General features: G+C 41.6%; 2 long non-coding RNA genes across 2 annotated transcripts; one reads left to right on the forward strand and one right to left on the reverse strand.

Annotated features, from left to right (window-relative positions):
- The first annotated feature begins 14,114 nt into the window (after positions 1–14,114).
- Positions 14,115–35,230, forward strand: LOC117513235. The gene is made up of 4 exons (XR_004561500.1): positions 14,115–14,125; positions 18,421–18,568; positions 23,660–23,666; positions 35,219–35,230. It is a non-coding gene; the product is annotated as an uncharacterized LOC117513235 (long non-coding RNA).
- Positions 26,013–48,941, reverse strand: LOC117513236. Its single transcript, XR_004561501.1, has 3 exons — positions 48,815–48,941; positions 43,099–43,109; positions 26,013–26,025 (listed from the first exon to the last, which is right to left on the reverse strand). It is a non-coding gene; the product is annotated as an uncharacterized LOC117513236 (long non-coding RNA).
- Between the last annotated feature and the right edge of the window lie 23,148 nt (positions 48,942–72,089).

Genomic DNA, 72,089 nt, shown 5'->3' on the forward strand with positions numbered 1-72,089 from the left:
TGAATCCACCACAAAGATAAGATGTTTAATGTTCAAACTGATAAACTTTATTGTTTTTGTGCAAATATTTCCTCATTTTAAAATGGATGCCTGCAACACGTTTCAAAAAAGCTGGGACAGTGGTATGTTTACCATTGTGTTACATCACCTTTCCTTCTAACAACACTCAATAAGCATTTGGGAACTGAGGACACTAATTGTTGAAGCTTTGTAGGTGGAATTCTTTCTCATTCTTGCTTGATGTACGACTTCAGTTGTTCAACAGTCCGGGGTCTCCGTTGTTGTATTTTATTTTATAATGTGCCACACATTTACAATGGGCGACAGGTCTGGACTGCAGGCAGTCCAGTCTAGTACCCACATTCTTTTACTACGAAGCCACGCTGTTGTAACACATGCAGAATTTGGCTTGGCATTGTCTTGCTGAAATAAACAGGGACGTCCCTGAAAAAGACTTTGCTTGGATGGCAGCATGTGTTGCTCCAAAACCTGGATGTACCTTTCAGCATTGATGGTGCCATCACAGATGTGTAAGTTGCCCATGCCATGGGAACTAATACACCCCCATACCATCACAGATGCTGGGTTTTGAACTTTGTGCTGGTAACAATCTGGATGGTCTTTTTCCTCTTTTGTCCGGAGGACATGGCGTCCATGATTTCCAAAAACAGTTTGGAATGTGGACTCATCAGACCACAGTACACTTTTCCACTTTGCGTCTGTCCATTTGAAATGAGCTCGGGCCCAGAGAAGGCAGCTGTGTTTCTGGATGTTGTTGATGTATGGCTTCCGCTTTGCATGGTAGAGTTTTAGCGATGAACTGTGTTAACTGACAATGGTTTTCTGAAGTGTTCCTGAGCCCACGCAGTAAGATCCTTTACACAATGATGTCAATTTTTAATGCAGTGGTGCCTGAGGGATCGAAGGTCACGGGCATTCAATGTTGGTTTTCAGCCTTGCCGCTTACATGTAGAAAGTTCTCCAGATTCTCTGAATCCTCTGATTATATTATGGACTGTATATGATGGAATCCCTAAATTCTTTGCAATTGAATATTGAGAAAAATTGTTCTTAATTGTTCTTGGACTATTTTTTTCATGCATTTGTTCACAAAGTGGTGATCCTTACCCCATCTTTGCTTGTGAATGGCTGAGTCTTTTGGGAAAGCTCCTTTTGTACCGAATCATGACACACACCTGTTTCCAATTAGGTGTTCTTTGAGCATTCGTCAACTTTCCCAGTCTTTTGTTGCCCGTCCCAACTTTTTTGAAATGTCTTGGCATTCATTTCAAAATGAGCAAATATTTGACCAAAAACAAAGTTTGTCAGTTTGAATATTAAATATCTTGACTTTGTGGTATATTCATTCAGTTGAATATAGGTTGAAGAGGATTTTCAAATCATTGTATTCTGTTTTTTATTTACATTTTACACAATGTCCCAACTTCATTGGAATGGTTGTATTAATTTTGTTAATAATTATCCATTTTCTTTGTTGTTGTTCTTGAATGATTTGTAATACAATAATATTTTTGTTAAACATCCGTTGTGGCTCCAATAGCTTATTGTGTCATCTGTTTCTTTCCAAATTACATACGATCCCTCCATACAAACCTAGACACTGGTCCATACATATCAAAAGCTGCAACCACTAGCTGGTTACATACGTACGTCACCATTTTTGTACCCACTGCTGTGTGCATGTGTGACTTTGAAGGTGACTGTGCGTAAGCCTGGAATAGCAGACAAAAAAAATATTTGGTGGTGTGATAGTCAAGAAAATATTTGTTGGACCAGTTTCGCTTCAACATTGTGCTTGTTACTGAAATAATCACGTTAGAGGCATAACTTTTCAGCCGACTCTCGTTTATAGACAGTATGATGGGAGTTGTAACCTGCTGTTCAAATCATATTTTAATATATATTTCGGATAATATTTGTAAATGCTTATTTTGAACTCACAGATAAGGACTGTCATTTTAACTAAAAACACGACAGCAGTACATTTTATGCATGGACAAGAAGATCAGAACATAAACAATCCATTTTTCATTAATTTCTCCATGTCAGGTAACATGTGGTCACAAAGATTTTTGTACATCTAGGACTACTTCACTGCTGACAGGTCTCAAGATAGCAATGTTTAGTATATTCCATTCAATATATTTTTACAGAGAAGCCAAATTATGGCCACTTTTGTTCTAATTTTAAATCTCATATGAATAACGGCATGTTCAGATACTGATATAATCATCGCTTTTAACAGCATGTGTTCAGTTTGTGATACATTTTGTATCCACTTTCTTTTTAATTACATATTACTGAAAACTTCAAAGACATTGGTGGCTCTTGACCTTAGATGATCATTGAGCTAAATTTTAAGCTGTCTCCAGGCACCAGAACTATGAATTATATAATTTTACACCCCTTTAAACATTTATTAGAAATGGTCAGTGGGAGAACAATACTGATTATAAAATAAGTAGCACCAAAAACCTAACCACCCCATGGGAGTACATTTTACACAGTAAAATCACCAGTGTTAAACTAACACTGACAGTGAACATATGGTCCCACTCTGGCCAGAGTAGGACCATATGTTCACTGGCAGTGTTAGTTTTATACTGGTGATTTTACTGTGTAAAATGTCCTCCAAGTGGGTAAAGGCACTAAATAGAGCCCACTGCTATTCACCTTTTAACACCTTTTTATGCTGTCATTCATGACATGACATACTCTGTGCTGTGTACACGGCATACAAAATGTATCTGCCCTAGCTGGAAATTCATGTTTTAGTTGTCATGTCGTAAAGTACTGTGACCTTAAAGCACTTGCTGTTAAAATTCAAAATAAATTAATAAATAAAATCATCCAAATGCAATAAAAATGTGAAGCAAAAATTATGATGGTCAACAGCCATAAACTGTCAGGGTTTGAAAATTTGTCCTTTTTTCTATTTTATTTTTTTGGTCTGTTTTGTTATTTCCTTTTGGTTCATTGCTTTTCTGTGTGTTCATTCTCTTGCTGAGTTTTCCTACTTGGGTCTGTCTGTGTCTATCTCTCTTGTCTGTCCCTGGGTTCTTGGTGATGGGCGTCCCTCTCTGTGACCATGTCCTTGTTCTGGTGCTTTCCATGCACACCTGTTCCTAAATTGCTGCTCATCACCTGGGTTATATAAGGTTCACTGGGTGCAGTAGTTCCTTGTTATGTGTCGACGCTGATTGAGGAGCGAACCTGCGTCAGACAGAACCCAGCGCTAAAAATAACCAGAAAGCGGTTCCAACAACAAAAACAATTTATTTTTCACCTGTGCCTAAATAAAATGTACAAAACCAAAACCAACGTCCTTCTGGAGGAGTGACTGCTGGCACACTCTCCAGCGCCCGCAAGGAGAGAAGTCCGGCGTTCCTGGACCCACTACCACCAGACAAACACCCCCCAGGTGGACATGACAAACTGACTCTCTGTGAAGCAAAGAAGATGTGAGGTAAGTCAGCAGTTACAACATCTTTCAAAAGACACACGCTATCAGCAACACATTCAGGTCTGTACTTTTTATCTTTATGCAAATGAGCAGCTTCTCACAACAAGTGGAGGATCACTTATCCTGCACGCCACAGCAGTGAGAAGCAAGCTGCACAATTCTCATCACAATTCAAGTATACTATGTAACAAAACACCAAGTTACTATCAACAATTAGTCACATACTTAATTACCTTTAATGTGTGCTGACAGCATGTGTCCTCACCCTTCCTTGCTTCACGGGCTCGATGTGTCAAACCCAGGTGCGGTCCTCAGCGTCTCACAAACGAACATCACAAGGTCGAGTTCCCGGCAGTTCTGCTTGAATCACACATGCCTTAAAAGCAGAACGCCATCCAATTATCTGCTTCAGCTGAAAGTTTTTAAGGTTGCATGTGAGCACCAGTCACAGGTGCTTCACATGATGTTGATGAGGGTGAGGATTCTTCAGCCAGCACCTTCTCCACAGACAAATCAGTTTCCATGCCACCTGAAGAGCAAAGAAAAGAAAAGAACACCAAAACATCCAGCCACACCCCCCAACACACAACAGTACCCCCCCATCAACGGGAAGCCTCCCGGCGACCGAACAGACCAGGCCCGAGAACAGCACCTCCCTCCGGGGTCCACGTCAGGAAGTAGACAGCACCACGCTCCCAAGGTCCACCACAGACAGCAGGACAGGCACCGCAGCTGGAAGGCCGGCTGGAATCAACAAAAGCCCCAAAACATACCCCAATACACTCCAACACACAGAAAAAAACATAAAACCCACCCAAAACCTCCCCAGGGGACCGTCCCATCAAACCCCAGGAAGAAAAGAAAAACTCCCAAACGCCAAAACCCAACACAGCCCCACAAACACAATACAAACAGAAATGCATAAAAGAAAAATAACAAACAACCCCCCCAGAATGACCTACAGAGTCCAACCCCCCCCCCAGAAGGCCTTCATCGCCAGTTCCAGGAGGAACAGCCAGAACCATGATCCCACACAGGTCCCCAGGTATACATGGAGCAAAACGGCGCCCCCCAGGGGACCGTACCATCAACCCCAGGAGGTACCCTCCCCACAACCCCGGAACCCCAGACCCGGTCACACTTGGCCAGTTGGACCCAAGCCAATTCCCCCCCAGAGGACCGTCCCATCAACCCTGGAGGTAGAACCCGGAAGGAAACAGAACAAAATCAAACATCAACCCCCGGAGGACTACCAAAAACAACCCCGGGGGGATATAAAACGACTGTAAACCCTGTTACCCTCCCCGGCACCTCGAAAGACCCCAGGTCCCTCCCAGAGCCTTCGGCGGCTCAATTTTGGCAAACGGCTCAAAATATCAAGCCGGAGAAGGGAACAGGAAAAAACTAACCCAGCTCCAACCCCAAGGCGCAGCAGAGAACCGGAAATACGTCCGGTGCCCCAACTCGACCACACCCCAGCCTCTCGGGAGGGGTGGAACTACCGAAATGGCGAACGGCAACAGATCGGCCCACCCCCCCGACTGAGGTAAGTCTCCGCTGCACCACACCCTGGCAACACCAATGACGAACGGTACAAAGGCTCACCGAGGCTGGAGTGGAACCGGGCCCTAACCAAACCAAAAAAAATGCCTCCAACACCCCCCCCCTAGGTGCAGAGGTCTTCTGAGAATGCTCAGCGTGACCAACCTGCACCACCCCACCACCCACAAGACAAACGGGCTTGGGGCAAGTGAGGTTGGGGTTAGGGATGTAGAGAAATAAAAAACAACAAAATAAAACGACCCAACAACCCAAACAGAAAATACCTAAAAACACATAAAAAATTAATAATGACGTGAGCCCAGGCGGACTTCCAACCGCCTAACAGTCACTCCACCAGATACGCCTCCAACTCCCCATACAATTATAACCCCTATTTAAGAAAAAAAAAAAAAAAAAAAAAAACGTTTACCCGTGCTAGATTTTTTTTTTTTTTTTTATGTGTGTTATGTTGCCTGTCCCGGAACACGTGGAGACACGTCACCATTATTTCTCTTGACGTTTACATGTCGGGGCAATACAGTAATCTCTGCTCGTCCGAGCTGCATGGGCTCGTCAACAGGAGGAGCCAGAGGTCCCGTCGGAGGAGCCTCAGTGGGGCGAAGAAGAGGCGGCCCAGATCTGTGTCAGGGAAAGCCCCGAGATGAAAAAACCCGCTCTGATGGGCGTCCTCTCTTGCGTCCACGCTCCTTCATCCGATCATCTAGATGAATCACCAACGATATTAGCTCATCTAATTCGTTTGGCTCGTCACGGACTACCAGCTCGTCTTTCAATGACTCACCCAACCCATCTACAAATACGCCTCGTAAAACTGCGGCATTCCAACCTGTGGGTGACGGAGTTATCGGCACCGGTATCGATAGTACCGCAGCTGGAGCAGCAGGAAGCAGAACGGCTTGCGCTGCAAGCTCCGTAACACGGGCGTCTATTTGTTTAATTTGGTTCGCGAGATGCTGTAATTGCTCCCGTATGTTCTCCAAGTGTTCTTGAACTTTTTCAACAAAAGGAACCGCTTCTGCCGCTGGGTCCATTATGGAATGGCCGGGAACTACTGTTATGTGTCGACGCTGATTGAGGAGCGAACCTGCGTCAGACAGAACCCAGCGCTAAAAATAACCAGAAAGCGGTTCCAACAACAAAAACAATTTATTTTTCCACCTGTGCCTAAATAAAATGTACAAAACCAAAACCAACGTCCTTCTGGAGGAGTGACTGCTGGCACGCTCTCCAGCGCCCGCAAGGAGAGAAGTCCAGCGTTCCTGGACCCACTACCACCAGACAAACACCCCCCAGGTGGACACGACAAACTGACTCTCTGTGAAGCAAAGAAGATGTGAGGTAAGTCAGCAGTTACAACAATATCTTTCAAAAGACACACGCTATCAGCAACACATTCAGGTCTGTACTTTTTATCTTTATGCAAATGAGCAGCTTCTCACAACAAGTGGAGGATCACTTATCCTGCACGCCACAGCAGTGAGAAGCAAGCTGCACAATTCTCATCACAATTCAAGTATACTATGTAACAAAACACCAAGTTACTATCAACAATTAGTCACATACTTAATTACCTTTAATGTGTGCTGACAGCATGTGTCCTCACCCTTCCTTGCTTCACGGGCTCGATGTGTCAAACCCAGGTGCGGTCCTCAGCGTCTCACAAACGAACATCACAAGGTCGAGTTCCCGGCAGTTCTGCTTGAATCACACATGCCTTAAAAGCAGAACGCCATCCAGTTATCTGCTTCAGCTGAAAGTCTTTAAGGTTGCATGTGAGCACCAGTCACAGGTGCTTCACATGATGTTGATGAGGGTGAGGATTCTTCAGCCAGCACCTTCTCCACAGACAAATCAGTTTCCATGCCACCTGAAGAGCAAAGAAAAGAAAAGAACACCAAAACATCCAGCCACACCCCCCAACACACAACAGTTCCTCGCCAGATTGTTGCGCCTTGTGCCTTCTCTCCAGCTCTGTACTTCATGTTACATAGTCCTGCCTGCCTTGTACCTGACTTCCTGCCTGTTTGAACAACCACCCCTTAGCCTGATGATTTTTGAACTCCGGTGGTTTTTGGACTGCCTCCTTGTGTACCGACATCTCCTAACCACACCAGGATTCACCCAAATAACCTTGGCTCCAGATATCTTGGCTACAACATACATCACACCATCGACTCTTCTTATCAGAAATTATGTGCATTGATAAGGAGGAAGGTCAAAAAAACAACAACTGCCTCCCATGATGATGGCATCATGGGCCATGACTTTGTCCTCCACATTACAAGAAACCTGCAGAGATTCTTTCTATCCAAGCAAGAATATCAAGTAAAGCAGAGATAGGACAGTCACCATGCCACTTTCGCCCTTATGCTGACAACTTCACTCAGCTGGTGGCATGGCAAAAATAAGAACTGCAGAATATCAAGGACAGTTAACCCTTCTAATCTGATATGTATCTCATATCAAATGCAGTCTGTTTCTACATGTATGGCTAATCTAATTCCGACATTGGATGACGTTGAAAATGAGGATGGCACGTGGCTGTTCCAGCAATATCAAATATTTTGTGTCTGCCACCTACAACCCACATGGAATGTCTCAAACCTAAACCAACTTCCAGGCATCTTATATATGCTACTCTGCAACTACCCCTAAATCCAAACAGTCCAACTGTCAACCACACATCAAAATCATTGTTGACAAATGATCTAATTATGGATCATCACTTAGATATGATTGGATTATGTGAAACCTGTCTTAAACCTACAGCTGTCCTCCCCTTAAATGAGGCCTGCCCACCGGCATACACATTTAGTCATGTCCCTCATGATGCGAAGCAAGGTGGGGGTGTTGTTTTTATTTATAAATCTAGGTTTAGCTTATTAACTGTTGGGGGCCACAAATACAACCCCTGGCAAAAATTATGGAATCACCAGCCTCGGAGGATGTTCATTCAGTTGTTTGATTTTGTAGAAAAACAGATCACAGACATGACACAAAACTAAAGTAATTTCAAATGGCAACTTTCTGGCTTTAAGAAACACTATAAGAAATCAGGAAAAAAAATTGTGGCAGTCAGTAACAGTTACTTTTTTAGACCAAGCAGAGGGAAAAAATATGGACTCACTCAATTCTGAGGAATAAATTATGGAATCATGTTCTGAGTTTATTACTATTACTACTGTGATCAACTTGCTCTATAAGTAGTTAATTTACTATTGTGATCAAAAACATTGAATCTCAATTCTGAGGTTGTCCTATAAATATTCATTCATAAGCAAGAATATTAATGTTCTGAGTTCATAAAAACTTGTTCTGTAAATAGTTATCTTGCTTTTGTGATCAAAAACATTGATTTGAATCTCAATTTTGAGGCTGCTCTGTAAATAGTTTTCAAATAAACAATAAATATTGCAACTTCTGATCAATCCATATAAATTTCAGACTTAATAATGTACCAATTAAAGTCCCAGCCATTTTGGTTAAACCACACCCACTTCCGGTTTAGGCCACACCCACTACGAGTACAGATACGGATACAGATAATTTAGATGGTTAAACAGATACAGATACAGATAGTGGTGTACTCGCTCATCCCTACTACATAGTGCCAAGGTCAGAAGAATAAAAATCAGCCATATAATTTTGTCACAGTATATAGGCCCCTTGGCCCATGCTCTGAATTCTTAGATGAATCTCTAATTTGTTAACTAGTGCAGATAACATTCTGATTATTGGTGGCTTTAACATTCATCTAAATTAGCCTTATGAGCCCCTCTGCAGTTTATGAAAATTGTGGATGCATTAGGATTTCAGCAATGCATTCAGGACTCCACACACATTAGTGGAAATACCCTTGATTTGGTTCTTGTATGCAGTGTTGCAGTCATGAATTTTGACATCATGCCTCTTGCATCTGTGGTCTCTGATCACTCACTTATTAGTTTTACAGTTTCGCTGCCGTGTTTAGTGGAACAACAACCTTATTTATCACTGCAGCGACACAACAACTCAATGATGATTGAACTTGAAGCTAAACTGCCTGATATCTTAGCTTCATGTTTGGAAAATGCCCAATCAGTAGACAGTCTTGTGAATAATTTAAAATCAGTGCTCAACACTACACTCGAAATTATTGTGTCACCTTTATTAAAATCATGCCCCCCCATACACATTCACCTTGGTTCAATGATTACTTGCCTGACTTCAAGCACAAGGCAAGAGGTCTAGAGCGGAAATGGTGTAGTTAAAAATTAGAAGTATTCCTCCTTCCGTGGCCTGATGCTATTTTAGAATATAAGCATGCAGTAATGGCTACAAAGTGGACTTCTTACACTGATTTGTTGAACAAAAACAAGCATAACTCAAAGTTCTTGTTTGACACAGTGGCAACACTTATGCATGGACAAACACCTGTAAGCCATTCTCCTTTTACAGCACAAGATTTCTTGGATTACTTTGAAAAGAAAATAGAAGACATCAGGTTAAACATATTCCAGCATGCCTTAACCCAGCCACTACACCCTGCTATTGAGGTGGGTGTCATTAGTGAGGTATTACCTAGATTTACTGAGTTTGATAGTATCTCACTGGGCGTGCTAATGAAACTTGTAATGCCTACAAAAAGCACATCCTGCTTATTTGATCCTATACCAACAAAACTGTTTAAGGACCTGTGGCCCACTCTTGGGCCAACTGTGCTAGAAATTATGAATCTCTCATTAACTTCTGGATCTGTTCCTAAATGGTTCACATCTCCAGTGATTAAACCATTACTTAAGAAATCTAATCCTGACCCTAGTGTATTGAAAAAATTTAGGCCAGTATCAAATCTATCATACTGCTCTAATATTCTGGAAAAGTGGTTTCACAGCAGTTCGTGGACGACCTCACTGAGAATAATCTTTTTGAGCCACTGCAGTCTGCTTCTAGAAAATATCATTCCACACAGACAGCTCTCACCAAAGTGGTGAATGGTCTTCTGCTTGCAATGGATTTGGACACTACTACGGTTCTGGTGCTGTTAGATCTCAGTGCTGCATGTGATACCGTGGATCATCATATTTTACTTGATAGGCTGGAGAATCATTTTAGGATTACTGGGTTCTCACTGTGTTTTGTACAATAACACTACCTCTAACCTTAGTGACCTGAAATTTGTGGTTCCACAGTTTTAGGCCCCCTGCTTTTCTCCCTTTATATACCACCCATTGGGCACATATTGTGGCATTTTGGGATTACCTTTCACTGCTATGCTGATGATACTCAGTTGTACATGCCGATAACTGCTGGTAAGCTCATCCACATAAAATCCTTGGAAGATTGCCTTGCATCATTGAAAAGTCTAGTAATATGTCTAGTAACTTCCTACTTTTAAATGCAGATAAGATTGAATTGATGGTTCTTGGTCCAGCAAGACATCTGCATCAATAAGCGAAGTGCACATCTCGGGCCGTGCAGTGCATTATGGGTACGCTAAATTTTTCGACTACCAATCCACAAGCTATGACGGCGGAAAGCAGTGAGGAGTGCTGTGATTTGGAACATTTCATCCGCTGGAAAGTTGATGATTTAAAGCATTTTTGTAAGCTCCGCGGATTGCCTGTTACAACCAGGACTACGTACGGCAGTACAGAGAAACAGAAAGAAGAGCTGGCTGTGCTTGCGTGTGCTACATCGTTACAGAAACTACCGTTGGTGCCAACAAAGGAGGAAGAGAGTGCTGCTGTCGAAAATGACCAGTCCTTGTTGACAGTTGGAGACAAACAAATTTCTGACCCCTTGAAGGCAACTGATGGATGGATAGATGAAGTCCAGAGTCTGAAACTATGGATATTGCAGAATATTTGCAAAGCAGGGATGAGAAATCGCCGGCTTCGTAATGACTACAAGGAAGGTGGGTCTCACATATAACCTCTTTGATGTCACGTTTGTTTGGATAAGTTGACAGACACACAATGATATGTGCATGCATGCAGTTTGTTTAGAGAACATGTCAATTTTACAATATTACGCGCCACATCATTCATAGTGTGACATTACAGTCATAAGCCGATGCACGAAAACGGCATCATCAGCCACATTATAATTTGACAGTTTCAGGATTTTGACAAAATAAATGTGTGCAAGAAACTTACAATTTTAGTCCGTCTTTTACGTCCATCTGGATCTTTTTTTCTGTGGGGAAATTGTGTCGAATGAACAGAGGTTTACAACCACATTTCTTCTTCTTTCCATCTTTGTGTGGACTCAGCAAAGCTTTGCAATCATGTGTTTTCAGCCAACTTTCAAGCCTATGAATTCCACTCAAGCTGTTGAAAACAGCAAAATGCGCACCTGTCATTACTGTATGTGTCGCTTAAGGCTTAAAGCCTTTGAAACAATCCCTGTAAGCCTTAACTTTTACATTCTGCTAATGCTACTGAATATGAAATTCAGTGGGAGCGGTGTGAGTTTGGTAGTTGGAATTTTTGCCCCTGTTTGACCCACGCATGCACAGATGCGTTGTGCACTTTGCTTATTTGATGAGATAACGCTTAGCCTAGGTTCATGTTTCATACGTCACACTGACAAAGTGAGGAACCTTGGGGTAATTTTTGATCCAATGTTGTCCTTTGATCACCACATTAAAGATATTACAAGAAATGCTCTCTTCCACCTGTGACATATAGCAAAGATTCATTCCATCCTGTCTATGGCTGGTGCTGAGACCTTGATTCATGTGTTTTTCTCTTCTAGATTGGCTACTGCAGTGTTCTATTTTGTGGTTTACCGTAGTCCAGCATTAGGGGTCTCCAATTTGTTGAAAATGCTGCTGCCAGACTTTTGACATGAAACAGAATGTTTGACCACATTGCACCCATTTTGGCATCTCTTCCTGGCTTCATATCCCTGTGAGATCAGATTTTAAGGTTCTGCTACAAACCTATAAAATTGTTCATGGACTGGCACCTCCCTACTTAGTTGACCTAATTAAACCCTACGTACTGTCTCGGACTACTTTGTGTCCCTAGGGTGAATAAAAAGTCTGTGGGTCACAGAGCTTTATCTTATCATGCCCCTGTTCTGTGGAATGATCTCTCTGCATCAATAAAACAGTCCGATTCTGGTGAGACTTTCAAGTCCAGACTTAAGACGCACTTATTTTCCCTTTCGTATGTCTAGCACACTGGCATAGTGTGTTACTATGCTTTTTTAATCTTTTAAATGTTTTTAATATTTTAATGTTTTTTTTAATCTTTTAATTTTAATCTTTTAATGCTTTTTAATCTTTTAATTCATTTTATTAGGAAACAGCCATGTGCCATGGCCAGCTTGGGGCATGTGGCTGGCAATCACCTTGGTATTTCTTTTGCTTTCTTGTTGCTTAATGCTGAGTAATTGTATTGTATATTATACTGTAATTGTACTCTTGTCCTTCTCATGCCTGATTCTTTTTTCTGATGCCTGATTTTTTTGTTTGTGTGAAGCTCCTTGAGGCAACTTTGTTGTGATTTGGCACTTTCGGGGTCTGACTGTTTATCTGGTCAGTTGCTTGGTTTTTGGTTTGTTTTTGTTCTCATTTTGCTTTTGTATTACTTTTCTGTGTATTCTTTTCTTGTGGGGTTTTTATTGCTGGGGTCTGTCTATGGTTCTCTCTCTTTCCATCTCTGGCCACAGTCCGTAATCTGCTGATTACCACCTGAGGTTTTATTAGCTCATGGGTTGTGTTGGTTCTTTGCCAGTTTGTTGCGCCCTGTGCTTTCATACCAGCTCTCGTTCTCGTCTTTCCTAGATCTGCCTTCTTTAGTGTGTACTCGACTTCCTGCCCGTTTATTCCGACCTCGATTAGCCTGGTGATCTTTGTACTGCTGCTGTGCCTTTTGGACTGCCTTCCTGTGTACCGACCATTGCATTCCTTCTTACTAAAGCCTTTTTACAATCAGAGCTGTGTCAGTAAGCCTTGCATTTGTCTCCTACCAAACCAGCCTGTCAGGAGCTATATAAATAAATAAATTGTTTGTGCCTTGCATTTGTGTCCAACCATTTGTGACCAACCTACTTGTCATAAATCAGTTCTGTAAATATTTCAGCAGTGAGGATTGCTTTAACTTTTCTTCTGTACAACACCAGAATGAAGTTAAAATTAAGCATTCGAGATGTTCCTGTAGTGTAGATTTTGTTAAAGCTTTAATCCAAGGGGTTCAACAGAAATATCATAAATACAACATAAATACAAAGCACCACTTTTACAGCCAATTTTTTCTTTGAGTATGAATACATGGATATTTCTGCAGCCAAGTGAAACACAGGTGTGCCCTTGGCCTTGTCTAGTTGCTGACACCAGCAACCAACATACTGGATCGTGCACACAGATACGTGCCACATGGCTAAAATGTTGTGATTGCTGTTCCCTCACAATGAAAGTGATACTTCTCATCTGAGTGATAACAAGATAACCCAGCCCTTAGGAGAACTCAGGCTAGGTTCAAAACTTGGCCCCCTGGACAAATTCTCATCTGAGTTCTCATCTGAGTGGTACAAGGCCTAAGTTAAAAACATGGCCCGGGTTAGGTTTAGCCTGGCATCCTGTTGGCACCTTTGGCAGAGTTTCTTGTGGTGTGTCCCTGTCTGCTTCCTGTGTTTGTGTTCTCAGTGTCCAGTCCCCTGTCTGTATCTGTGGTTTTGTTCATTATGCATTCTTATGGTTTGTCTTTTGGTGTGTGTGCCTTTGGTCATGGTATGATGTCAGTGTCTCTAGTCTGTCCTTTGTTTGAGTCCCTGTCTATTGGTCATTAACCTCTGCCTCCCCGTTGTGACTGTTCCTGGTGTTGTTTGAGTTAGCTGTGGGTTTTTATTTCTGTATCTGTCCTTGCTCTCTGACTCCCACTTGTGACTGTTCCTTGTGTTGTCATTGTCTAAGTCCCTGTGGGCTTGCTTGTCTGTGTAACTGTCTTTATTTTACTGTCTGCAGTTTAGTTCCCTTAGTTTTTGTAGTCTGGTTTTATTATGTCTCATTCCTGAGTTTATGTGATCTTGGTTTTGTTTCTATATTGATGGTAGTTTGTTTTCCTGTTTTATTTTAATGGTCATGGTTTGGTCATGGTTTTAGTTAACTTCTTCCTGTGTGTCTTCTCCAGTTGTTGATGATTACCCAAGGCCATCAAATATGGCTATCGGGTATTGCAAAAGTTTTTCATCACCCTCTGTCCATCTGCCTATACTCAGCATGCATAAATCCAGTCCTATTACTGCCAGACTCTTGAGATTCACAGGAAAACATTTTGGGACACAGACCTTGGAGAACGTCAAAGATGGTTAACCTTGATGTATTTTAAGAGGTTAAAAAGTCACATTCAGTTCCAATCTGATACGTTTTGTGTTTGGGTGACGCGGGTGACATCCAATCAGAGTAGAGCTACATCATGACACCAGTTGGTGGTCTCTTCAAAACCACTTATATGATTAGACAGCATGAATATTGCACAGGTGTGCCTTAGGATGATCATGATACAACCCCAAATCCAATGAAGTTGGGACGTTGTGTAAAATGTAAATAAAAACAGAATACAATGATTTGCAAATCCTCTTAAACCTATATTCAATTGAATACACCACAAACTCAAGATATTTAATGTTCAAACTGATAAACTTAATTGTTTTTGTGCAAATATTTGCTCATTTTGAAGTGGATGCCTGCAACACATTTCAAAAAGTTTGGGACGGGGCAACAAAAGGCAGGGAAAGTTGATGAATGCGCCAAGAACACCTGTTTGGAAACAGGTGAGTGTCATGATTGGGTATAAAAGGAGCATCCCCAAAAGGCTCAGCCATTCACAAGCAAAGATGGGGTGAGGATCACCACTTTGTGAACAACTGCATGAAAAAATAGTCCAACAGTTTAAGAACAATGTTTTTTGACATGTAAGCGGCAAGGCCGAAAACCAACATTGAATGCCTGTGACCTTCGATCCCTCACGCGCCACTGCATTAAAAACCAACATCATTGTGTAAAGGATCTTACTGTGTGGGCTCAGGAAAACTTGAGAAAAGCATTGTCAGTTAACACAGTTCATCGTTACAAGTGCAAGTTAAAACTCTACCATGCAAAGCGAAAGCTATACATCAACAACATCCAGAAATGCCACCTCCTTCTCTGGGCCCAAGCTCATTTGAAATGGACAGACGCAAAGTGGAAAAGTGTGATGTGGTCTGATGAGTCCACATTTTGTTGAGTCCACAATTGTTTTTGGAAATCATGGAGGTCATGTTCTCCGGACAAAAGAGGAAAAAGGCCATCCAGATTGTTACCAGCGCAAAGTTCAAAAGCCAGCATCTGTGATGGTATGGGGGTGTGTTAGTGCCCATGGCATGGGCAACTTACACGTCTGTGATGGCACCATCAATGCTGAAACGTACATCCAGGTTTTGGAGCAACACATGTTGCCATCCAAGCAACGTCTTTTTCAGGTACGCCCCTGCTTATTTCAGCAAGACAATGCCAAGCCACATTCTGCACATGTTATAACAGCGTGGCTTCGTAGTAAAAGAGTACAGGTACTAGACTGGCCTGCCTGCAGTCCAGACCTGTCACCCATTGAAAATGTGTGGCGCATTATGAAGCGCAAAATATGACAATGGAGACCCCGGACTGTTGAACAACTGAAGTCGTACATCAAGCAAGAACGGGAAAGAATTTCACCTACAAAGCTTCAACAATTAGTGTCCTCAGTTCCCAAATGCTTATTGAGTGTTGTTAGAAGGAAAGGTGATGTAACACAGTGGTAAACATACCACTGTCCCAGCTTTTTTGAAACGAGATGCAGGCATCCATTTCAAAATGAGCAAATATTTGCACACAAACAAAAAAAGTTTATCAGTTTGAACATTAAATATCTTGTCTTTGTGGTGTATTCAGTTGAATATAGGCTGAAAAGGATTTGCACATCATTGTATTGTGTTTTTATTTCCATTTTACACAACATCCCAACTTCATTGGAATTGGGGTTGTAAAAGGCCACTCTGAAATGTTCAGTTTTATCACACACCACAATGTCACAGATGTCACAAGTTTTGAGGGAGCGTGCAATTGGCATGCTGACTGCAGGAATGTCCACCAGAGCTGTTGCCCATGAATTGAATGTTCATTTCTCTACCATAAGCCATCTTCAAAGGCTTCTGAGATTCAGATTCAGATTCAGACAACTTTATAGATCCCTAAACGGGCAATTCATTTCACACCCAATTACCTCAGACAAATATTGTAGCAGAATCAGGAAGAATATAATATGTGGTTTAGGATATTTGAAATTATAACTTGTAGATCATTTTACCTCGAAGAAGGGCACCACCTATTTGAAGCATAGGTACTTTAATTTAAACATTCATTAATTAATTAGTCTCAATTTAATTACTCAGTCTCAATTTAATTACTCAGTCTCAATATTCTAGGCATGCGTTCTGCAGGTCTGATCCGACACCCTGTGTAAAACCATACAAAATCACAGACAACTTCACACGTTTAAGATATTTATTTAACTCAGGCAGGAGTTAAATAACAGGACATATCACAGTAAGCAATTTGATGATGACGAAGTTCAATGAGCAATGATTATATGATGTTCAGATCATTTGGTTTCGTAGCGGGAATTTAGGAGTTAAATCGTCCTAATCAGCAGGGAATTTACTTTGGTATTTATTAACGTGAGAAAAGATTAGTACTGTTGGTTAGAGTTAAATAAAGCCACTCTGTTTTATCTCACACCATAGCCCGGTCTTACTTTGGAGGCGCTGTGCACATCTGTCTCTGTGTCAGGTGCTGGACTCGTCTCCTTTTCAGTCGATGCTCCGTCCGTCACAGCTGCTTCAGGGACCTTGACAAAGAGACTCTGCAAAGAGACTCTGCCGGTCAACACGCCCAGTTTCGTTGGTTACCGGGGATGCTTTCAGTTGTTATGCTGTGACTTGCGGCGGCGGTTCAAATCGCTGTTGAAGTCTCAGCTGACCCGGGTGTTTTTATCTCTGCAGCATGTGTAGTCTGGGCTCAGAAGAATAAAGGTTTGAGTGTCTTTATTCTCTATCAAAAAAACAAAAAATCAAAAATTTATCTTTGGTTGTCGTCTGTGAGAGCCGGGTCAAATCAAAAACTCACAAGAAAATGTTCACGAGAGGAATTTGGAGTTTAAGAAGAAAACGGTTTTAATTTGAAAAATTGAAAAAGGAAGTTAAATGCGCCTGCGCGTTTAACTTTACAAAAGTTGAAAAAGTTATCTGTAGGAACAAGGAAAAAGTCATTTCTTGTTGGCGCGCACAAACAAGAAATAGGTTTAAGCCACGTGGTGGTGGACAAAAGGTCATAAATCTAGACGGATGAGGCGGTGGGCCGAGCAGAAGAGAAGGGAAGAGAAGGGCGTAAGAGAGCGATTTCCTGGGGCGCAGGATTTTTAAAGGGTTAAAAGCTCCACCCCCAAGAATTCTGGATACTGTAGTTTTTTTGTTTCTTTGTCTGGTTTTATATATATAAATCACTGTCCACTCCTAGATTCCCACTTTAAAACCAAACAAGTCCTGTACAAGTAAATGGTCTTGTAAATGGTTTTCCATAGAAATGTACACACAACACAATTATATATGAAAAAGCACATTAGATAAACATTCTAAAGTCTATAATCCAAGTACAAAATACCATATATATATATATATATATATATATATATATATATATATATATATAAATCTCACGTGTAAGGTTAAATGGTCACATGTTTATTTTTCTTTTTTCTGTTACAATAATAAAATGCACTTTTTAAAACATGGTTAGAATTTAAAATACTATACCAGTCAGGCATATGTCCTTCCCCAATTCATCCAACAGGGGTCACAAGTCACCTGGACAGCTTCTGCAACAATCGGTTTGCAGAACCAAAGAATTTCTGCACAAACTGTCTGAAACCGTCTGACGGAAGCCCATCTGCATGCTTGTCGTCCTCATCGAGGTCTTGACCTGACTGCAGTTCTTCGTTGTAACTGACTTCAGTGGGCAAAGGCTCACATTCAATGGCGTGTGGCTGCTGACCAACTCTATGTGAAGGAGATGGTGATCACACCAGATACTGACTGATTTTCTGCCCCCCCCCCCCCCCCCCCCCCAGTAAAGCAAAGCTGCACATTTCCAAGTGGGCTTTTATTGTGGCCAGCCTAAGGCACACCTGTGCAATAATTATGCTGTCTAATCAGCATCTTGATATGCCACATCTCAACAAAGGAGAAGCGCTCACTAACCTAGATTTAGACAGATTTGTGAACAGTATTTGAGAGAAATAAGTCTTTTGTGTATATAGTTATGTTTTAGATCTTCAACTTCAGCTCATGAAAAATGGGAGCAAAAACAAAAGTGTTTATATTTTCATTTAGTATATGTCATATATCATAGAATCTAATGGATGCTGACATTGTTTAACCTTTATTTTGCAGACCAAGCATTCAACACAGTCAAAACTATTCAATTTATTAAGCTTATTAGCTCAACCAATATTTTGCACTGTTTTGTACCAAAATTGGAGCATCTTTACTTTATCTGTATAAACTGAAATTGACCTGTCTCACAATTATTGTGAAAAAAGCTGGGACTTCAGCAAGGGCGGTCGCATCTCCTCCTCTCTCCTCTCCTCTGTGTTTTTCTATCTCTGCTCCAACCTTCAAAAGTCCCAACTTCACCAGATTGTGAATTTTTCAAGCTATATTTGGAATAACCATGGAATTGAACAGCTTGTCTCTGAACACTATTGACACCATTTTTTCAACAAGGAAATCAGGGCTAGGGGACCCTGCGTGCCCAGATGGAGACTATCCTGTGGGCTATGTTCTTGATGCCTGGGAGAAATGGCGCATTGCGTGCTTAGCACCACTCTCTGTGGAAGACGTTGAAGATTTTTTCTTATTTGCTTTTATGATAGGATCTGATGGTGGTGTCAGCATCATGCTGTGGGTATGCTTCTCTGCCACGGGCACTGGAAGGCTTGTTAAACTAGACAGCTGCAAAACACCACAGAAATCCTACATGAAATCTTGATTTGGTGTGTAAATAATTTGACATGTAGATTGATTTTCCAATCAGACAACAACCCAAGTGAAGCCAAATATGGATGGACTGATACTGTATGTAAAACAGCTGTTATATTTCCTGAGATTCATTCATTCAAATAATTTTGTCCAGATTCAATTCAATTCTGTTATGTGGGCCGCTGAAGAGGAGGTACTGCTGGCCCACCACCACCAGAGGGCGCCCTGCTTGGAGTGCGGGCTCCAAGCACGAGAGGGCGCCGGACCCTGAAGAAGTGACAGCTGTCATTCATCCCCTGCACCAGCTGTCACTCGTTCATCATCATCATCACCATCTTAAAAGCCGGATCGGGACTCCACCTCCTTGCCGAGAAAGCGACTACCGTGAGGTACTTTCTCTGCTGATTAACACGTTGTGTAGGATTCTGAACTTCTGTTGCAGCCGGTATCCTGTGGTGTTCACCCTTATCTGGGAAGTGGCGTGGAGCGTGACGACGACAACCGCGCTACAGATAAGTGGTCACACTAGGAGCTGCACGAGTGTGTGATTCGGAGGTGGAGGTTCTCCTCCTAACTGTGCACAGACTGTAGACCACTGAGTGTAAGGATTTACACTCATTCATCTTTTTTCTGCTTTCTGCCAGCAGTACCAGGGTCGACAGCCGAAGACAGAGGTCACCTGGGGATTCGGGACTTGGCGGCTCCGGTGTTCTTCAGACCGTTGGTGGTGGAGGCCGTGTGGGACGCGGTCTCTCTCTCGTCGGGGTCTTCTATCTTCGAGCCTGCCCACACGTCACCTGGTGTTCATTGACTTTGCAATTTCTGTACATTTAGTTGTGTATTGTCACAACAGTAAATTGTTACCTTTTGGCTTACTCATTGTCCGTTCATTTGCGCCCCCTGTTGTGGGTCCGTGCTACGACACCTTCCCAACAAATTCTGTTCAGTACTGATATTTTATGAATCTGTGGTACACAAGAATACTTACTGATATTGTGGAACGTGCAAATAGTATTGTGTTTTGGGAATGAGTGTGGTTTCACAGTGATAGCTGCAGGGAGAAATGCCAGTTGTCTTTCTAATTGGCAATGCTTTTTTGTTTATGCAGATGGAGACTCGCTGAGACAACTCATGCGTGACAGTTGCTACAAGAAACATTATTATTCTAAAATAAATTCAGTCTTGTATTAAGTCAATCACGTTTTACAAACGTGCTGCAGAAGAAGTGTACATATCTGAGGGCCAAATAATATGTTGAAATTGATCATTCTGGGACTGACAGCTACAGTAAACAGAGCTGTACAAAACAATGAACACAAACAATTAATAACAAAAACAGAAGAAAAAACTTTGCAAGCAGAAAATTTGAAATGTTCACTCAAATACTCAGAGAGCCCTTTTAGAGCTGTTACACAACTGCCAAAGAGACAGCTATCATGACATTATGGTGATTGTCACTGAGATAGGGTCACTATCTCATGTCCTGAGGATATGCAAGATTTTTTAAGTTGTACAACATTGAATTACGCTATGAAATCATTATTACTAGTATATCTGGATTATTGCCCAGCAATTTGGTCAAATGCTTCTGGTGAAATGATTAATAAATAAATCAGATTATTCAAAATAGGGCTGCTCAGATAGCACTTAAATGTAGTTATAGGACTAACATTATACAATGCATAAAAGTTTCAACTGACTGTTAGTTAAAGATAGACTATTATAGTCAGTGATTATTTTTACTAGAAAGATTATTGTCACTAAGTTACCTCAGATTTTGTTCAGGAATTTCTGCTTCAGTTCAGAAAATCATAGATACATAACCAGATTACGTTACCTGTGGCCAGTACTAATGGAATTCATTGCCGGAATGTATTAAAATGTATTGCAAATGAATGTTCCTTTAGGGAACCTCTGCAGCAGTATTTACTGACGTAGTGAGCAATCTGTTTTTTTTTTTTTTTTTTTTTTGTCTTTTTCAGACAAGTTTTTTGTGTATATTGATTGACCAGCTGTGATGATTAATGTGTAATTTATCCATCCATCCATTTTCTTCCGCTTTATCCGGAGTCGGGTCACGGGGGCAGCAGCTCAAGCAAAGCCGCCCAGACCTCCCGATCAACACACACCTCCCCCAGCTCCTCCAGGGGAACCCCAAGGCGTTCCCAAGCCAGCCGAGAGATGTAGTCCCTCCAGCGTGTTCTTCCCCGGGGCCTCCTCCCAATGGGACGTGCCCGGAACACCTCTCCAGCGAGGCGTCCAGGGGGCATCCGGAAAAGATGCCCGAGCCACCTCAACTGACTCCTTTCGACGTGGAGGAGCAGCGGCTCAACTCCGAGCTCCTCCCGAGTGACCGAGCTCCTCACCCTATCTCTAAGGGAACGCCCAGCCACCCTGCGGAGGAAACTCATCTCGGCCGCTTGTACTCGTGATCTCGTTCTTTCATTCATGAGCCAAATCTCATGACCTTAGGTGAGGATCGGAACGTAGATCAATCGGTAAATCGAGAGCTTTGCCCCCCTACTCAGCTCTCTCTTCACCACGATGGTCCGATACAGCGTCCGCATCACTGCAGATGCTGCACCAATCTGTCTGTCAATCTCACGCTCCATCCGTCCCTCACTCGTGAACAAAACTCCGAGATACTTAAACTCCACCACTTGTCTTGTCTGTATAAATCTTGGAATTTATACAGAATATCAATGAATTTTGACATTTTGGATTGAACATATTTTTTGTGTGTTTTCTACCTTAATTTATCATCAATAATAACTGAGAAATTTGATAAGATTTTATAAATTTGATAAGATAAGATAGTATAAAATATTTAATAAAATATACGGCACAGACCCATGAGCGAATTCTGGCAGACATCCCGAGCTGGCATACTTTATATATACTTCTCTTGCCTCTAAACTTCCTCCAAACACTTCCCCCAAATTGGGAGGGCTATTTAAGACTGATTTCACCAGCTCTCCCTTCTGCCTGTGAATGTGACCATTGCTGCATCAACATCACTGCCTGCTGTCAGCCCCTTCTCCCCCCAGGCATCCACGATTTGTATAGCGCCTTATTACTTCCCAATATCACAAGTAATAATCTGCAGGGAGTGTTGTGGTCAGAGCCTAGACACCAAACTGTAACCATATGCTGCTATTGCAATAAAGATGATCAGACATGAGTTGTAAGACTCAAATATTATGAATAATAATGAAAGGATAGTCTTTCCAGCTAGCCAGTATTGGACTATACAGGCTGTTGTACTGTAACATTTCTGTCATTGTGCTGTGCTTTTTGTTTTGTCTTGTTTGTGTGACCACAGCACATGGTCATCTGACTGAATTTGGTTTGCTTCAGGTTTCTTCCTACAATAATAATAATAATAAGAAGAAGAAGAAAAACCCAGGTTTTCCTAACCACTGTCACCAATGTGTATGCCCACATGCTGAGTAAAGGGCCTTTCATATTGCATGCATTTAGGGCGTTAAACACATTGCAGATCACCCTAAAACCCATTATTTTCAATGAGCAGCATCAGGTTTTTGATGCAAAGCATTGCTTCACCGGGAGCGCGCATTGCTGCTTGTCATCAGGCTGGCGCGGTCTAAATTCAACCCAATCCAACTTTCACCACTGCGCACTGTGACGTAACTTCATGCTGTCCAAGAGAAATGAGGCATGAACCTAAAACACAGAAGATGAGAGTGCAGAAATGTGTCACAGAACTGCTAATTTAAGAAAATCCTAACAAATGTTTTTTAACCTCAAGATTTTCTGATTACTGTACATTTTGAAGTTAAAAAAAAAGTTTCTTACATTACAAAACTTGTAATTAAAATAGGTCAAGGTAAAAAATAAAGATTCTTTAGAAGTCTCTATTCATCTGTAAATTAAAACCATAAATTACCTGTTGTTGTTTCAGATGAGATGATTTCTTGATTAGCATTATGAGGAACCTTGGACATTTATTTTCAGACAAAATAGCATGAAAAGTAACATGTACATTTTTACATCTGGTAAATTCATCCATTCATATCTGCATTTCAACCATGAAAAAAGACACCATAAATAAATATAAATATTTATTATAAACACAACAGGAAATGCTTTATCAATGACCACAGTGTGTTGGTTAATTAGGATTTTTCAGTGTGACATAAACCTCATGAAATCATTTTTTAATTTAGTAATTTCAACATTTAATCATGTGCTTATTGACTATGTAATTGCTTTTAATGTTGTGATCAGGACAAAGTAATTAATAAAATATGAATTTATTTATTTATTTATTAGTTTATTTGACAGGGACAATGTACATTAATGAACATTTCTGTAAATGCACCAGAATTAGTCTTATCAGCTATTTTTCATCTGCAGTCCCTGGACAGGTGGTAGCAATCACCCTAAAAATAAGTGTAATAATTTGACTATTCTAGTGATTGTGAATGTCCGGTGCAAATGTCTTTTTGACTTAACTTTGACTTCATGGACATGTTTAATGATTCATTCATTTAATGTTAAACTATAAAATTAATCAGCTTTTTCAAATAATAAAATAGTTGCTCTTTAAAGACCTTTTGTTTCATTTAGAATTGTAGCAGCAGGTGTTGGGTTTCAGAGATGACAGTTGAGCTGGACTCTCAGGATATTTAACCAGATGAAGGTCTCCTCTGCAGCTTCAACCTCTGGTGCAGTTTTTGGAGCTATTTGTCTCACATTTTGAAGATTTCAATTTCAATTTATATAGCGCCAAATCACAGCAAAGTTGCCTCAAGGCATTTCACACATGTAAGGTCTAACCTTACCAACCCCTGGAGCAAGCACATGGGTGACAGTGGTAAGGAAAAACTCCCTCTGATGATTTGAGGATGAAACCTCAAGCAGACAAGACTCAAAGGGGCAACCCTCTGCTTGGGCCATGCTACCGACACAATTGACAAAACAAATATACAGGAAATTTTGGGAGTCCATGCCAGTGCACAGGACAGGAGTCTTGCAGAAAAAGACACTACCCCTCTGGATGGATCCACACTTCAAACAGAGAGAAAAAACAGAATCAGGCATCAGAAAAACAACAAATACAGTATAGTTTTTTAGCATTAGGCAATAAGAAAAACAAGAAATACTAAGGTGATTGCCGGCCACTAGCCCTAAACTTCACTAAAAAACCCAGACTTTAGATAAAGTTGAGGCCGTGTCCCACTCCCTTTACTAATAAATTAATTTAAAAGGGTAAAAAGCATAGTCACATACTATGCCAGTATGCTAGCCATATGAAATGGAAAATAAGTGTGTCTTAAGCCTGGACTTGAAAGTGAAGAGATGCCAAAATGTGTGTAATGTGGTCAAACTTTCTGTTTCCTGTCAAAAGTCTGGCAGCAGTATTTTGAACCAATTGGAGGCCCCAAATGCTTGACTGCAGTAAACCAGAAAATAAAACATTGCAGTAGTCCAATCTAGAAGAAACAAATGCATGAATCAGGGTCTCAGCATCAGTCATAGACAGGATGGGAGGAATCTTCGCTATATGTCACAGGTGGAAGAAAACAGTCCTCGTAATATCTCTAATGTGGAAGTCAAAGGAGAATGTAGGATCAAAAATTACCCCAAGGTTCCTCACTTTGTTAGTGTGATGTATGACACATGAGCCTAGGCTAAGCATTAGCTGCTCAAATTGATGCCGATGTCTCACTGGACCAAGAACCATCATTTCAGTCTTGTCAGAGTCAACTCGACATCCAGCTTTTCACTGATGGAAGCCAATCTTCTAAGGATTTTATGTGGATGAGATTACCAGCAGTTATCGGCATGTATAACTGAGTATCATCACCATAGCAATGAAAGGTAATCCCAAAATGCCGCAATGGGGTGGTATATAAAGGGAGAAAAGCAGGGGGCCTAAGACAGACCCCTGTGGAACCCCACATTTCATGTCAATAAGGTTAGAGATAGTGTTATTGTACAAACACAGTGAGAACGATTGGTCAGGTATAATGTCAACCATGCAAGGGCCTTCCCAGTAATCCTAAAATGATTCTCCAGCCTATCGAGTAGAATATGTTGATCCACGGTATCAAATGCAGCACTAAGATCTAACAGCACCATGACCGTAGTGGTGTCCGAATCCATTGCAAGCAGAAGATCATTCATCACTTTAGTGAGAGCTGTCTGTGTGGAATGACATTTTCTAAAAGCACACTGCAGTGACTCAAAAAGATGATTTTCAGTAAGGTGGTCCATGAGCTGCTGTGAAACCACCTTTTCCAGAATTTCAGAGCAAAATGACAGATTTGATATCAGTCTATAGTTTTCAATATACTAGGCTCAAGATTAGATTTCTTAAGTGATGGTTTAATTACTACAGATTTGAAACATTTAGGAACAGATCCAGAGGTCAATGAGAGATTAATAATTTCCAGCACAGTTGGCTCAAGAATGGGCCACAGGTCCTTAAACAGTTTTGTTAGTATGGAATCAAATAAGCAGCTTTTTGTAGACGTTATGAATTTCATCAGCATGCCTAGTGAGATACTATCAAGTTCTGTAAATCTAGGTACTACCTCAGTAATGGTATCCACCTCAATAGCAGGGTGTAGTGGCTGGGTTAAGGCATGCTGGGATATGTTTAACCAAATGTCATCGGGGCTTCCCCAGGAGAAACTTAGGCTGTGTAGAGCAATATCTGAGCAACCTTGAATTATTTCTGGTTCCGGAGGGGACTGTGTTGCTGGCTCTCGGAAAAACTATTGAGAATCGTTTCAGATATTATGGACTTTTGCTGTCCTGATCGCACTAAAGTTACTGGAGTGTGGATGCTATTGTGCCGCTGAAACCACTGAGGGTGAAAACTGGAGTGGTCAACTGCGGATTTGCTTAGCGGAGCCGATTGGCAGTCTGTTTACTAGCTGCTGAGCTAACTGGCTAACACGAGCTGGAAGCTAACAGCTGATTGCAGCTGTGAATCAAAACACCAACAATCCTTGGGAAAATTCTTGCTCTGGTGTTCCACAAGGAGCTCCACACATGGAAGAAGCTGTGGATCTTAAGGATATTAAATCCTCACTCAGCTTTCTGTCCGATGAAGTTACGACGATCAGAACCCAGCAGAAATCTATACTCGAACTTTTAAAGGAAGTGAAAACGTTGAGAATCTTAGTGGACGAAAAGGATAAACGAATTGCACACTTGGAAAATAGACTTGAAGATATTGAACAGTACACTAGGATGAACAACGTCATTGTCACCGGTTTCAATATACAGCCCAGGTCATATGCTAATGCTGTTAGCGGCAACATGGACACTGGGGACCAGGATGCTAGCTCCAATTCAACGGAGCAGCAGGTGGCTGCCTTCCTACGGTCCAAAGGGATTGAGATGGACTGCAGTAAAATCGAGGGATGCCACCCTTTACCCAGGAGGAACACCGGTGAGGAACACCGGTGAGGAACACCGGTAAGAACACGGTCAACAACCCGGCCATCGTCATCAGGTTCATTAATAGAAAAGACAAGGCTGCGATCCTTAAGCAAGGGTGCAAGCTGAGGGGATCCAATATGTTTATGAATGAGTATCTCACTAAGAAGAACGCTGATGTGGCCAGAAGAGCTTGAGATTTAAGGAAGCAAAGGAAAATTCAAAGTACTTGGACAAGTAACTGTAAAATCTTCATTAAGCTGAATGGAGAAATGCCTGAGGAGGCCAAAGTATTACTGATCAGGAAAATGGAGGATTTGGAGAAATACTGCTAAGGGCATCTAAAGACACAAGTTCAACAAGGTAAAAATCTACACTACTGCCGACAGTTCAACAATATGTCACTGACTGTGGAAAATCAACATGCAGATGGAGACTATAACAGAAATATGAACATAAGTGAGCATTATCAGCAAGAACTGATACCTTATGAAGATACTGAGCATAATCTCTTTGATGTGGACTGTGAATTAGACCCGGACAGTAATTTGTTTTACTTCAATTAAAAATAATTGTTGTTATTACTCTGGTGAAGACTTCAATCAAAAATAAATTTAAAAGGATCACTTTCAATCATTCACTTCAATTGCAGACATTTGTATTCAAATTTTGATCACATTAAGGAATATTTACAGCAGTTCAGTGAACCTTTTAATGTTATTGCATTAACGGATACTTGGATGAATAATGGCAAAGAAATGAATTTTGAGTTATATGGCTATGAATTTATTCATGTAAACAGACAAAACAAAGGTAGAGGAGTCATGGGAATATTTATTGCTAAATCATTTAAATGTAAAATTATTGACAATATTACAATGGTCATGAATGATGTGTTAGAGTGTATAACAATTGCAATCTGTAATAAGGATAAAAAAAATATATATAATTGTTAGCTGTATTTACAGAACACCTGGATCAAATATTGAAATATTTAGAGATTGGATGGAAGAGACATTTGCAAAGATGGGTCATAAACATATGTTAATTTGTGGTGATTTCAATATTGACCTATTAAATTCAGAAAATAATAAAACTGAAGATTTCATCAACACTATGTACAATATGGGTTTATATCCCCGAATCACCAGACCAACTAGAATTACTTCCCATAGCGCTACCCTGATCAATAATATCTACACCAGTGATGTGGACAACAATTCTGTAAGTGGTATACTTGTATGTGATATCACAGATCATTTACCTGTATTCACAGTATCCAAAGGGTACTATAATGATAAACAAATTGATAAAAAGGTAAATATATGTATATATAGTCGTGTAAAATCTGAGGATGCCTTACTAGCCTTCAAGAATGATTTACTAAGTCAGGATTGGGAAGATGTGTATTTCAGATGCAGTAATTCAGATGCAGATAGTGCATACTGTCACGATTTTGGCCGGCTCTGGGCTTCAATCCTCATTTTTCCTCCTTCTTTTACTCACCGTCTGCCCCAGCTCTGTTTTATTAGCCATTTTTCTTGGGTTTATTGTGTTTTATTTTACTTTGCTTCTTTGCTACTTTTATACTTTAGCCATTGTCCGGTTTTGTTCAGCCAGTTTGTGTTTCCATTGTTTACCATTTGTTTATTTTGTCCATCTCATTTGTGTTATCAGTTATGCAGTAGTATCATGTTTTGTTTTCTGTTAATTATTAGTCTTTGTTTCTTTTGTCATCTGCTTGTATTCTTCAATCATAGTCAGCTCCAGTTCAGTTTTGTCTTAGTGTTTATTTTCCAATTCAGTTCTTATGTAATTTATCTTCTGTTATCTACTGGTTCGCTTTTTGTTCTCATGTTCATGCTTAGTTCTGGTGTTGTTCATTATGGTATTTTATTCTGTTCTTAGTTGCTGTTCATGCTCGATTCTTAGTCCTCTGTTTCTGTTTGATCTCTGTTCTCAGTTTGCCCTCATGCCCATCTGTATTGGTTCACTTCACATCACTGCACCTGCCTCGTATCTTTCACTCACACTCTTGCCACCAGCTCATGTGTCTTTGTCTATTACATCACTCCACTCTGTGTTTCCTTTCCTTCGCTGTCTTGCACAGTGTTTAATCCTCATATCTTTCACTCACACTCTTGCCACCAGCTCGTGTGTCTTTGTCTATTACATCACTCCACTCTGTGTTTCCCTTCCTTCACTATCTTGCACAGTGTTTAATCTTTGTCCACTAGCCACACCCCCTTTCTAGAATCTTCCCTTCACACATGCACCTTGTTACCTAATCAGTTTGCACATGCACTTCATTTACACCACCTGTTATTTAAGCTTCCACAGTCTCGCAGCTCACTGCCAGATTGTTGTCTTTGTACACTTTCCAGCGCCCATCACAGTCCTGTTTTTGTCTTGCCATGTACTGAACTTTGCTCTGTTACCTCGACCTTGCCTTTTGCCTCATCCCAGATGTCGGTGTTTGCTCGTGCCTCTGACTCCTGCTTGTTTTTGACTGCGCCTCAGCCTGATCTTGTTGGTACCTCTGCCACGCTGACTGACAAAACGTGTGCTGAACCTTTGCCTGAAATAAAGACCACGTTTTCTCTTTCACCTAAGTCAAGTCTGGGAGTCTGTATTGCGGGTCCAGCCGCCCCGGGTGACGAGCTCCCACCCGTCCTGACACATACAATGAATTCTTGAAGCATTTTCTGTCTTCATATGATAAAAATTGTCCTATGAAGATGTATATAAATAGAGGAAAAGGTAAAAATTGTCCATGGATAACCAGAGGGCTAGCCAAAGCCTGTAAAAAGAAGAATAAGCTATACAAAGAATTTCTGGTTAAAAGAACAGAAGAAGCAGAAAATAAATATAAAACTTATAAAAAGAAATTAACCAATATAATAAGGACTGCCAAAAAAGAATATTATCAAGAATTGCTAAAAAAAAAACCTGAAATGATACTAAGGGGATATGGAATATATTAAATATTATCAAAAAGGGAAAAAGACAAAAAAAAAATCCAAATTATTTTCATGAGAATAATAAAGAGGAATATAATATGGATGCTGTAGCTCATGGATTCAATGATATTTTTTTTAATATTGGACCTGAACTGGCCAGTAAAATTCCTCTTACCAATGAAACTGAAAATAATGAAAATCAAATTATAAAAACTAATTCACAGTCTATATTTTTGAGGCTGTTGACAAAGCAGAAGTGGCTAATGTAGTGAGTAAATGTAAAAACAAAAAGTCAACTGATTGTGATGGAGTAGACATGATAATTGTGAAAAAGGTTATTGTTGAAAATCGTAAAACCATTAACATATAGAATCTGTCATTTCAAACTGGCATATTCCCTTCAAGAATGAAACTAGCAAAGGCCATCCCTCTTTATAAAAGTAATAACAAACATAAGTTTACAAACTATTGGCCCATTTATATTCTGCCTCAATTTGGCAAAATTTTAGAAAAATTATTCTGCATTAGGCTGGAATCTTTCATTGAAAAAAATATATATACTCTCAGAGAGTCAATACGGCTTTAGAGCCAAAAGATCAGCCTCACTTGCTTTAATTGACACAATAGAGGATATAACTAATTCTCTAGATAATAAAAAATATGCAGTTTGGATATTTATCGATCTAAAAAAAGTGTTTGACACTATTGATCATCAAATTCTAATATACAAATTGCAGAGGTATGGCATTAGAGGTGTGGCTTCACAGTGGGTTAAAAGCTATTTAAGAAACAGGCAACAGTTTGTGAAGCTGGGTGAGAATTGCTCCTCATGTCTGGACAGTCCCTGCGGTGTCCCACAGGGGTCAGTATTGGGACCAAAATTTTTTATCTTGTACATCAATGACTTGTGTGGTGTATCTAAATTATTGAAGCTAGTGTTGTTTGCAGATGACACAACTATTTTTTTATCAGATGGTAATTTACAAAATTTATTGAAGAATGTTGCATCAGAAATGAAAAATTACAAATGATTTAACAGGAACAAATTATCTCTAAATTTAAGCAAAACATTTATGATGATATTTGGTAATAAGGAGATAAATGTTGAAATAAAGGTTGTGTTAGATGGCTGCAATATAGAGTGGGTTAAAGAAACAAAGTTCTTAGGAGTATTGGTCGATGAAAAGCTTTCTTGGAAAGCACACATCAAATATGTGCAATCTAAACTTGCAAGAAGCATTGGAGTGTTAACTAAAACAAGATATGTGCTTGACAAAAAATCATTACATTTATTGTATTGTTCATTGGTTTTACCCTATTTAAGTTACTGTGCTGAAGTGTGGGAGAACAACTATAAAACGGCTTTACAGCCCTTGGTATGTCTTCAAAAAAGAGCCATTAGGATTATGCATAATGTCAGCTTCAGGAGCGACACAAATCACCTGTTTCTTGAATCTAAAATACTGAAATTTTTGGATCTGGTAGAATACTTAACTGTAATTATAATTTATAAAGCAAAAAATAATAGTTTGCCTGATAATGTTCAAAAACAGTTTATGGAGAGAGAAGGGGGATACAATCTGAGAGGCGCACTAAAATTCAAACACGCCAGAGCTCTCACTACCAGAGAGAGTTTTTGTGTCTCGGTCTGTGATGTGAAGCTCTGGAACTCAATCAGTGAAGAGCTGAGAGGGTGTCCAGACATGAAAAGGTTTAAAAAGAAGTTTAAAAAGGCTGATACTGTCACGATACAGTGAAGCAACTTAGAACTAATACATTTTTAAGTGTTGAGCAAAAGAAGAAACCCTGTTGCACGTGTCTTATTAAATGATGCAAATGAATGTTGAAATTTCTCATGTGTAAATTATAGAAAAGTTGCCTGAAACTGTGAAAGCAACAAGAAATGTTCACAAATAAGTGATTATAAATTGTAGCTTGAAACTTCTGAAATATATACACTCAACAAAAATATAAACGCAACACTTTTGGTTTTGCTCCCATTTTGTATGAGATGAACTCAAAGATCTAAAACTTTTTCCACATACACAATATCACCATTTCCCTCAAATATTGTTCACAAACCAGTCTAAATCTGTGATAGTGAGCACTTCTCCTTTGCTGAGATAATCCATCCCACCTCACAGGTGTGCCATATCAAGATGCTGATTAGACACCATGATTAGTGCACAGGTGTGCCTTAGACTGCCCACAATAAAAGGCCACTCTGAAAGGTGCAGTTTTATCACACAGCACAATGCCACAGATGTCGCAAGATTTGAGGGAGCGTGCAATTGGCATGCTGACAGCACCACACCAGCCCAGGACCTCCACATCCAGCATGTTCACCTCCAAGATCGTCTGAGACCAGCCACTCGGACAGCTGCTGAAACAATCAGTTTGCATAACCAAAGAATTTCTGCACAAACTGTCAGAAACCGTCTCAGGGAAGCTCATCTGCATGCTCGTCGTCCTCATCGGGGTCTCGACCTGACTCCAGTTCGTCGTCATAACCGACTTGAGTGGGCAAATGCTCACATTCGCTGGTGTTTGGCACGTTGGAGAGGTGTTCTCTTCTCGGATGATGCGAAGGAGATGTGTTGCACTGCATGAGGCATATGGTGGTCACACCAGATACTGACTGGTATCCCCCCCAATAAAACAAAACTGCACCTTTCAGAGTGGCCTTTTATTGTGGGCAGTCTAAGGCACACCTGTGCACTAATCATGGTGTCTAATCAGCATCTTGATATGGCACACCTGTGAGGTGGGATGGATTATCTCAGCAAAGGAGAAGTGCTCACTATCACAGATTTCGACTGGTTTGTGAACAATATTTGAGGGAAATGGTGATATTGTGTATGTGGAAAAAGTTTTAGATCTTTGAGTTCATCTCATACAAAATGGGAGCAAAACCAAAAGTGTTGCATTTAAATTTTTGTTGAGTATAAATTGCAGAAGTGGGAACAACACTGTAACCAAGGAACCGAATGATGATATAAGTTGTATTGTAAGTTCAGAGTAAAGGGATGGGACTAATAAGTCTATACTTCTTCCCATTCTTTTTGAATATGTACTTTCTTTATGTAGTAATGATATTGTTCTGTCTTGTCTTGTGTACTATACACATATTCAAATAAACAAACTTGAACTTGATGTCATCTATTTTCTTCTCGAAGTAATCCAAGAACTCTTGTGCTGTAAAAGGAGAGGGACTTAACGATAGATAGATAGATAGATAGATAGATAGATAGATAGATAGATAGATAGATAGATAGATAGATAGATAGATAGATAGATAGATAGATAGATAGATAGATAGATAGATAGATAGATAGATAGATAGATAGATAGATAGATAGATAGATAGATAGATAGATAGATAGATAGATAGATAGATAGATAGATAGATAGATAGATAGATAGATAGATAGATAGATAGTCATTACAACAGGCACAATGATATTTCTTCACACCCAATCACCTCAGACAAAAATACAATTAATCCACAATTATTACAAGTTGAACATAATAATGGCGCACATCAGAATTAAAACAACCATACATATACATTTGATTGTTTATGTACACTAAACTTTAAGACAGTCCGTCATCTGAATTGAGGCAATGTGAGTGTCAGGGGACCGCAGCCAACATCAGACTGGAGGAAAACAGCAGGGTGTTTTGACCTTCGGAGGCTGATAAGCCTGCCATGTTTAGGGCTGAGCAGAGAAACACATTTGCAGCTCCTCTGACCGACCAAATCCAATTTATGAGTATTCCCTGGTCTCCGACATCTTCCTTTGCAAAGCGTACTTTAGCTCCGAGATTTTATCCAATTTACATCTGAGTTCAAGGGTTAATGCAGTCTGAGACCATATCACCTTACTCAACTCATTAATCAGGACGGACAGGCGAGGGGTCGTGATTCTGGTAGCAGCCGTCTTGCCAATTCTCCGGGAGGTGAGGGCAGCACATAAATCAATAAGCACCAGCTCTCCCATAATAAATCCAAATATCAATAAGTCTTTGACATCCTCCACAAAGAGTGGTACCAAGCATGCAACATGCCACTTCTCCCAGGCGTTGAGAACATAGCTGCAGGGTTGGTTCTATCTGGGCAAGCAGGGTCCCCCAGCCCTGATTTCCTTGTTGAAAAAATGGTGTCAATACCGTTCAGAGACCAGCTGATCAATTCCATGGTTAATCCAAATATAGTTTGAAGAATTCACAGTCCAGTGAAGTAGGGACTGTGAAGATTGGAGCAGCGATAGAGAAGAGAGGAGGCAGAGATGCGACTAGCCTTGCCGGAGTCCCAAGCAGTTATAGGTGGCTGTCCATGAATAAGTGTTGCCACCGTGTCAAACAAAAACTTTGAGTTAGGCTTGTTTTTGGTGATCAAATCAGAGTAATAGGCCCGCTTTGTAGCCAGAGATGTTCTCTTTTTCCCTCTAGACTTCAGGTTTTGATGTTCAGCTCCATGACTGGACGTTTTTGAAGTGTGTGTGTATTTAGGTTCTCTGCACAGCAAATGTTGAAATGTTCGTGATGTGGGACAAGTTAAGAAATATATTTCATAAAAAATATAAAGAAACACGAAACAGTTAAAAACTAAAACATTTAAGTTATTTAAAGTTTAGTATTTTTTGTTGTAGTCACAGAAGTAACAATTTTAAAAAACTGTAGCTTTATTTGGTAAAAATAAAAACAGTTTGAACATTTACAAATTAAAACATTCACTTGGCTCAACTGAGTGCAGCTAAAGGCTAATGTTAGCAGATCATGAACCCCGTCAGCAGTGCAGTAACGTCACATTTTATTTTTAATTATTCTCACCTCAGAGAAATTTAAAGTTGCCATTGCTCATACTGGGAGTTTGTATATATCAGAAGTGGAGAATTTCAGATTGAGTGGGTCTGCTCCATCACCTTGGCTGCAGTGTCTCGCTCTGTCCAAGAATGTGGCCTGAACCTCGGCTGCTCTGTGTTGCTTTGTGTGGTGTCATGGTCTGGTCGATCCCACCATCTGATCAGTCCTCCCTTAACTCGGCATCACTCCAAACAAAAAGTAATTGAAAAAAATGCTTCTCCCAACAGGGTGATGGGTGACTTGTTCTGCATTTTTTCTCTCTTAATATTGCGGTTCTGGCAGATGCAAACCCAAGACGTTGACGCTGCTTTTTCGGACTTTGGAAAAGCCAGATAATGATGTAGGAATCTCTGACCCCTTGCTGCGTCCAATGCATTGAACACCACCAAAGCATTCAAAATATGCAAATTACGCATGCAGTGTGAAAGGCCGTGAGGTCTAGACCTTACGCATAAATGTCAGCTTGAGATGACATAAGAGTTGGCTTCTGTATACAATCCCTGGCAAAAATTATGGAATCACCGGCCTCGGAGGATGTTCATTCAGTTGTTTAATTTTGTAGAAAAAAAAGCAGATCACAGACATGACACAAAACTAAAGTCATTTCAAATGGCAACTTTCTGGCTTTAAGAAACACTATAAGAAATCAGGGAAAAAAAATTGTGGCAGTCAGTAACAGTTACTTTTTTAGACCAAGCAGAGGGAAAAAAATATGGACTCACTCAATTCTGAGGAATAAATTATGGAATCACCCTGTAAATTTATATCCCCAAAACTAACACCTGCATCAAATCAGATCTGCTCGTTAGTCTGCATCTAAAAAGGAGTGATCACACCTTGGAGAGCTGTTGCACCAAGTGGACTGACATGAATCATGGCTCCAACACGAGAGATGTCAATTGAAACAAAGGAGAGGATTATCAAACTCTTAAAAGAGGGTAAATCATCACGCAATGTTGCAAAAGATGTTGGTTGTTCACAGTCAGCTGTGTCTAAACTCTCGACCAAATACAAACAACATGGGAAGGTTGTTAAAGGCAAAGATACTGGTAGACCAAGGAAGACATCAAAGCGTCAAGACAGAAAAATTAAAGCAGTATGTCTCAAAAATCGAAAATGCACAAAAAAACAAATGAGGAACGAATGGGAGGAAACTGGAGACAACGTCTGTGACCGAACTGTAAGAAACCGCCTAAAGGAAATGGGATTTACATACAGAAAAGCTAAACGAAAGCCATCATTAACACCTAAAGAGAAAAAAACAAGGTTACAATGGGCTAAGGAAAAGCAATCGTGGACTGTGGATGACTGGATGAAAGTCATATTCAGTGATGAATCTCGAGTCTGCATTGGGCAAGGTGATGATGCTGGAACTTTTGTTTGGTGCCGTTCCAATGAGATTTATAAAGATGATTGCCTGAAGAGAACATGTCAATTTCCACAGTCATTGATGATATGGGGCTGCATGTCAGGTAAAGGCACTGGGGAGATGGCTGTCATTACATCATCAATAAATGCACAAGTTTACGTTGATATTTTGGACACTTTTCTTATCCCATCAATTGAAAGGATGTTTGGGGATGATGAAATCATTTTTCAAGATGATAATGCATCTTGCCATAGAGCAAAAACTGTGAAAACATTCCTTGCAAAAAGACACATAGGGTCAATGTCATGGCCTGCAAATAGTCCGGATCTAAATCCAATTGAAAATCTTTGGTGGAAGTTGAAGAAAATGGTCCATGACAAGGCTCCAACCTGCAAAGCTGATCTGGCAACAGCAATCAGAGAAAGTTGGAGCCAGATTGATGAAGAGTACTGTTTGTCACTCATTAAGTCCATGCCTCAGAGAGTGCAAACTGTTATAAAAGCCAGAGGTGGTGCAACAAAATACTAGTGATGTGTTGGAGCATTCTTTTGTTTTTCATGATTCCATACTTTTTCTGCAGAATTGTGTGATTCCATATTTTTTTCCCTCTGCTTGGTCTAAAAAAGTAACCGTTACTGACTGCCACAATTTTTTAGCTGATTTCTTATAGTGTTTCTTAAAGCCAGAAAGTTGCGATTTGAAATGACTTTAGTTTTGTGTCATGTCTGTGATCTGCTTTTTTTCTACAAAATTAAACAACTGAATGAACATCCTCCAAGGTCGGTGATTCCATAAATTTTGCCAGGGGTTGTACATAATATGAAGTGAATACGAGAATGGGGCTTGTTAGTGTGCATTCCTCAGCCAGTGTCCTAGCTGCACTATTTCATTAAGATAAACAAAAATTTAGACCAGACAATGCCTACTCAAAAGAAATTTGTCTAAAAACAGATTATTTTATTCAGTGATTCTAAGTAACAATAATACGAGTGAAGTGCCGCGCAGCGGCACATAGCTCGCTCACGGTCATGGCACTGCACGTCTGGTTGAAAAGAGCTGCATTTTAAAATCAGTGACACATATTGACTGCTAGGTCCCGCCTGTACAGTAGTTGATGCTGTGTACCACAAGAAGTTCTAATCCACCTTCGTAGAATAAGAAAAACATTTGACCCAGCTTTGAAACTGAACACGTCATCTGAACTATAGACTCCAAATGACACCAAAGTTATATTATTGAGTAAACGGCTGTATTTTATGCCAGAAATGAGGTCCAGGTTGTTAAATATGGCATTCCTCCTTTAATTCAGGTTGCCTTATATATATGTGTTTCTCCAATTACTGTAAACAAGCAGGCAGCTGTCGATTCATGAGATATAACGTGAAGACGCTCAGGCTGAAAGGAATACAAATAATTTACTCCTCATCTGTTCTGTATAAAACTTGTGTAACCTCTTAATTTTGCTCTCTGGAGGACGTATTTTTAAATAAGCTCTTAATTTTGCTGTCTGAGTGGCACACCAATTACACAAGTTTAGATAAATAAAGCTAAAGTTGTCTTCCTTGAACTCAAATTGAAAGCAAATCTCTACAACTTGATATAAATTCATTAAAAATATAAAATTCAGCTTCCTGATGAAGTGGTGTAGAGGAGGATTTTCTTAAAAAGAAGACCTGAAAGTTCAGCTACAATTTGACAGAAAGTACATTTGAGATGAAAGCCTAGATTTGATGTTTTGGTGAAAGAAACGTTTGTATTTCTTCATAATTGAAGTAAATAAAATCAGTAAAGACAAATTCAGTGACTTGGAAATGTTCCTGTTTCCATCCCCTGACTTGTCTGAAGAAAACTGGAATTAAAAAAAAAAAGAATTATCATTATTTACAGGTTTTATCAAGTTTTAGAGATTTGCCTTCAATTTGAGTTTGAGGAAGATAATTTTAGAAATTTTTATTCTTTACATTTTTTGTATTTCTTGTATTTAAAATGGCATAAACAAATTAAATGTGTGAAATACCAAGTGTTGTAATACTTTTGGAGGGCACTGTATCTTAACCTTATGATGATTGCAAAATGAGTGGGGTATTATTACTGTTTTGTTTAAGAATGTGTAATTTTCACTGTTGCTGCACTTTGTGTGAAATCATGAAGTCATGTCGTATACCATATTGATGTGACAATATTGAGATATGATAATTTGGCCACATTGTACAGCCCTACTGTCAACTCGCTGAAAAGTTTGAAAAATGCTTAAAGTGGCAGGGGGTTAAAAGGGCTGTAATGGGGGGGGCGGGGGGCTGAAATGTTTTAGCCATGCTAATGCTCCCCTGAAGCATTTGCTAAAAAAAAAAGTCTGGAGGAACTAAATGACATGGTGAGATGCTGAAGACCTTTGCTCGTTCATGTCTGCAACATATACATATTACTAACAATAATAATGAACAAACGATAACAAACCACAAAAAGTGCCCTGTAGTTCTCTGGGTGCAAAACAGTGCAAGTATCTTTGCAGGTTTCTTCCCAAACAAAGTTATCCTTTTCACACCCAGCACCTATGTTCTTTACATTTTGAGTGCTTGGAGGGCTGTGCATTATGGGGTGATAGAAGATGTGTACAAGCTAGTGCAGTAATCAGCGAACACTTTACTGTTACCAAGTAAAGTTGGTTCAGATAGTCCCTTAATCTGATGGCTGCAGATTGGATGTCAGCGTTCCACCATTTCTAAGGCATGACCCTTCACTTTTGACCCAACTCCAAAGAGGGTCAGGTCTCCCCATTTGCTGCTGGGTAGATAGTTATCCAGTCATTGGCTTGAGGGGTATTCAAATCAGTTGTCTTCCGCACCATACCTGAATGCTCTAACCACTTGTCCTCAAAGCAAAGGAATGATAACACAAAATAGAGAAGGTCATTTTTCCAGGACAAATAGGCTCCCTTAACTGGAGTGATTAGGTTTAGAAAATGGATGGAAATTGACAAAGGAACCCAGGAACCAATATTTTTCAAAGCAAATTAATTATTTTTAAGGGATTAGCCCCCTATGAATTTCCAAACATGGAACAAACAACCATGGACCAGTCATCCTGACTTGCTCCACCCGTTAAATATAATACTGGCTAAAGCACAAATCCAGCATAATGTATATAATCATCATAATTCTACAGTCACATTTACAACTTGTCATTGAATTCTCAGGGTGTCTGTGTTTTTCTCTGTGAGTGGGCACATGAATGAAGGAGAACACAGAAGAATGCAGATCTTAAATGCACTTTGATTATCTTATCAGAATGAAAATCTAAGGTGCACACTCTCATCCATGTCAGGATCTTGTTGAATGTAGTACTTATTTGTCTAACGACTAACAACAAAGCCATTCAAGGTCCCTTTGCAAGCACTGCAACCTGGCTTCTCTCCTTTTGGGGTCAAGCAAGAAAGTCATGAAAACTGTCTATTCAATATGTACCACGTTGGTCATGTGAAGCACTACAGTACTTTGTGACACATGTCATAATTACCAATAACTTCCTGAAGAATAGCAAAAGATACAACAAGTACAAGCACCTAACTCCTAATGTGGATGATATACTGGCTATAAAACAAAACAGCATCCAGTGTAGTAATCGCCCAGAAGGCACTGTGGCCATCCCAAGCCCTATTTGTGTGTGAGTGGGTCTGTTGGTCTTAAGTTTAGGAGTAGTCAGGAGCAGTGTTGGAGCATTGTTGTCCTGATGAAAATATCATTCCACAGAGACAGCTCTCACAAAAGTGGTGAATGATCTTCTGCTTGCATTAGATTCGGACACCACTATGGTTCTGGTGCTGTTAGGTCTTAGTAGGTATGGGTATCAAGAACCGGTTCCTTTCGGGTATCATTAAGAAATGATTCGATCCACCGACATCAATAAGCTTTTTGCTTAACAATTCTGTTATCGGTCCTTCAGAGTGGCTGTTATTTTGGGGGGTGTTTGTCAGGAAAATGCTAATTTCTCTACATTGATTACAGACACTGCAGTGGGTCCGTAATCAACTTTTCTGCAGCGCAGCTTTGCTTTGAAGCTTGAACCAATCGAAGCAGTGGTTCACAGATTGAAGCAGTGCTTCGATTTATTGCTTCGTTTATTCTTTCTTTCTTTCGCCTAATTTTTCTCGCGTTAAACCCTAAAGAGCATACATCTATGAGTATTATTTACCATTTTTGTGTTAAACCGACCTGTTACGGTCTTCTGAAACAGTTGATGTATTTTATAACTTAAAAACGGGAGCAATGCTAATGCGTTAGCATGTCTATGGCATTTTCAATGTTAAAAGTTAGCATTTAGCTGTTGCAGCTGTCACGTTCGGGTGCATTTGTTTTCAAATTGTAATATTTTTAAAATTTATTTTTGTTTATATATTAATAATCGAATGATTATTATATACAATACATACTTATTATATACAGTTTTAGAGAAAGAGACAAAAAGAACCTGAATAGAAACACACAACATATATATAAATATAAAACCAACTAACAATGAACATACATAAATAAATACATACATACATACATACATACAGAAATAAATAAATGTTTCCTGTGAACACCTAATGACTCTTACACCTCCATTTCATCCCTGTCTTATTTAGGTTTAATGACAGTTTGTTTCGGTCAAACCATATTTTCAATTTGTTAATTTCTTCAGTGATTTCCTCCAGAACTATCTGCCAAGCTAGAAAACTGCTGCATCCTAGTAAGAGCAGAATACTACTGGAATGAATTTGAATAAGGAAAGTTGTTTTTTTTTTCTCACTAAATGGATGCTGCAATCACTGCAGTTTATTGTCTGGAATAGTCCCAGATTGCATTTCAGAGCTTCCAGAATTGAAACATTTTCATGCACGTGGTGTTGGGGGGTAATTTTGGGCTTCAGTTTTTTGTTTTTCACCACTTTCATCCCTGAATATGTGAAACTGTGAGTCACTTTTGTGCGGATTAAAGTTACTAACTGGGACTCCTGTCTTGTTGCGAGAAAGAAACGAGAATCGTCCTCCGTTCTGTTCACACAGCTCCAAATGCTGCGCGGCTCTCTGCCAAGTCAAGTTAGAACGATAGAGTCCAGTCGGAATTAATAACTTCAAAGCGAAACACTGTTTTGTTTATTTTTATTTATGTCCAGAGATCAAGGATACAGTGACTAATCTCATATTTATTTACTTTAAGACTCAATGAAATACATAGAAAACCTGTAAAGCCTACTTTTAGTACAAAATTCACGAGGTATCAATAAGGAATCAGATCGATATCGATAAAATCTTATCAGTACCCATCCCTAGGTCTTAGTGCTGAAGAATCATTGTAGGATTACTGGGAGTGCCCTCGCATGGTTAACATCATACCTGACCAGTCGTTCTCACTGTGTTTTGTACAGTAACACTACCTCTAAACTTTAAACCATTTTACTTCTGTTTCATGAGGACACAAATATAACACCAGACAGGCATTAAGATCTTCTTACTCACTACCCTCAGCACGCACTCACTATGGAAAATGTAATATTTAATATTTTTAGTCTTGGTAAATTTAAATATTCAATGTAAACACAATTATATTTTCATATTAGATTTGCTTTTGATCAGTAATTATACGAGGGCTGTCCGTAAAGTATAGGTCCTTTTTATTTTTTTCTAAAACTATATGGATTTCATTCATATGTTTTTACGTCAGACATGCTTGAACCCTCGTGCGCATGCGTGAGTTTTCCCACGCCTGTCGGTGACGTCATTCGCCTGTGAGCACTCCTTGTGGGAGGAGTCGTCCAGCCCCTCGTCAGAATTCCTTTGTCTGAGAAGTTGCTGAGAGACTGGCGCTTTGTTTGAGCAAAATTTTTTCTAAACCTGTGAGACACATCGAAGTGGACATGGTTCGAAAAATTAAGCTGGTTTTCAGTGAAAATTTTAACAGCTGATGAGAGATTTTGAGGTGATTCTGTCGCTTTAAGGACTTTTCACGGTGCGAGACGTCGTGCAGCGCTCTCAGGCAGCGCCATCAGCCTGTTTCAAGCTTAAAACCTCCACATTTCAGGCTCTATTGATCCAGGACGTCGTGAGAGAACAGAGACGTTTCAGAAGAAGTCGGTTTCAGCATTTTATCCGGATATTCCACTGTTAAAGGAGATTTTTTTAATGAAAGACGTGCGGGCGGATTGGTAAGGATAAATTTGGGCACCCTTGTCATTTTATTGATTTGAATACATTTAGCACAAATTACTGGAACACGAAATTGGTTTGGTAAGCTCATTGACCCTTGACCTCCTTAAACAGGTGAATCCACTCGTGAGAAACAGTATTTAAGGTGGCCATTTGCAAATGTTTCTCTTCTTTGCATCTCTTCTAATGAGTGGCCACATGGGAGCCTCTAAACACCTCTCAGATGATCTGAAAACAAAGATTGTTCAAGATCATGGTTTAGGGGAAGGATATAAAAGCTATCTTAGAGATTTCAGCTGTCAGTTTCCACTCTGAGGAACATAGTGAGGAAATGGAAGACCACAGGCACAGTACTAGTTAAGGCCCGAAGTGGTAGGCCAAGAAAAATCTCAGATAAGGTGAAGCGAAGGATAGTGAGAACAGTCATAGTCAACCCACAGACCTGCTCCAAAGACCTACAAGATGATCTTGCTGCAGATAGTGTCTCTGTGCATCATTCAACTATACAGCACACTTTGCACAATGAGATGCTGGATGAGAAGAGTAATACAGAGGAAGCCTTTTCTGTGTACATGCCACAAACAGAGTCACTTGAGGTATGCTAAAACCCATTTGGACAAGCCAACTTCATTTTGGAATAAGGTGCTGTGGACTGATTAAACTAAAATTAAGCTATTTGGACATAACAAGGGGTGGTATGCATGGCTGAAAAAGAACACAGCATTCCAAGAAAAACACTTGCTACCTACAATAAAATTTGGAGGTGGTTCCATCATGCTGTGTTGCTGTGTGGCCAGTGCAGGTACTAAGAATCTTGTTAGTTGAAGATCACATGGATTCCAGTCAATCGGCAGATTCTTGAGAACAATGTTCACGAATCAGTGACGAAGTTGCACCGAGGTTGGATCTTTCAACAAGACAACGACCCTAAACCCTGCTCAAAATCTACTAAGGCACCTAATTAACATAAATGTACATATTTTGGGCCCTTCCACCCATTCTATTGTTCTATATTTGCAATATATTATTCCTGGGGTATATCAGATGAGAATCCCACATAAAACCTTTTTTTGTTGGGGTTTTTTTTTGGGGGGGGGGGTTTGCTTTTGGTTTTTTGCAACTAGTGGTGGGTCAAGTCTCCATATGACAGGACTACCATCGGTACAAGTTCTTTTCTCCTTCCTTACTACTCACCTTCTTGTGCAGCTCGCTGGACAAGAAGTTGAACTTGTCATCGAAGTTTTCCTTAGCTTTTGTCACTTCTCTTTGCGCCTTCTGCCTTGTACTCCTGTCTACTTTCTTCATCTCTGAGACTATCCCAATTCTTTTTTGCCAACCTCTTTCTCCTTATGCTTTCCTGGACATCTTTGTTGTACTGCCAAGCCTTCTTCTCTTCCTTCCGCTGTCCAGATGTCACACCCAGTACCTTCTTAGATGTCTCCCTCACCACATCTGCAGTACTTTTCCAATTGTACAAAATTGTTTACCCTCTGAATTTCACACAACATTCTTCCTCCTTTAGCTTCCACCATCTGCTCCTTAGAAGTCTCACTCTCTTCTTCTTCTTCTTCTTCGCTACTAAAGTCATCCTACAAACCGCCATCCTATACTGTCTTGCTACACACTCTCCTGCCACCCCCTTATAGTCTCTAATTTCATTTAGCTTGCATCTCCTACAAAGAATGTAGTCCTGGGTGAACCTTCCTCCACTCTTGTTACCCTGTGCTCCTCCCTTTTCTTAAAGTAGGTGTTCACCAAAACCATTTCCATCCTTGTTGCAAAATCAAATACCATCTGCCCTTGCACATTCCTGTCCTTGATACCATATCTACCCATTGTTTCCTCATCACCTCTGTTTCCTTCACCAACATTCCCATTGAAATCTGTTCCTACCACCACTCTTTCATGCTTGGGCATGCTCCACCAATTCATGTAACTCACTCCAGAAATCTTCTTTCTCCTTCTTCTTGCAACCTAACTGTGGGGCATATGCAGTGATGATATTCATCATCAACCCTTGAATTTCCAACTTCACACTCATCCTCCTGTCAGACACTCGCTTAACCTCCAACAAACTCTTAACATACTCTTCCTTTAAAATGATCCCAACACTATTTTTCTTCCTATCCACATCATGATACAACAACTTGAGTCCAGTGCCTATGCTCCTGCTCTTATGTCTCTTCCACTTGGTCTCTTGCACACACATTATTTCTAGCTTTCTCCATTCCATCTTATCAGCCAGCTCTCTCCCTTGTCCAGTCATACTGCCAACATTCAAAGTTTCAACTCTTACTTCCACCCTTTTATTTTTATTTTTCTGCCACTGCATCTGGACACATTTTCCTCCATCTCTTCGTCTTCGCCTTGCAGTAGCCCAATTTCCACTGGCACCTTGTTGGGCAACAGCACAGGTGGCGGTTGTTGTTAACCCAGGCCTTGACCAATCCGGTATGGAAATTAGATTTATCTGCATCTTTAATTTTGGCGCTTTTTACACCAGATGCCCTTCCTGACACAACCCTCCTCATTTATCCAGGCTTGGGGCCGGCGCTCAGAATGTACTCACTGCACACCCCATGTGGCTGAGTTAGAAGGCAGAATATGTTGATTTAAAATCTCAGTTTTCTGCATTAAAGTGGAAGGTTCTCAATTCAAACCCCATCCCTACCACATTTCTTCGTGTAATGCAGAGCTGCATCAGGAAAGGCATCCAGTGTAAAATGGTGCCAATTCAACATACAGATTCATCTTGAATTTGCAGTGGCGGCACCGAGTACAAATGAGAGCAGCCAAAGGGACTTAGTTTTACTTTTCTGCTTTAATGCTGCCATCACAGGAGAGCAAATTATCTTTGACAAAGGCACTGCCCCAACCCCTTTTGGCATTACTTAAGATATGTTTCAAGTAGGTGTTGGAATGCACTAGGGCTTGCATCTTGTCACCAATCCATTATTTCAAGGTGCAGTCAGGGAATAGAGGGCATCCACTTTGGTGACCTCAGAATTATGTACAGCTCTGCTTTTTACAGATTATGTCGTTTTGTTGATATATTAGACTGTGACCTCCAATATGCCCTGGGCAGGTTTGAGTGTGTGAAGCTGTCTGAAAAGGGTGGATTGTCTACTCTGGGTCAGGGTAGAGATAGGTGGAGAAGTTCAAATATCTCTGAGTTTCGTTCACAAGTCAGGTTAAGATGGAGAGTGAGACTGACGGTGAGATTGGGGCTACATTTGATGTTTTGCTGACTCTGTAAAAGACCATTGTGGTGAACAAAGAGATGAGAGAGAGGGCGAGACTTTTGATTTATCAGTGGATTTATACTTCTATCCTCACCTATGGTCATGAACTTTGGAAAATGACCAAAAGCACAAGATCACAAATACAAGCAGCAGAAAATGATATTCATTTGTCTGGTATCTGGGGTTACAGGGGACAGGCTAAGAAGCTAGAATATCCAGGAGAGACTTCGAGTAGAGCTGCTGTTTGTTCACATCGAAAGGAGCCAGCTGATATGGTTCAGGCATTTGGTGAGGAAACCCCCTGGAGGGATTATATTTCCTACTTGGACTGGGAACGCTTCAGGATCACCCAGAAAGAGTTAAAGGACTTGGCCAAGTATAGGGAAGTGTAAGGTGAACTGTTTGATCTACTGCCACCACAACCCAGACTCTTATAAGCAGGAAAAAATGAATGACTCAAACAATCAATCAACAAAGAATTTAACAAAACAACATGGCAGTTTGACAAAGAGTGAAACAATTTCAAGGAACCAAACTAGTCGAGTTCACCTGACTCAACCTACTTGGGAAACATGGCAAATATTAAAACAGGCACAGTTATGCACACAGAATCCCACACAGATCATTTGCACTGAAGGCTCTTGTTGAAAGCCATAATATTAAAATTCCATCTGCTCTGAGCTACTCTCATTTTGGATACCTCCCTCAAATTTGGTGAAAATTGGTTATATTTTTCTTGAAGTTATGACATGGACAAGGAACTGTTACTGAGACATACACACACAAAGGATTATGATTACATATGGTACTTATGTACTTCTTTACTCTTCAAAAACACTAATACCACTGTCACACATAGCCAGAATGAGGCCGAATGGTGTCAGAATGACAATTCGGCCCACATCTGAAAAGTTTTGAGCAGCACTTCGAAAATGTTCTGACAGCCATCTGCGAGAGTCCACACAGTTGGTCCCAATCGGATGGCAGCCCTGAGTGTGTTGCACATGTTCAAAAACCCTCCGGGCGCCGTTGAGATGGGACACCTATCCCGCGGCAGTCTATGTGCACTCTGAGCACCATCTGACTACAATTTACGTATTCTGCTGGCAGCAAAACAGGATCCAAAATGATTTGACCACATACAAGGGAACCTCAAGATGAATCCGGCAGGGATGGCCTGCATGTGCCACGTATAATAATGTTCACCTCCAGTGTCCGTCTCCAATGTCTCCATGCCGGCTTTGACATATATGGCTTTGGTACGGTCCATGCCTTGGTTCTACTGCGGTGTCCAGTACCAGCAGGGACTGTGCAAAGGGAGGAACAAAACACTCCCTCCCACTCCAGTCCCATGTTTGCCATCCAGACGTTTGGACATCGGCCAGTCTTTAGCACCCTTTATGGCCATCTGACAGCAGTCTGTGTCATCTACCTGTTGTCTACATATGCTTTGGATGTCATCATGCAGGTGTGGACAAGGTAATCTGAATGTGTTCTGACACTGCTGACCACGCCTCTTTCCCTTTCGACTGCATCCAATTATGACCATATTTGCCGCGTCAGGCTGGTTCCTGTACATTCTTGTTATGTGTGATGGGGGCTTAAACAAGAAGTCCAGTGGCTTTCATCTTCTTATTATTTTTGAAAAAGACAATTTAAAAGATGAATATTTCAATCCAAAAAAGACAGTGAGTGGCTTCAGGAAAAATATTCCTTGAAAATGTTGACCACTAACTGCTGAGAAGAATCTGTAATAATATATAGACTCTGTATCTGCTGAAGCCACTTTTCTTTTTTCAGTTAAACCTTCCTGCTGTCTGTTACATTTGCTTTAAACCTGTTTGTTTCCTGCTGTGTTGTTTGTGCACTGATGGATTGGTGTGTTCTGGCCGTCTGCTCACTCAGTAATGATCTGTGAGCTTCTTCAGTGATGTTAACTCAAGTGCTTTTAAGTGAAGTGTGTGCATTTGGCTCCTCAGCCTTGTTTTTGATTAAGTCGATGCTTTTGTGCTTCCACTGAAGTCAACTTGCATTTTCTGTACTTCATACCACAATTTCATGGCTAAATCAGAGAAAACGTGGGATTACAGTGGTCCTTATTTTGCAAAGATTTTAAATTTAATACTCTGACTCCCTGAGTAGATTCCAATTGATAAGAAAACATGGTGTGTGAAATTTTGTTTGTATAAATTAGTTTTTAGAGGTAGCCTGAAAGCATTAAAATTTTGCTATTTAATATTATTATTATTTAGTATAATATTATTTCATATTTAATACTAACCTGGGGGTTAGTATTAAATTTCAAAACTTTGAAAAGTAAGGAACACCCTAATGTAGGATAAGTGGTGAATTTTTCAAATTGAAAATGGTACACAAATATATGCATATGTGATGCCTGTATGAAAACATCAGCACAAAGTGTGCTTGGTGACCTTAACCTGTGTGAGCTGTGGAAAATTGGTCTTTGGTCATATATATATATATATATATATCAGGCAGGCCGGTCGGCATCACCGCGATTGCTCTCACTGCCTCCAATGCACTTACCGAGTCTGCGGGCTCGGTAAACGCTGCAGCGGGCCACTGTCTGCTGTGCGGAGTTGCGGCCAAACTCTGGCAACAGGTCCAGAGACTACGCTCGCTGTTTTGATGCAGAGCGCTCCAGCAGCCCGCAAGGATAGAATTCTTGTGGAAAAATCCACAGCACTGCATGGTCTCGGTAATCGCAGCCGCAGAGCTCCGTGGTCACTGAAAGAGGTTTGTATCTTTTTAATGACTTGGATTCTTTGCGGGTCCCGCATCCATCCCGCAATGGTAACACCGGAGGCAGTGAGCGAAGAAAGAGCATGCGCATTGTGTTCTACGTGTGCCTGTTTATAATCTTCTCGCCCAACTACCCATAACTGTGTTCTTCACTCAGAAAAAGACACCTGCACTGAGGTGGCACTCAGTGGAGAAAGACGCTACAGCGGAGCGGCACCAGGACGAAGAGGCACGGTCAGAAGGAACTGTGAAATACTTGTCAGTCCCTATTAATAATTTCTTATGTGTCCAACCTCGTAGGTTGATCGTTAAAATTAAATTCGTTAGTTCTAAAAGCTATCATAATTATTTATAGGAAAATGTTCTATTTTTATTTCTCAAACAAATGTTTGGGCCTGAAAACAGGTTTTGATCTTTGGTTTCATTCTATAATACTGGACTTATTTTTCTACTAAGGTTTGAACTTTGAGAGTGTTTACACAGGAGACAAAAGTGAGAAAATGTTAATGCCTTTTTGAGAAAATTGAATAAAGTGTGTAGTGAGGGGATTTACAGCCTTAAAACATCTATAATAATTGTAAAAAATAACGCTGACTACTTCGCGGACTTCGCCTATCACAGGTTATTTTTAGAACGTAACTCCCGCGATAAATGAGGGACCACTGTATATATATATATATATATATTAGGCATGTGAATCTCATCACTGACAATGATACGATACATATAACGATACATAACGATACTGATGATGCGATGTGATGTGATGCGATACGATTCATCCCTGTTCCCGATTCAATGCGAATTGATATGTATTTGATGGCAATTCAGTTCCTCACAATGCGATACAATGTAATTTGGTGCAATATGATACGATTCAACATGATGCAAAGAAATTATACCAAAAATTTAAATAGGAAATAAGACGCTGCAATTCAATGTGGTACTATGGGATAATTATTCTTCTTCTGATTGTACTAGAGGCAGAGGATTTGTTTTACTCCTTATAAGCAGCAAATTTACCAGATTCAACATTAAGGAACAGGAATCAGTTCCCTCATATGTGTAACCTGCTTCATCATACTGTCAGAACTTAAACAGTAAAAAGTAGGACAACATCACTCTCAATGAGTGACTTAAAGTGGGTCACTCATTGACAGATTACCGCCTTGGCAAAAGTAATTTGACATACTTTTCTCACCAGAGTTGTTCTGGAGCTCGGTTTATAATCTGAGGAATAGCTGAGTGGAGCAGCAGCGCTGTATGGTTTAGCAGCACAGGATTCTTCACAAATGACCTGTGTCTTGTGAAGTTTCCCATCTTTTTTAAAACAGCCAAAGTATCTCCAAATGCCTGATTGAAATGTTTTAGGTTATGTCATAAATCTCCAACCGCTCGTGGACCTCTATTTTGTTGTGCTAGAAATGTGCTTTCTGGCTTCCGTCCGTGTTCAAAACAAAATGTGAAGCAAGGATGGTGCTTTCAATGTGCCTCAGAAAAAAATGGATGCAAGCACGCAGTGAGCGATCCAATCACGATTTCATCCATCAATTGAATCGATGCACACTGAATGAATCGATACAATTGCATCGCGCATGTTTGTATCTAGATACCGATTCTTATCAGTTCATCTCCACCTGCCTAATGTATGTATATGTATATATGTGTGTACACTGCTCAAAAAAATTTTAAGGAGCAGTGAAAACTCATCAGCTCTCAATGTGGAAAAAAAAATCACGCTGATATCTTTCCTGGTCTTCCATGGCTGGACTAGGTAAAGTGTTAGGAATGAAAGGATGCCACATCATTTGATGGAAATGAAAACTGTCAGCCTACAGAGGGCTGAATTCAAAGGCATGCCGAAAATCAAAACGAAAAAATTATGTGACAGGTTTGTCCATTTTTGCCAAAGTGTCATTGCAGCAACTCAAAATGGTACTCAGTAGTTTGCATGGCCCCCACATGCTTGAATGAATGCCTGACAACACTGGAGCATGCTCCTAATGTGACGATGGATGGTGACCTGGGCGATCTCATCTCAAATCTGGACCAGGGCATCACTTAGCTCCTGGGCAGTCTGAAGTGCAACCTGGTGGCTTTGGATGATTCGAAGTATAATGTCGCAGACTTATTCTATTAGATTTAGGTCAGGCGAGTTTGGGGGCCAGTCAGTGGCATCAATTCCTTCATCCTCCAGGAATTGCCTGCATACTCTTGCCACATGAGGCCGGGCATTGTCGTGCACCCAGAGGAACCCAGGACCCATTGCACCAGTGTAAGGTCTGAAAAGGGGTCCAAGAATTTCATCCCAATACCTAATAGCAGTCAGGGTGCCGCTAGCTAGCCTCTAGAGGTCCGTGTGTCCTTCCAGGAATATGCCTCCTCAGACCATAACAGACCCACCACCAAACCAGTTATGCTGAATGATACTGAAGGCAGTATAATGGTTTCCATGGCATCTTTACACCCTTACATGTTTGTCACATGTGCTCAGGTTGAACCTGCTCTCATCTGTGAAATGCACAGGGCACATGCCAATTCTGTTGTTCTGTGGAAAATGCCAATTGAGCTTCACAGCGCCACCCAATGAACACAGGGCCCACTACAGGATGTGGGGCCCTCAGGCCACCATCATGAAGTGTGTTTCTGATTGTTTGGTCAGAGACATTCACACCAGTGGCCTGCTGGAGGTCATTTTGTAGGGCTCTGACAGTGTGCATCCTGTTCCTCCTTGTACAAAGGAGCAGATACCGGTCCTGTAGATGGGTTAAGGACCTTCTAATGCCCTGTACAGCTGTTTTAGATTAACTGCCAGTCTCCTGGAACCTCCTCCATGCTCTTGGGACTGCTGGGAGACACAGCAAAACTTCTGGTAATGGCATGTATTGATGCACCATCCTGGATGACTTGGACTATCTGTGCAACCTCTGTATGATCTAAGTAATGCACCATACTACCACTAGTGACACTGTCCCTAGCTAACGGTAAATTTGTGAAAATTCTGTCAGAAAAGATGAGGAGGGGAAAAAATCTCAGTCGCCTCCACATGTTAAACCATTCCTGTTTTGGGTGCCATCTTGTTGCCCCTCCAGTGCACCTGTTTCATTATCAACAAAGCAGCTGGAACTGATTACCATTGTGCCCATTGCCCAAGCATGAAAGAGTGGTGATAGGAGCAGACCTCAGTGGCGAAGTTGGTGAAGGGAACAGAGGTGACGAGGAAGTAATGGATAGATATGGCATCAAGGATAGTAATGTGGAAGGGCAGATGGCACACTGAAAAAAGTGAAACACAGTGCACTTCATTCAAAGTACTTATTTACATTGGTCTAATGGAAAATTGTGGTTTCCAGTTTAAATCTGCTGGATTCGCTTTACAAAATCAGAAATATACTTTGTGAGAAACTAAAAAAAATTAGCTGTAACAAATTACATCAATTTTTTTAAGTTGATCCAAAGTAGCATTTTTTTCAGTGCAGTTTATTTTGCAAAAAAGATGGAAATGGCTGTGGTGAATACCTACTTTAAGAAAAGAGGGGAGCACAGGAATAACACGAGTGGAGGAAGGTGCACAGAGGTGGACTACATTATTTATAGACGATGCAAGCTAAAAGAAATCAGAGATTGTAAGGTGGTGGCAGGAGAGAGTGTAGGATGGTGGTTTATAGGATGACAGCATAGGATGGTGGATTATAGGATGACTTTAGAGGTAAAGAAAAAGAAGAGAGTGAGCACTCAACAAAGGATCAGATGGTGGAAGCTGAAGAAAGAAGACTGTTGTGTGAAATTTAGTGAGCAGGTGAGAGAGGCACTGGGTGGAGGGGAAGCAGTTTTGGACAACTGGAAAAGTACTGCAGATGTGGTGAGGGAGACAGCTAGGACAGTACTGGGTATGACATCTGGACAGCGGAAGGAAGACAAGGAGACTTGGTGGTGGAACAAAGATGTGCAGGAAAGCATAAGTAGAAAGAGGTTGGCAAAAACGTTTTGGGATAGTCGGAGAGATGAAGAAAGTAGAGAGCAGTACAAACAGATGCAGCGTAAGGTGAAAAGAGAAGTGGCAGAAGCTAAAGAACAGGCATATTGCGAGCTGTACAAGAAGTTGAAGAGTCAGGAAGGAGAAAAGGACTTGTACCAATTGGCCAGACAAACTAACAGAGCTAGAAGGGATGTGCAGCAGGTTAAGGTGGTAAATGATGCACATAGTAATATGCTGACAAATGAGCAGTGTGTGTTGAGAAGGTGGAGGGAATTTTTTGAGGAGCTGATGAATGATGAAAATAAGAGAGAGAAAAGGCTGGATGATGTGGTGAGAGTAAGTCAGGAAGTACAAGAGATTAGTAAGGGAGAAGTGAGGGCAGCTATGAAGAGGATGAAGAGTGGAAAGGCAGTTGGTCCAGATGACATTCCAGTGGAGGCATGGAAATGTCTAAGAGAGGTGGCAGTGGAGTTGCTAACCAGGTTGTTTAATAAAATCTTGGAAAGTGAGAGGATGCCTGAGGAGTGGAGACGAAGAGCTACAGTAACTACAGAGGCAAAAAGTTGATCAGCCACAGCATGAAATTATGGGAAAGAGTAGCAGAAGCTTGGCTTAGAAAACAGGTCAAGATCTGTGAGCAGCAATATGGTTTCATGCTGAGAAAGAGCACTACAGTTGCAGTGTTTGCTCTGAGAATACTGTTGGTGAAGTACAGAGAAGGTCAGAAAGAGTTACACTGTGTGTTTGTGAAAAACAGAAAAAGCTTATGACAGGGTGCCAAGAGAAGAGTTGTGGTATTCTATGAGGACGTCTGGAGTGGCAGAGAAGTATGTTAGGGTAGTACAGGACATGTACATGAATAGTGTGACAGCGGTGAGATGCACAGTAGGAATGACAGACTCATTCAAGGTGGAGGTGGGATTACACCAAGGATCAGCTCTGAGTCCTTTCTTGTTCGCAATGGTGATGGACAGGTTGACGGATGAGATCAGACACTAGTCTCCATGGATTATCATGTTTGCAGATGACATTGTGATCTGTAGTGAGAGTAGAGAGCAAGGTGAGTCTAGCCTGGAGAGGAGGAGATATGCTCTGGAGAGAAGGGGAATGAAAGTCAGTAGGAGCAAGACTGAGCATGTGTGTGAATGAGAGGGAGCCCAGTGGAATAGTGTGGTTACAAGGAGTAGAGGTGTTGATGAGTTTAAATACTTGGGGACAACTGTCCAAAGTAATGGAGAGTGTGGTAGAGAAGCTAAGAAGAAAGTGCAGGCAGGGTGGAGTGGGTAGCGAAAGGTGGCAGGAGTGATTTGTGACCGCTGAATATCAGCAAGAGTGAAGGGGGAAGTTTACAAGACAGTAGTGAGACCAGCTATGTTATATGGCTTAGAGATGGTGGCACTAACAAAAAGACAGGAAGCAGAACTGGAGGTAGCAGAGCTGAAGATGTTGAGATTTTCTTTGGGAGTGATGAGAATGGACAGAATTAGGAATGAATATGTCAGAGGGACAGCTCAGGTGGGACAGTTTGGAGACAAAGTCAGAGATGTGAGACTGAGATGGTTTGGACTTGTGCAGAGGAGGGACCCAGAGTATACATATATGGAGAAGGATGCTGAGGATTGAGCCACCAGGCAGAAGGAGAAGAGAGAGGCCAAAGATGAGGTTCATGGATGTACTAGAGGAAGATTCAGAGGACAGAGTAAGATGGAAATGATTGATCTGCTGTGATGACCCCTAACGGGAGCAGCCGAAGGAAAGAGAAGCACAAGTCCCAAAGTCCCGATGGGCGATGCCACCAAAAGTGGTTGAGAATGACAGGGCTAAGGTCCTGTGGGACTTGAAATTCCAGAAAGACAAGCAGCTGCTGGTCAACCAGCCGGGCATAGTGGTGGTTGACAAGGGAAAGAAGGCTGCAGTTGTGACTGATGCAGTAATCCCAGCTGACGGCAACATCAGAAAGAAGGAGCACAAGAAAATAGAGAAGTACCAAGATCTGAAGGAGCAACTGGAGCAGATGTGGAAGGTAAAGTCCAAAGTGATCCCAGTGGTAATAAGAGCTGTAACCCGCAATTTGGAAAAGTGTGTCCAGCTGATTCCAGCCACAACATCAGAGGTCTCTGTCCAGAAGAGTGCAGTTCTAGGAACAGCTAAGATACTACGCCAAACCCCCAAAATCCCAGGCCTCTAGTAGAGGATCCAAGCTTGAAGAACACACATACAATCCTCTGTATGTGTGTGTGTGTCATGTGTGTGCGTGTGTGTGTATGTGTGTGTGTGTGCGCGCGCGCACGCGTGCATGCATATGTGTGTGTGTGTGTCAATAAGTTCATGTATCTGGAAAGTATTCACAGCGTTTCACTTTATCCTTATTTTGTTATGTTACAGCCTTATTCCAGAATGGATTCCCCCTCCCCCCAAAATTGTATTCACAACACTCCTTAATAACAAAATGAAAAATGCCTCTTTTTTTAATTTAGCAAATTTCTTAAAAATAAAAAACTAAGAAATCACATGTACATAAGCATCCACTCTCTTTGCTCAATACTTTGTTGATGTCCTTTGGCAGCAATTACAGCCTCAAGTCTTCTTGAATATGATGCCACTAGCTTCGTGCACTTATCTTTCAGCAGTTTTGCCCATTCCTCTTTGCAGTACATCTCAAGCTCCATCAGGTTGAATTGGGAGTGTCGGTGCACAGCCATTTTCAGATTTCTTCAGAAATATTCAATTGGATTCAGGTCTGGGCTCTGCCTGGGCCACTCATGGACATTCACAGAGTTGTCCTGAAGCCACTCCTTTGATATCTTGGCTGTGTCCTTAGGGTCGTTGTCCTGCTGTAAAATGAACCGTTGCTCCAGCCTGAGGTCAAGAGCGCTCTGGAGCAGGTTTTCATCCAGGATGTCTCTGTACATTTCTGCATTCATCTTTCCCTAAATCCTGACAAGTCTCCCAGTTGTTGCTGCTGAAAAACATCCCCACATCATGATTCTGCCACCATCATGCTTCACTGTAGGGATGGTGCCTGGTTTCCTCCAAACATGCCGCCTGGCAATCACACCAAAGAGTTTAATCTTTGTCTCATCAGACCAGAGAATTTTGTTTCTTACGGTCTGAGAGTCCTACGGGTGCCTTTTGGCAAACTCCAGGTGGGCTGCCATGTGCCTTTTATTAAGGAGTGGCTTCAGTCTGGCCACTCTAACCATATAGGCCTAATTGGTGGATTGCTGCAGAGATGGTTGTCCTCCTGGAAGGTTCTCCTTTCTCCACAGAGGAATGCTGGTCACGATTTTGCTGGTCATGATGGTCACTCTGTCAGAGTGACCATCATGTTCTTGGTCACCTCCCTGACAAGCACCCTTCTCCCCCCGATCACTCATATTAGACGGGCAGCCAGGTCTTGGGAAGAGTCCTCGTGGATCCAAACGTCTTCGGAAGGCGGACGCCACTGTGTTCATTGGGACCTTCAAAGCAGCAGAAATGTTTCTGTACCCTTCCCCAGATTTGTACCTCCAGACAATCCTGTCTAAGAGGTCTACAGACAATTCCTTTGACTTCATACTTGGTTTGTGCTCTGACATGCACTGTCAACTGTGGGACCTTATATGTAGACAGGTGTGTGTCTTTCCAAATCATGTCCAATCAACTGAATTTGTCCCAGGTGGACTCCAATTAAGCTGTAGAAACATCTCAAGGGTGATCAGTGGAAACAGGATGCACCTGAGCTCAATTTTGAGCTTCATGGCAAAGGCTGTGAATACTTATGAGCACGTGATTGCTTAGTTTCTTATTTTTCATAAATTTGCAAAAATCTCAAACTTTTTTCACATCATTATTACAGGCCATTATGTGTAGAATTTTGAGGAAAAAATGAATTTCATCTTCTGGAATGAGGCTGTAACATAACAAAATGTGTAAAAAGTGAATCGTGAATACTTTCAGATGCACTGCAAGTTCTTTACATTTGGTGAGATATACGATGACAGCCTTTGCTGTTTTAGAGTTACAGTCTACACAAGCTGGCTGGGATAGACTCACTCACTCACTCACTCACTCACTCACTCACTCACTCACTCACTCACTCACTCACTCACTCACTCACTCTCCTACATTTGTGTTGTTTGCAGCCCTGGGAATGAACTGAATTGAACTGAATCACCATCGTCTGAATGCAGCACGTCAGCACTTCAGCAAAGTGTATTTCAGCACATGCTAATTAACTACATTGTTACACTGTGGTCAGTTAACCAAATTACATCAGCAACAAATCAATACTTGTGCTATCTGTTCACGAAAGCATGTTAAATTGAAAAAGCTCTTACCACATTACACTTTACAGTAGCACCAATTAGAGTACAAAAACCTCCAACAACAGCAATCAATCTTCAACATCATCCAGCTCTGGATCTGCGGCAGGTCCTCTCCAGCTTTACATGGCTCAAGATTCATGGATTTGCTGTCAGATGGAGTCAAATCCTCTCAGCCAATATGTTCCAGTTGGAATGATAAGGACTAAAGCTAATCTAAAGTATTTTGGAGAAGCTGACCCAACAAAACATCCTTGTCATGCCATATAAAATATATCTTGTAGCGCACACACAAAAGGATTGTCTTGTACAGAATTCACAGACTGAAACTTTGTTCAGAAGTAAATGCAATAACTTGCAAGAACACTGGTTTCCCTGTTTCACTCAAGGACATGGTCACACCTCTGTGGACCAAATCTGTCCTCATACAAATGTCTTCTGCTGCTGATTGCTTCATACTTTTCACACCTTGACACTCATAACCCCCTTTCACACCGGGCCTGCTTTAACTTGCATTAGCTGCATAGCTAATAACGCACAAATGTCTGCATCAGTTGTGTACAGCAGGGGGTGAGAAGCTTGAGGGGACTGCAGAGGACCTGCAGCCAGACTGTGTGTGCTCTGATTTCTCTTCTAGTTTATATTTCTTCTTGTGCAGCGCTGCAGGTCTGCGTTCTGATTTCTGTTATAGTTTATATATCTTCCTGTGACCGCAGAGCTGCGGCTGGCGTATGTGCCCATGCGCACGCTCACGAACTGTCCGAGTGAACGTGGAGATGTCCGGAGTTATACTGGATGTCGACATGTCCTGTCTCTGGCAATCAGTCTGTGAGCAGGACTTTTATGGCCTTTATTTAACAAAATTGTGAGAGAATTTGAGGAGGTGAGCGTGATCAGCTGCAGCCAAAATTTTTTTCTTTTAATTCTTTACATGTACTCTTTGGCGGTGTAGTTTTACTGCATTGTGTACACGGTATAAAAATTTCGAGAACAATCCTGCGTGATTTATAGCTTGGCAACAGTGGAGCACAGCAGAAATCATAAATTAGTGTCGGATAACGTTATATTGTGTGGGTGTGGCATCCAGTCACTTTAAGTACCATTAAGTTGCCTCAATTTGCAAGAAAACTACTTCCTTTCTGCACCCTGTGCTCAACGCAGAAAAAAATGAAACGTTTAATTTTTGCATCCGTCTCGATTCGCCCTTTGTGTCCCTCACGGTGTTGTGGCGTTGAGCTGCATCAACTCTGCACTAGGTTGCATCAACGTGGCGTCGTCATGATGCCGCATGACGCAACTCGAAGCAGGCCCGGTGTGAAAGGGGCTATAGTTGCATGCTTCTGTGAATTGCCCAACCCAGTGTCACAGTTTTTTTTTCATGCGCCTGTCACGAAATGAGTCAAATTTTCGTGACTTTTTTTTAACTCACTATTACTAACCCTACTCCTACCCCCAACCCTAACCTTAACCATAACCTAATCCTACTCCTTCCCCCAACCCTAACCATAACCACCCCGACCCCCCGCTTCACTTTTAATTTCATGCAGCCATCACAGAATGAATTACAATGAATTTGTGCTGCCATGAAAAAAATGAGGCGCTTTTCGTCACAATATCACGAACCAATAGATTAATTCAGGGGTGCCCCACCTTTTTTGAAACGAGATCTACTTTTAAAGTTGACAGTGTATTGAGATCTACCAAGCCATATAGAACGCCACAGCGTAGCTACAATATATTGTGCACCAATATAATAACACAATTTTCTGGCAGGTTTTAACAATAATAATGCATCATTGAAGTAAATGTGCATGGTGGAAAAGAATAAACACAAGGTAGACCTAGGACTGGCCTCTAGTTGGAAAAGTTGTTCCCTACCTTAGTGGGACTTCTGGCCCCGAGAGGAGGAAGCTTGTCTCTCATAGTTCGGACATTAGGAGCTGAGAGCAGTCATAAGCAGGCACTCAGGCACTCTCTGTCTGCATTAGATTCCAGATTTGGACATCCATGTCAGGTGTTTCTCTGGATTTGAGATCAATGTCATTTTTCAGTGTGAGGATCCAGGTTGAAGAGTGATGCCACTTTGGACGATATACAGTCCACATCTATATTTTCCCCACATGGAAAACACAGAAAACTGACAACAGGCTCTTTGGATGCAAAGTCAGTGAAGCGCCTGTCAAATTGTGACAAGTTGCTCTGCACATGATCATCATAACGTGGACTCTTAGGCTCCACAGTCTTTGTCCTGGTGCTAAGGTTCTGTGTCCATGTGTGGAAAGTTCTGCAGGTCACACTGTTGCAACCTGCTTGATAGCACATGTAAAATGCTTTTAAACTTGCTTTCAAATCCAAAAGCTGTGTATAGTCACCATGGTTTGAACGTCTCAGAAATTCTTTAATTTTAGGCAGAAGACCGTTCCAGAAAGAGCTGGACTGAAAGGCGCAGGATGCGGAAGAGCCGAAAAGATCACAGTAGTGTGCAGGAGGCCTGAAGAAAAACCCGCTTATGTGCCGGGGTGGCTGCTGTATCAATTGTATTGCATTACTAAGCCATATATATTGATTTATAACACAAAACTGACAAAACATAACGTAATACAGTGATACAGCAGCCACCATACCTCTGCTGAGCCACCCAACGTTTGTGTGCAGCAGATGTTTGTCTCCTCCTGCTGCGAACAGAATAAATGCATCCTCAGACTAGAGGTGGGCGGATTGATCCTAATATAGATAATATACACTCAACAAAAATATAAACGCAACACTTTTGGTTTTGCTCCCATTTTGTATGAGATGAACTCAAAGATCTAAAACTTCTTCCACATACACAATATCACCATTTCTCTCAAATATTGTTCACAAACCAGTCTAAATCTGTGATAGTGAGCACTTCTCCTTTGCTGAGATAATCCATCCCACCTCACAGGTGTGCCATACCAAGATGCTGATTAGACACCATGATTAGTGCACAGGTGTGCCTTAGACTGCCCACAATAAAAGGCCACTCTGAAAGGTGCAGTTTTATCACACAGCACAATGCCACAGATGTCGCAAGATTTGAGGGAGCGTGCAATTGGCATGCTGACAGCAGGAATGTCAACCAGAGCTATTGCTCGTGTATTGAATGTTCATGTCTCTACCATAAGCCGTCTCCAAAGTCGTTTCAGAGAATTTGGCAGTACATCCAACCAGCCTCACAACCGCAGACCATGTGTAACCACACCAGACCAGGACCTCCACATCCAGCATGTCCACCTCCAAGATCGTCTGAGACCAGCCACTCGGACAGCTGCTGAAACAATCGGTTTGCATAACCAAAGAATTTCTGCACAAACTGTCAGAAACCGTCTCAGGGAAGCTCATCTGCATGCTTGTCGTTCTCATCGGGGTCTTGACCTGACTCCAGTTCGTCGTTGTAACCAACTTGAGTGGGCAAATGCTCACATTCGCTGGCGTTTGGCACGTTGGAGAGGTGTTCTCTTCACGGATGATGCAAAGGAGATGTGTTGCACTGCATGAGGCAAATGGTGGTCACACCAGATACTGACTGGTATCCCCCCCCCAATAAAACAAAACTGCACCTTTCAGAGTGGCCTTTTATTGTGGGCAGTCTAAGGCACACCTGTGCACTAATCATGGTGTCTAATCAGCATCTTGGTATGGCACACCTGTGAGGTGGGATGGATTATCTTAGCAAAGGAGAAGTGCTCACTATCACAGATTTAGACTGGTTTGTGAACAATATTTGAGGGAAATGGTGATATTGTGTATGTGGAAAAAGTTTTAGATCTTTGAGTTCATCTCATACAAAATGGGAGCAAAACCAAAAGTGTTGCGTTTATATTTTTGTTGAGTATAGATACCAACGCTGGTATTGATATTGAACGATCCTCATGTAAAAAGATTGATACTCAAGCTCTTTTTCTGTCCCGCACGCACTGACTGCTGCACACGCAGATTCATCAAAGTCTACTCTCTGTCTGTGAGAGCAGCACTGCACTGTGTCACACAACACGGTGCAGCGCACCATCCCCCCTCTGGTCTTTTGTTGTTGCACAGTCACTTGGCTCAGCGGCGCCAGCCAATTTTGTTGTGGTGTGTTAATTTTGTTGTATTGTGCTTTGTCAGCCCTCTACCTCAGGAGATTTTGTTTTAAGTTGTGTTGAGTGATATTTTTTTAAACAAAAATGTTGATTGTGATAATAAAGTATTTTGTTGTCACGTACAGTGTTTGGCAAAATTCTATCCTAGGATTTTTTGGATCCTTTGGATCTATGAAGCTTAACTATGAAAAAGTATCGGTATCGATATCGGCAATAGTAAGCCTGTATTTACTTGGTATTGGATCAATACCAAAAATTCCCAGTATCGCACACCTCTACCTCAGACTCCTGGCCTGAACAGAACACTGCAATCTTGTTCTCCACGTTCATCACTCTTCATATTTATGGACCATGAATCATTGTACTGCTCGCCAACTTTTCAATTCCTGGACTTTACTTTCACTTTCACTTTCTTGGGCACAGGGCAAGATGACGCCTGTGTGTTTGGCATGCCGTTAGCCCTGTCTCTACCGCTCATCGAGTTTTTTGTTATTTGTTGCTGTGTTTTTGCTCTGTGTGTTCTGCCGGGACACCTCTGCCTTGCTTGTGTATAATCGTCAGTCACTCTTGTACATTAATGCTCTTTATGAGCCGCTGCTGTTGTCTGGGTCCGGGCTGGGAGGGCCCCGCCCTGTTCTGCGACCTGTGCTCGCGGATGTCCCACTGCACCTGCTCCGTTTTCCTTGCGCTCCTCTTCGGAGGAGGTGCTTTAGAAGGCGCGGAAAGCGGAGCAGGGCATCAGTGAAATTTAAGTTTTACCTGGCAGCCTTCACTAGAGGGTCTGATCCTCGGCCTCCTGTGGGATGGACGATATTTTTGGGAGTGGGAGCGCGCGCTGCGCACGAGAGGCTGCTGGATTCATCCTGTTGTTCCTGGACTGTCCTCTCCGATGACTAGACCGGCTCCGCTAAAGCTGTGCCCGTTTGTGCCGCAGCTTCCTGCTGCTGCCTCTTGCCGGGCTGTGGAGTTTTTACACTAGTGCTGTCGTCTGCAGGCTCGCAGACGCGGCGTTTCACCTGAGCTCCTCCGGCCGCTGAAACACGCTGCGTCACTGGCTGCTGAGGAGCAGAACTTCCGCATGACTTCATTAAAACCTGCTGATCCCACTGAGATCCTTAGTTTGGGTCTTATTAACATCAGATCATTGTCTCTGAAGTCATTGCTGGTGAATGACTTAATTGTGGATCATCGCCTGGATATGCTTGGATTATGTGAAACCTGGCTTAAATCCACAGCTGTCCTTCCTCTAAATGAGGCCTGCCCACTGGCGTACACTTTTAGTCATGTTTCACGTGATGTGAGGAAAGGCGGGGGTGTTGCTTTTATTTATAAATCCAGGTTTACTTTAGTAACTGTTGGGGGTCATAAATATAATTCATTTGAGCATCTGATTCTCCGATATGCCCATGATGCTAAGTACTGTCAAGGTCATAAAACTGGAAATCAGCTATGTTATATTGTCACTGTCTACAGGCCTCCTGGCCCATGCTCTGATTTTTTAGATGAATTTGGCATGTTCATCTCTAGTCTTTCAACTAGTGTAGACAATATTTTGATTATTGGTGACTTTAACATTCATATAAATAAGCCCTCTGATCCCCTCGGTAAATCATTTATGGAAATCATGGATGCACTAGGATTTCGGCAGTTCATTCATGGTTCAACGCATATCAGTGGTAATACTCTGGATTTGGTTCTTGCACGTGGCCTTGCTGTCACAAATATCTTGCATCGGCGGTCTCTGACCACTCGCTTATTAGGTTTACAATTACGCTGCCGCATTTAGTGGAGCAACAACCTTGCCTATAATTGCGGCAACGTATTAAACCTTCAACTTTGACTGAACTCAAAGCGAGACTACCAGAAATCTTGACTTCAAGCTTGGTGAATTTTCTGTCGGTAGACAGCCTTGCGGATAGCCTGAATTTAGTGCTAAAAGCCACACTCGATAAGACTGTGCCTCCTCTATTAAGGCCATGCCTTCCCAAGGCACAGATTCCTTGGTTCAACAGTTATTTGCGTGACCTTAGGCAGAAGGCTAGAGGGTTGGAACGGAAATGGCGTAGTTCCAAACGAGAGGTGTTCCACTTTGCATGGCGTGATGCTGTCTTAGATTATAAGCATGCACTACTGGCTACAAAGCATGCCTATTATTCTGATTTGATCAATAAAACAAGCATAACTCAAAGGTTTTGTTGAAACTGTGGCATTTCTCATTCATGGACAGCCACCTGTTATTCACTCTCCCTTTTCAGCACAGGATTTCTTGGACTATTTTGAGAAGAAAATTGAGGATATTAGGTTGAGCATATCTCAGCAGGCTTTGGTCCAACCACTGCATACTGCTATGGAGGTGGATGCGCCCACTGAGGTGTTACCCAGATTTACAGATTTTGATGGTATCTCGCTTGGCGCGCTGACAAAGCTCATGACGTCTACAAAAAATACAACTTGTTTACTTGATCCTATACCAACAAAACTATTTAAGGACCTGTGGCCCATTCTTGAACCTACTGTGCTGTAAATTATAAATCTCTCATTAACTTCTGGATCTGTTCCTAAATGTTTCAAGTCTGCAGTGATCAAACCATTACTTAAGAAATCCAATCTCAACCCTAGTGTATTGAAGAATTATAGACTGATATCTAATCTATCATTTTGTTCTAAAATCCTGGAAAAAGTGGTTTCGCAACAGCTCATGGACTACCTCACTGAGAATAATCTTTTTGAGCCACTGCAGTCTGCTTTTAGAAAATATCACTCCGCAGAGACAGCACTTACTAAAGTAGTGAATGACCTTTTGCGAGCAATGGACTCAGATACCACTACAGTCTTGGTGCTGCTGGATCTTAGTGCTGTGTTTGATACTGTGGATCATCATATTTTACTCAATAGGCTGGAAAATCACTTTGGGATTACTGGAACTGCTCTTGCCTGGTTGACATCATACCTGTCCAGTCGCTCTTACTGCGTATTGTGTAATGGCATCTCCTCTGATTGTAGGGACATGAAGTTTGGGGTTCCTCAGGGATCCGTTTTAGGCCCCCTGGTTTTTTCCCTTTATGTAGCACCTCTTTGGAATATCCTGCTGCGCTTTGGGATTTCCTTTCATTGCTATGCTGATGACACTCAATTGTACATGCCAATAACTGCTGGTAATCTCACTCACATAAAATCTTTGGAAGATTGCCTTGCATCAGTAAGAAGTTGGATGTCTAATAACTTCCTACTTTTAAATTCTGATAAGACTGAAGTTATGGTTCTTGGTCCAGCAAGGTATCGGCATAAATTTGATCAGCTAGCACTTAGCTTAGGTCCATGTGTTATACATCATACGGATAAAGTGAGGAACCTTGGAGTAATTTTTGATCCTATGTTGTCCTTTGATCTCCACATTAGAGACATTACGAGGACTGCTTTCTTCCATTTGCGAAATATAGCGAAGATTCGTCCCATCCTGTCTATGGCTGATGCTGAGACTTTGATTCATGCATTTGTCTCTTCTAGATTGGGCTATTGTAATGCTCTATTTTCTGGCTTACTGCAGTCCAGGATTAGGGGTCTTCAACTGGTTCAAAACGCTGCTGCCAGACTCTTGACACAAAGCAGAAGGTTTGACCACATTAAACCCGTTTTGCCGTCCCTGCACTGGCTTCCTGTTCCTGCAAGATCGGATTTTAAAGTACTGTTATTAGTTTATAAAATCGTTCATGGACTTGCACCCCCCTTTCTGGCTGACCTGGTAAGCCCTTATGTACCAGCTCGGGCCCTGCGTTCTCAGGGTGCAGGACTTCTATGTGTTCCCAGGGTGAATAAAAAGTCTGCCGGTCACAGAGCTTTCTCCTACCATGCCCCAGCTCTGTGGAACGATCTCCCAGCACACATTCGGCAGTCGGATACTGTGAAGACTTTTAAGTCACGTTTAAAGACTCATTTGTTTTCTCTGTTTTATCATTAGTATTATGAAGTGTTTTTATTCTTGTATTCTTTTATTTTATTTTATTTATTTTTTATTTTATTTTATTTTATTCTTTTGTATTTTTTATGTTTTTATTCTTTTATTCTTTTATGGTTGTCTTTCTTTTATGGTCGTTTATTTTTTTTATTATTGTGTTTTAAATTTTTTTATTGTTTTTTGTGTGAAGCGCCTTGAGACAATTTTATCATGAATTGGCGCTATATAAATGAATAAATTTGAATTTGAATTTACGAGCAAGCAGAGGGGATTTAGCTGGGTTAGCATTAGAAGTTAGCATCAAATTCCCTTTCCTCATTAAAGCCACATTTACATTAAAGATAAGCCATTCGAATAAATGAAAAAATAATCTAGGATGAAAACTGCAATTTTTCCTGTCCACCATAGAAGAAGAGCTCTTCTTCTACTCTGGCATTTAACAGCAGCCAGCATCCTTGTTGGTGCATTGCTGCCACCTGCTGCATCAGTCCGTTATAGCAGCACTTAATCCTCTCGAGTGTAGTGACAGGTTTTTTTTTTTTGTTTCTTTGTTTGTTTTTCATGCTATCAACTGGAAATCAGCCAGCGATTGACAGGTCAATCGCAATCAACTGGTTGGGCACACCAGGATTAATGTATATTTCGTGCTGCTGAATCACTACTTGCCGTGAGACCAGGTTGGAATTGCCAGAATGTCTGCAACTTAAGAATGTGTATTTGATATGCCCAGGCTTTGGTCCTCCACGGGCACACCTCCCCCACAGAGTTCCAGCTGGGCCAGGAGTATTTAAGGTGTGTGCCTGAAAAGTGGAAGCACTGTATTTTACTTTGCTGCAATTAAAGTACATGCTCTGCGTGTTTGAATGTATAGAACTTGTCTCCTTTTATTGTTTCCAACTCAGTTTTTACACTGGTGACCCCAACATCTGCTTTTCAGTGTTTTTGAAAGATACTGCAGCATCAGCATGACAGAGAATGTGAATGCAGTGTGAGTGAAAATCCCAGAGTTCTGGGAGTCCTCCGCTGCCTGGTTTGCACAAAATGAGAGACGTCACTGTGGAAAACACAAAATATTATTACGTTGCTTCGGTCTTGTGCAGGTCCATGGCAACAAGGCTGGTCACCCTCCTACAAAACCCTGCAGCTGCAAACGCATATGCAGCCATCAAGGATCACCTACTCAAAAGCTTTGAACTGTCAGAAAGAGCCAGCAGGCTGTTCTCCCTGAACAGGCTGGGGGACAACAAGCCCTCAGAGCTCATGAACAGAATGCGGAAGCTCTTGGATGGACACTGGCTGGACTTTTTGTTCACCCATCTATTCCTGCACCAACTTCCTCCTCAGGTGCATGTAGTGCTCAGGTGCATGCACTGCTGTACACTGGTGGAGGAGGCCAGAAATTCTTCCTAGCTGGCCAGCACCACGGCATGACAGCAGCTGCACTCACATACAGCTGCAGCGGCTCCACAACACAAACCAGCACCGCTCCTGGAGGAAGCAACACTTATGGCAGCTGCACCTCTCCTACATGATAACGTTCACAAACCGGCTTCTGTTTCTACCACGTAACATTCGGAGCCAAAGTCAGATGCTGCCGCTCACCACGCACCTTTCAGCGTAAGGGACACGGCAGGGCTGGCACTCTTAGTAGCCGTGAGCACCGGCCGCACCAACAGGCTACTGTTCATTGAAGATGACATCTCGGGTTGACAGTTCCTGTGCGACACCGGAGCACAACGGAGCATACTGCCAGCATCCAACCTCGATGTCTTGGCGAATGGAGTGGGCCCACCCCTCACAGCTGCCAACGGCACTTCCATACACACATACAGCACCCGGCATGTCAACTTTTGTTTTGAAGGACAGACTTTTAACTGGGACTTCATCACGGTGAAGGTCGCCGTTCCTGTCCTGGGTGTGGACTTTCTGTGTGCATACGGACTGCTGGTGGACATCAAAAACCATTGTCTGATCTACGCTATTAGCTTTTCGTATTACAACTGCATCCTTAGTGGCGTGAGCTCCATCAGGTTGTCCAGTGTGTGTGGTCGCAGGTGGACATTTTACACTGCCTGCTCAGTGAATTCCTCGCTCTCACGCAACCCACTTTCTCCACCCCCGCTGCCAAGCATGGAGTGGAGCGGGGGTGGAGAAAGATGCCTCGATTCAGCCAAGCTCAGCATCACCAAAATGAAGTTAAGGCTTCTTTCATCACAGTATTTATGAAATGGGTTGATGAGTACAATAGAATTTATTTGATAATAGCCAATAAATTAGCCTATGATCTGTTGAATCAGAAGTCTTTCCTCAGAGTAATTATTGGGGAAAAAGCCTTGATACATGTTTCAAGCTCCTTCTAAATTACATACCTTTAATCCAGTTACAGTCCATAACTGCACTTAACATAACGTGAGCTGAGCGCCTCCATTGTGAGCATTTATAAAGTGCTACAAAAGATACATTTTTGTGGTGGATGAGGACTTAAAGCACGCTGGATTTAATTGTTCACAGGTCTTGAAAACTCGCTAGCATCACATAACAGGATGGTAATGGTCGAACATTAACATGGCATCTCAGGAGTGTTGCATAATTTGATGCTAAAGGTGCACTGACACGAGCATGCCTGAGACGCACGCAAGAGCACGAACTGTGTCGTGATGATCCCACCCGCTGTGTTCACAGCCGGACACTGTTCTTTGTTCTAGCAGCTGCCACGCGCGCTGCACTGGACGCTGCGTATATAATTGAAAAGAAAAGAAATCACAGAAAAGAAAAAAGGCTAATTTCTTTTGACCCATACTGACTCGCTGGCAATATCACCCAAGTCATCCAGAGGCATACAGTTTTAACTTATTGTTAAAATTTTAACCAAACTAATTTTGGACAAGTTATTTAAATTAATGTCACTTCTGAAGTTTATAAACTGAAAATATCAGATATATGATTTAGTTTTAAAGTAATGCACTAATTTTGAAGGTTTAGTGTGGACATTGTGTCTCCACAAAGTGGAGAGTAGTGGCTGCACAGCACCATCTTAATATCCACTCCTGGAGGTTGCTTGAATTGGTGGCCATTGTTTTTGGTTTGTTTGTTTGTTTGTTTTTGAGATAGACAAGTGTAAATCCACTGAATTAAAAAAAAATAGCAACATAAGTGTATGTGCAAAGCAGAGTGGTGGGCCAAAAGCATGGGCTTTTGCACTTGTAAGAGTTTTTGTGCCTGCTGAACCCCACCAGGTAGTTTTATGTGGTAAGCAAACTGTTGTTTGAGCTTAACACAGTTCAATTCAATTTATTTATACAGTGCCAAATCACAACACAAGTTGCTCCAAGGTAATATGAGTAAGGTAACACAGGACTGGTAACACAGGTCAGGAAAAAGTCCCTGAAGTGTTTTGATTACTGGAAGAAACTTCAAGGAGACAAGACTCAGTGGAGTGACCATCTGCTTTGGCCATACTGCCAACAACAAAATAACAAATAAGATAAAGCACAACAACTCTGGGCCCGGGTCATGATGGCAGCAGAGCAAGCAGCTCATCCCACACCTACCTATCCTAGGACAAGTCCTGTAACTCTTCCTGGGGACCTCAAAGCATTCACAAGCCAGCTGGGAAATATAATCACTCCAGTGTGCCCTTGGTCTTCCCCAGGGCCCCGTCCCGGTTGGATGTGCCTGGAAGACCTCCTTAGGGAGACGACCAGGGAGCATCCTCACTAGATGCACGAACCACCTCAACTAGCTCCTTTTGATGTGAAGAAGTAACGGCTCTTCTCCAAGTCCTTCCTGGATAGTGTAAGCACAGATTCCTGTTTGAGGAATGTCATTTCTGCCACTGGTATCCATGATCTTATTCTTTCAGTCATTACCCAAGCTCATGATGATAGGTGAGGATAGTAGCGTAAATTGAGAACCTCGCCTTCCGGCTCAGGTCCCTTCTTTACCATGACAGTCTGGTACAACCCCCATAAAATTTCAGATGCCACCCGAATCCATCTATAGATCTCCCGCATGAGGAGATCAAAGATGGAACGGGAGATCAATACACGGATTGGGGCACCTAAGCAACTATATAATATGCAGAGCAATTCGATCTGTCAATGATGGGAAGATTTCCCCAATGTTCTGTCATGTAATCCACCTTGAATTCATAGGCACACGCCAGATTTGTACAGTTACCATGTGGACCCCACATGTCCCAGTACTGGAAGGGTTATGACTGGATGGATGAAAGGCAGGTCAAAAGACAGGTGGCTTCATGAACATATGTGTGCCTACTCTGAATGTACGTTCTTTTCCTTTTGCTTGTACTTTTTTTCATTTTATTGCATGTCTTGATGTGCCACACTGCTGACGGAGAGGTTTCATGGCGGTCTTAGAGCAGTGTTTTATGGCTGGGGTTTAGTTGGAGGCCTGTCTCTTTCCTGGGTAAGTGGGGGTTCATTTCAGGTTTAGTCCTCCATGCACTAACAAATGGGCCTTAAGGATATGGATTGTGGTGTGGGCCTTGCGAGATCCATTGCCCTCCCTCATGAATAATCCTCACACATTTGTGTTGAGTTGTTTGTATATGCCATCTGTATATCCAGACAAGATTTTGAAAAAGAAAAGTGGAATTTTGGGTTTACCAAGCAATACAAACTGAGGTGGACAAGTCGTTAGTGCACTTGGTTTCATTATGAAAGGTGTCTGGTTCAAACCCCACTCCTGCCGCATTTCTCCATATAATGTGAAGTTGCGTCAGGAATGGCATCTGGTGAAAACCTGTGCCAAATCAACATGCAAATCCACCTTGGATTTGCTGTGGCGACCAAGTCAAAAACATGCTTACTTTTTCTGTAATAACTAAGCCTGTATGCATCATTTATTGTTTTTAGTTTGAGCCAGGGTAAATACAAGCATCTATGCCTAAATAAATATGCAGCTTGCAACTTTACAATTTGCAATGCTTTGGGATCAGATTTTGCAATCCAGATCTAGAGTCATATTGTCATTGTAACCAGTACAACAAAAGGTAAGGTGCAGGCCTTCACTGCAAATAAAACCTGAGTAACCCACGCACAGACTTGAAAGGTCAGAAGAAGAAAAGAAAAATAAATATAAAATTTAAACAAATGAAAGAGGTATGTCCAGAGCGTGAATTAAAAAGAAAACAAAAATATATAAGAATGTAGGAGCAAAAAAGAGATTGCATATAAAAAAGAGAAAACTATGCACAAAACTGTGTATATGTCTGTGGCTGTGGATATTGCACAGAAACAAATCCACTGCCACTGAAATATACACCGTTTTGCACATACTTATGTACACTAAAGCCATTTCAGGCAAGTGGCTTTAACCCCTCACATGATGAAAACCTTGGAGGGGATTATTCTCACCCACCTCAGACACCTGGTGAACAATGAGATGGACTCCTTGCAGTTTTTGTATCGACCTGGTATCGGTGTGGAAGATGTTGTCATCTACCTGCTGCACAGGTCACTGTCACATCTGGAGAGCACTGGGAGCACTGTGAGAGTCATGGTCCTTGACTTCTCCAGTGCCTTCAACACAATTCAGCCATCACTTCTCAGGGTTAAGCTGGAAGGAGCTGGAGTAGACAGTCACCTGACCACATGGACCATCGACTACATCACCAACAGACCACAGTATGTGAGGTTTCTCGACTGTGTGTCTGATGTGGTAGTATGCACACGAGGGCCCCTCAAGGTACAGTGCTCTCTTCCTCTTTACACATCAGACTTCAGCTACAACACAGACAGTTTTCATCTCCAGAAGTTTTCAGATGACGCAGCCATCATTGAACATGTGTCTAAGGCAGGGGTGGGCATCGAGGGCCGAGACACTGCAGGTTTTCCATGCAAACCATTCACCTCAGCAGGTGGGTTGCTGATGAGCTTCTCCTCTGAACATAAACACCTGGTTGTCAATGAAATCACCTGCTGAGACACCTGATCATTAATGAAATCACCTGCTGAGGTGACTGGTTGCACGGAAAACCTGCAGTGTCTCGGCACTTTATGGCACATGATTGCCCACCCCTGGAAGGGGACCGATCTGCAGTACAGGGAGGTGATTACCAACTTTGTGGCCTGGTGTGAACAGAACCATCTGTGCATCAACGCCAGCAAGACAAGGAGGTGCTGATTGACTTCAGAAGGGAAGGCTCCTCAGACTGTGCCGCTGAACATTCAGGGGCTTGGACATAGAGATTGTGGAGTACAAATACCTGGGTCTTCACCTTAACAACAAACTGGACTGGGCACACAACACAGATGTCCTGTACAAGAAGAGCCAAAGTCTTCTTCACCTGCTAAGGAGACTAAGGTCCTTTGCCGTGTGCAGGACACTGCTGAAAATCTTTTATGATTCTGTGGTGGCATCAGCCATACTTTACTCTGTGGTCTGCTTGGGCTGTAGAAGTTCTGAGAGGGACAGGAAGAGACTCAACAAATTAGTCAGAAGATCTGGCTCTCTCCTGGAATGCATTCTGGACCCCAGAGAGGTTTTGGGTGAGAGAAGGATGTTAGCTAAACTGACATCAATGATGGACAACCCCTCTCACCCCCTTACATGAGACTGTGGGAGCCTTAAGCAGCTCCTTCAGTAATAGACTGCTGCAACCTCGATGGAAAACGGAACACCTCCACAGGCCATTTATTCCAACTGCAGTCAGACTGTACGTATAATGCCTCAAAATGTTTCTAGCATCATAATCACCAGCTGATTTTGCACTGTCAACTACATCTACCATCACCTTTTGTGCTTTATTACATGCACAACTGTGCAATGTATCCTGTGCAGTCATTAACAAGTATACATAATTATACTCACGATATTCTATTTTTTCACATGATCTGTCCACATCAGTATTTATGCACCCACCCAGCAAACATCACAATTAGACTTTAGTCACCTTTCTTTAATGTAAATATTTTTCTTTTCTTTACTACTATATGACTCTTGGTGCTGCAACAAGTATTTTCCCCGCTGTGGGATCAACTTTATTGATCCACAGCTCCCTGGGATGCGCGGATTTCATCATGGGGGAGGGGGGTGTTAGTGTGCACTCTGTAATCGTGATCATCATTGACAAGCAAGTCTTGCGGGGGGTAAGTTCCGCGGAAACTGATTTGTATCTGTAACACACAGATCAGTGTCCGCTGACTTAAAAAACTTGATCCCATGATGAAATCCACGCATCCCGCAGATTTGCAGAGTTTTCACAGCCCTGAGTTTATAAGCGCTAAAGGATTCTATTTATATTTCTATATTAAAGTGCAGATAAAATTGCTTATCGTTATGCTAACCCAATGTTCCTGCCACGGTGCCGTGATGCGGACCACATCTGTCCCAGATCCGTGCCAGATATGGGCTGTAAACGGCTGGTCTTTTGCGGATCCGTTCAGATCTGTTCCAGAACTGTAAAATGGAGCCATGCCGGATCTGGGCCATGGTGCAAAAATTGCCTGGACCGGATTTGTTTTCAGGAATGGTACCGGATGTTGGACTACATCCGGCCCGGATCCATTTGCTGTCTGGGTGTTTGCTGCATAAATCATAGAGAAACGCTCCACATGGCCTAAATGTTGTAGATGCATCATAGTGCAAGTAATACTTTTCATCATTTTCCCGATGTCAGAGCTCATTTGAAAAAAGTCATTCCAGCATGTCGAGATGTCTTTGGAGGATCACTGGGGACCAGTGATCCTCCAAAGACATCTCGTACCAATGATGTCTAGTCGCCGGCTTATTTCACTGGTCAGCATCCAAGTTTCACAACCATACAGTAAGACAGGAACCACCAGGACCCTAGCAATTTAATTTATCCTGGCAAAGATAATGGAATGCCAAACAC

This window comes from Thalassophryne amazonica, chromosome 7, assembly GCF_902500255.1.
Source record: "Thalassophryne amazonica chromosome 7, fThaAma1.1, whole genome shotgun sequence".
Classification (NCBI taxonomy): Eukaryota; Metazoa; Chordata; class Actinopteri; order Batrachoidiformes; family Batrachoididae; genus Thalassophryne; species Thalassophryne amazonica.